This window comes from Natrix helvetica (assembly GCF_964273705.1).
Source record: "Natrix helvetica genome assembly, chromosome: 3".
NCBI lineage: Eukaryota > Metazoa > Chordata > Lepidosauria > Squamata > Natricidae > Natrix > Natrix helvetica.
In genome coordinates this window covers 69,698,221-69,770,309 of record NC_138549.1, presented here as the reverse complement: position 1 = coordinate 69,770,309, position 72,089 = coordinate 69,698,221, and the positions used below count along the sequence as shown (strand labels likewise).

Here is a 72,089-nt window from a genome sequence, read left to right as displayed (position 1 = left end):
TTTCCTGCCTAGGCAGGGGGTTGGACTAGAAGACCTCCAAGGTCCCTTCCAACTCTACTATTGTATTGTATTGTATTGTATCTCAAAAATTCTGATATATAACATACAAACACAAACATTTATATATTGCAAAAAAAAAGTGGGTGGGGGGACTGGGTTCTCCTTTCCTATACACCACAAGATCATTGTGAGAGTTCCTAACTAAAGGGAAGGAGTCCTTGCAAATGCTGAACAGGCAGCATCCTCTGCAAATTAGTCATTGCACCAGATTCATTGGGCTAATTTCGTTTGGCAAGATTAAAATAATCCAATCAATCTACACAGAGTAAAAATCCCATACCTGGGCTGCAAATATTTGTGACCTCTGGATGGCAGCAACAAGACACAGACAACTCTAGCTCTTTGCTTCCATCTAATGGCTATCACAGGTTTTGGATGGTCTGTCTAGCAGAGACAAGTCGAAAGGTAATTAGAAAATAATGCACAGAATTTATAGCAGCTGCCTCAAGGGATGAGTTGTTATGGAATTACTGGGGATATTAGCAATAAAGTAACCACTTACATTTTAATGTAAAATGTTGCACAGACTCAACTGATATACTTAATCTATGCTTTGGTGTGTAAATCTAGAAAATTTAGTTAATTAAATGAACTCACCATTAATTATTAGGTTTAAGCCACTCATTTCACTTGTCATACCATTCAGCAATGTTGATACTTGCCACTATCTTTGACCTCACCTTTGCTTGCCTTTGTGCCTCTTTTTTCCCTGCTGGCCACCGCCCCAGCCTTCCAACTCAAACTCCAGATATCTGATGAAGCAGATCCTTATCTTGAATGATTATGCAACAGTACTACCATATACATGTGCTAGGATTTCAGATGCGAAGTGAGTCTATTGTTTTCTTACAGAGCCAGATAAAATAAATGCAGGTACTTATAAAGTTCCCAGTGAAAAGCACTCAAATGTAGCATTCATGATCTATACTGCTCCTTGGACATTATCCACTACTTCCTATTGAAGAGGAAAGATGAACAGCCATGATCCATGCTAAAACAGTTTTATATAAGCAACAATAGTTAGTGATTTAAACCCAGAAATCAAGAGAACACCAGACTCAGAAGTCCCTAATTTACCTTGGTAAACAGAAATAATAATAGTCAAAAACCGGGGAAGGCATCCATCCATCCATCCATCCATCCATCCATCCATCCATCCATCCATCCATCTATCTATCTATCTATCTATCTATCTATCTATCTATCTTCCTTACTTCAGGGTTGTCATTTTGGAGCAAATAATTACACAAGCAAATTTCATGGTGATCCTAAACTAGACTTCATGAGGAGATGTAATATTATCAAAGAAACCAAGTCTTCTGATCATGTCATATATATTAATATATATCATATATTATCATACATATTAATAATCACCTAATTGCAAGAATATCTGATTCACATTGTGTGTGTGTGTGTGTGTGTGTGTGTAATCAATGTATGAACAGTGTGGCACCTGGGCACCATACATTCCAGTATAAACAAATGATCAAAACTTTCTGATGTTAAATTCATGTTCTTCAAAGTTTTATTGTGTGACATAGATATTAGCCAGTATAGTTTGCTGTAGCCAGTATACTGGGACATTGCCTCTGCATTGGAAGATGATTGGATAGATGAACTTTCGATTATGTAACAAACATTATTCACTCTTTGCCTATTATGTAAGGATGGGAAAAGAGTGTCATGGATCCCAGCATCCTCTTTATTGGCCAGGCTGGCTGGGTTTTTTAGACATTGTAGTTCAAGATCTAGAGGGCCACAAGTTCCCTATTCTCCACAGTTTATAATTTGTCTATGAAGATTTCAATCGTTCAGGTCATGGGTTGTCCCAAGCATGTGCTTTTTCCAAAAGGCAACTGGACTTTGTTTTTTTGTTTTGTTTTTGTTTTCTTTAAAAATGTTTTGCTTCTCCATTGAACTGAAGAAGAATCTTGGATGAGAAATGAAATGTTTTTAAAGAAAAAGCCCAAAAAGTCTTTTTCCAAATTGCCTTTTTTATATAACTTGACATCTTCAAAGTCCAGGAGCATGTTAGAGAAAAATATGCTAAAAGTTTGTTTTATTCTATCTTCAGTTAATGGAAGACAGGGCTTATTTATGCACATTTTATACTTATTTTAGAATTCCTCCGTGATTCCTCAATTATAAGAGCCAGTTTGTATATTAATTAAGGTTAGAAACTGGACAACTAGGAGTTTAGTCTCACCTGAGGCAAAAAGCCAGCTGGGTGACCTTGGCTCAATCACTCTTTCTCAGGAAACAGGCAACATCAAAACACTTCTGAAATCTTGCCAAGAAAACTGCAAGGACTAGGCCAAGCAATCACCAGGAGTCAACAGTGACTCAAAGACGCACGCACGCAGAGATACACAGTCATTTACACTTGCAATCGGAGACTGAGGGTAGTGACACAATGCTTTGCATACCGTGAAATCATTTCAGTCCCAGGCTGAGAAAGATTTTTCAAGGAAGCATCCCCTTCCTGGACTTGCGAAAGCAAAGCTGGGGGAGGAAGCTTGTATAAATAAGACACAGATTGATGTATCTTTGTCTTCCTCTTGGCATTTGGTGTCTTAAATAGGTGCCAAAGAAATACATAAACAGGCCTGAGAAGGAAATTCAGCTTCCTGCAACAGTTGTGTCTTCTCACAGATTCACGTACAGCAGTGACGTGCGGTGAGGTTTATGGCTGGTGAGGCTGGTGACGTCATCAGGAAGGCGGGGAATGGGACCACGTGTGCTGGAGGCTCAGGCTGCCTCAGCCTCCAGCACACGTGATCACATTCCCCGCCTTCCTGAGCGTGGTCCGCCAGCTCGCGCTCCGCAGTCCTCGAAAGCGACTGGGGAACGACGAGAACCTTCCTGCCTCTGCTGGACTTTGCGCGCTCCTTGCGACTGCATATTGCAGTCACGAGGCGCGCGCGAAATCCAGCAGAGGCAGGAAGGTTGTTGTCGTTACCCAGTCACTTTCGTGCCTTCGTCATCCGGCAGCGCCAACAACATTTCTGCCTCCGCCCTCTGCAGCTCCCGGGCGCGCCTGGACGGATGTATTATATATATATATATATATATATATATATATATATATATATATATATATATATATATATATATATATATATATATATATATATATATATATATATATATATATATATATATATATATATATATATATATATATATAATAATAATAATAATAATATTATATACTATTATTTCATGAAGAGAGGTGAGGCTCTGCCTCCCCTGCCTCCCCTGACCGCACGTCCCTGACGTACAGATATTTTGCTACAGGCAAGGGGAAATGGGTGTGTGCAAACTCATTATCTACAGTTAGAAAGTGGGGCTGTGAAAAGCTTTGAAGGTGTGCTTCACTTTGATGGCAAACTCTCACTCAGATGCGGTTTTGCAAAGCAATCCACCCTACCTTACGAAATTAATTTGCCTTATGGCTTCTCAAGGACAACAAACCCCAGAGTTTTAAGAGGCTTCTGTGCATATACAGAAGCCTCGTCTGGATGGTAGACATGCCAGAGGAGGCTCTAAAAGTACCAGAAAAAGAGGCAAATCTTATCATGTCTCAGTAAAATAGATTGCATTTTGAGGCAAAGTCCTGCCTCGCTGCAGAGGAGTATTGAAAAGCTAAACAGGATTGAAAATTTCTGCTCTAGCTATATGGGTAGTACTCGACTTATGGTTGTTTACTTAGTGACCATTTGGACCCCTCCCCCCCAAAAAGATGTATGTATTGGTAATTATTATTTCTATACAACAAAGTAGGATTTATATTAACAATACACAGGGACTTGTTAATGCCTGAACCCATTTATAATATACCTTTAATCTGGTATGATTAATTCAGATAAATACAAATGCATCCTTGGGGTCTGTCTTATGTTTAATTTAATTTGAGGATCAGAAAAGAATTACATTGTTTGTGGTGCGATAATTTGATATTCATCTCAGATTATCTGTTTGAGATGAGTACAAACTTCTGGAATCGATGGTGGTAGAGTGTCATGGAAAGTAAGATATGTAGTGTTACTTGATTTGGAATTCTGTAGTAAAATGAGTTGGAAATAAAACTGTATATTCTTCTAAATTTCTTGGTTATTTGACTATCAATGTCTGTTTTTCTTCTTTGTTATATCTCCTTGCTAGCTCAATCAAATATTATCTGTATAGCTATCAAATGCATTTCACAAGATCTTTGGAATATATCCCTTCAAAGAACCAATTATGGTGGACAATACTGTTTGGTAGCCTCTGTTCCCTGTGTACTAAGAGATATATTAAATTGTCTATTTACAAATAACTCTATTTAGTTGCTGTGGGGAAAGATATGAATTTCAGCCAATGTCATGCCTCCTACTCATGCTAGATCTATCTTTTCTTCCAGGGTCAGACTTTGTAAACTCACAGTAGTGCCGTTTGTTGAGAAAACAGCACTACTTTTACATCCTGTTTGTGGGCTTACCATTACCTTCTAATTGATCACCATGGAGTAGTTTTATGGCAATTACAGAGCCTTATAGCAACTGTGCATATCTCTGCTATTAATACTCTTTTCTTAATGTTACTTTATGCTAGTCAGTCCCCGAAATAAATCCATGAAAGATAATGAATGTATTCTTTGGTCTGATCAATTAGGGCTTCTTTTATGCTCAGCAAAGATCAGTAAGTAAAATATTTATTTTCAGTTTACCATGTTATTAGTTTATCAAAATATAAAATACAAAGAAAAGAGAAAACAATAGGAAAGTAGGGGGTCAAGTGCTTAAAAATAACAGGAATCAGAAGCTTTGTGCAACTATCAATAACACATTGGAAGATACAGTTACTAATCAATGGTGATAGGCCAGGAGAGATAAACATTAGGAGAATCATTTTCAAGGACTCATTTTTACCACTACTATTGTCACTGTATCAGTGGTGGGATTCAAATAATTTAACAACCAGTTCTCCCAGGGTCAGGTTGGCTGTCGTGGGAGGCATGGCCCATCCCCATCCTCCAGCTCCGCCACACATGTGGGATGAGCCTCCCATGACAGCCAACATGACTCTGGGAGAACTGTTAAATTGTTAAATTACTAGCCCTGCCCCTCCCCTGCTATCAAAGTGGATCCTGGGCGTTGCGCTGCAATGGAGAAATGGGAAACAGAGCAGCCAGCACGAGGGAAGGAGGGGAACAGGGAGAAGAAAGAGGGAAAGCGGCCTTCTCCTTCCCTTGCGCCAGCTGTTCCGTTGCCCATTTCTCCATTGCAGTGCAGTGCAATGCCCAGGATCCACTTTAATAAAAGGGAGGGGGGTAATTTAACAACAGGTGCAAACCAGCTGAATCCTATCACTGAACTGCATTGATTCCTCTGTCAAAAAAAGCCAGCTTTTTGGGGCCAGTCATTCCCTCAGCCCAACTCACCTCACAGGGGTGTTGTGGGGGGGGGGGGGAAGAGGAGAAAGGAACACTGGGTATTTTTACCTTCTTGAGTTATTTATAAAAATAACTTTAAAAATTGGATAAAAATAAATAAATATGTGAGCCCAGTAGGACAATCAGTACTTCAGCTGATTGCTAAACTTTTGGAAACCACGTAACAAACTGCTGCAATGAAAAAAAGATTGATGCAACAATTAATTATGGGATTGATCGCAGAGTACATTTCTCCATGAAAGGATTTAGCTAGGGACAGCTCAGTATACGTAAATGTTGTCTTTTGTGATGAATCTCTGAATCCACAAACAAGCACACACAGTGACAAACAACAGGCCAGGTCTTCAGCAAGATATCAGCAACTTTGCTGTCTTTGATTTTTAATGGCCCTGGGAGTTAACAAATCCCCAAACACGTTGCAGTCGATGCTCAGAACGTAATAAACATTCAGTACTGCAGCCTAAGACTGTTTTACAAATGCAGACTGAATGCAGCACTTATGCTATTTAGGAAACCTCAAACACGGGCAAGCAAAAAGAAAAAGACAAAAGGATGCCCCAAAGGATATCAACAAATTGTGATTTCACAAAAGCAGAACCACCATAGCTTCCTCTAGGATGCCACAGACTTTTCAATCAGAAGCGGTAAGACTCTGATGCTCAACTTTGCTCTGTATTGCAGGTTAAAAGAGATTTCGGTTGCACAATTCAGCTTTATGACACCTGAATTCCTTTCTTATCTTTGTAAGACTGCTGGATGGTTGCAAAGACATACTTAACAGGAGGTACTTGGCCTACTTTGCAGAGGACAGCCCTCTGTTTTAAAGACTCCTGTTTGAAAGTGTCCTTACTCTGAAAGGCTGCGAATCCAACTTCTTTTGAACTTCAGCCTAATTCTGCAAGTCTGGCAAAGTGCTTTAATTACAAATATTGGATTAGGGCTTCAGTATAGAAAAGGGTACTGACTAGCGTAGCCATGTGTCCTTGAAGAATCATTCAAAGGCAAAACAGAACCTTAATTTTAGGAAAGTGGAATTTTGAATGGGAGTCACAATTTCCTCCAAAGCATTACAATGCTCTATATTTCTGCACAGTTTGCCAATTATTTTCAGGGTGAGTCTTCAAACTCTTTCCCCATTCCATTGCTGCAAAGAACTTTGTGAGCTGGAAAAGTACTTCCATGTATCTTCCCAGACTAGATCTTTTCAGATGAGTAGGCAATAAAACAGATACCTTTAAAAACCTTAAATCAACCAATCTTGGACTGTAAGGTGACCTCTTAGACCTCTAAATTTGAAATGTGCCATCTTTTTTATCATTGTTAATATGCTCTCCTTATTTGACTTTCATATGTAGGGCAACATAAGCAAAGGTGATCTCTATTTAGTCAATACAAATAGGAATGGAATGGAATGGAATGGAATGGAATGGAATAGAATAGAATAGAATAGAATAGAATAGAATAGAATAGAATAGAATAGAATAGAATAGAATAGAATAGAATAGAATAGAATAGAATAGAATAGAATAGTTGGAAGGGACCTTGGAGGTCTTCTAGTCCAACCCCCTGCCTAGGCAGGAAACCCTATACCGTTTCAGACAAATGGCTATCCAACATCTTCTTAAAGACTTCCAGTGTTGGGGCATTCACAACTTCTGGAGGCAAGCTGTTCCACTGATTAATTGTTCTAACTGTCAGGAAATTTCTCCTCAGTTCTAAGTTGCTTCTCTTCTTGATTAGTTTCCACCCATTGCTTCTTGTTCTACCCTCAGGTGCTTTGGAGAATAACATAAAGGCTGAAGCATCTTTTACTAACCATTAGTAAAACCAGGGACTCCTTTTCTTGGTCCTAAATATACATATAGTCCTTGACTTACAACAATTATAGTTATAGTTTATTTAATTTATAGACCGCCCCCTCTAAGTGAGACAGTTGTTAAGTGAGTTTAGCTCCATCTTATGATCTTTCTTGCCAAAGTTGTTAAGAGAATCACCATAGTTTTTAAATTAATAACACGGTTGTTAAGTGAGTCTGACTTCCCCATTTACTTCGCTTGCCTGAAGGTTGCAAAAGGTGATCACAGGACACTGCAACCATCAGAAATATGAACCAATTGCCAAGCATCCAAATTTTGATCACGTGACAATAGGGATGCTACAATAGTCGTAAGTGTGATAAATGGTCATAAGTCATTTTTTCCAAAGCTGTTGTAATGTCGAGCATCTCTAAACCAATGGTTGTAAGTCAAGAACTACCTATAAGCCTTGATTCATTTATTGAACCAAACCAGGGTTCTCTAGCTTCATTTTCTGCTAGCAGAGATCACTTTTCACAAGAAGTCATCTTGAATTTCAATCTGGTCCACTGTCATTTTTCTTTGAGCTAAACTTGGCTGGCTTGATAAGTATTTCCTTGCCATTCTTACAAAAGGAAACAAAACAGTAACTTCCTGTTTCTCACTGATGAGGACAACCAATAAACTTCCCTTGTAAATTATTTCCTGCGTCCAAGTAAACAAGGTCTGTTTGGAAAGGTGCTTTCTGTTTCCGGTTTTGCCTTGCTGGATTTTTCCACTTTTCCCATGATCTGTATAAAAAGACACAAAGTGATCTCTTTGTGTATGGCATTGGCTACAAAGAGGGATAACTTTTTGATGGCCAAAGGCCACAGTTAGCATAGAAGGGGTGGCTTTTTTTGCAAATGGATGAAGCCAGTTCACAAGTGAATGTAAGGGTCAGATTTTTGCTTCTCCCACCAATCCCAACCATTATCATCACCCCGACTCCATTAGTTTCCAAAATTTTATTGGGAGCAAAGCAAAGTATCAAATCTAAGGTTTAAATGACTATTTTCATGGCTTCCTATTTCCAAGCAATCATGATTGGATGGCCATGAAAATGAGTGTGATAGAGTCGTATTTCCCTGGGTCTCCAGTTGAACATCTTTCTGCTACAGAAGCAGCCAATGAAATTGGTACGAAGCAAGGAAGATCGTCAAAGAATCCTCCACACATTTGCCATTTATGCCATTTTGTTTTCTCTTAGGCTTAAACTCACTTTTATCTGTCGGCAATACAATGTTTTGTACTGGTTTAGCTGGCTAATGAATTCTTTCTTCAAGAAGTTCAAAGGGAAAAGCCAGTTCACAGCACTGTCCTGAGTGTTCCCCATTGCAACAGAAATACTTTAGCATTATGGAACCACCAAGTCTGGAGACTGGCTTTTAAACCTTGCATTGCCACCTCTGAAAATCCCTTTCCACACTGATATTTCTTTGGACTTTAAAAAAAAGAATCAATACTGTTTATTTACCATGATCCCAGGAGTGATTTTACCACAGGATGTTTTATTATAATTATTATTATTATTAAAGATTTAATCTTCAATTCAATTCATAGTCTGGGACTGATAAAAACTTAACAATTCAAGTCCTAGCCAAGGACCCAAGTGCTTTTATTATTATTTCTTCATTTTAAAGTAGCTGATAACCCTGCATTGCCCAGGTATATATTTATAGGGGGAAAGTGTCTGGATCAAACATAATTTCTAATGTTGGATTTTCCCCCTTACCAGAAAATACTGTGAAGCCATTACCATGGCAACTCCACTGCATTGTACAGTAGAAGCCATTTTATGGCAGTACATTTGAAGCCAATGAAAGGCATAACAGGCTGCATCTTAACAGAACACACACCCCAAGGGATTTTAGGGGGGCGTGTCCTACCCCCCACCATTTTTTCCAGAGAGTAAGTCATCTGTGTACCAAGTTTGGTTGAAATTGCTTGAGGTGTTCCAGAATTATGCTGGAAAAACACACACACACACAAACACACAGAGTGCCATTTTTATATAGAGATATATGAGATGAATGGGTACATTTGGACTACTGCTATAGTTCATGTGTACCTCTTGTTGTCCCTTCCTATATTGTCTTCTCCATTGCTAAATACATGTAAACTTCTTTTATCTTTTTGAGGAGGAGGAGACTTAATTTTTGAACTATGAATGAGAGTATCATAAACTGAAATTGTTTAGGGTTCAGGGAAAGATTGGTTCATAAAGTCACTGCTATAGATACACCAAATTAGAAAATGAGCAGAAAAAGGATACAAACCATAGCTTTTGGAATTCTTTCCAATACCTTTACTAGCTTTGGCCACAGGAGGCATCTGTATTTACCTCTGTGAAGTGAAACAATGGGTTACGTCTATGTTATCTGGATACTTTCTCCCAAGGACTAAGCATTTGCGATTTTGCAGTGCTCTCATATTGCATCTATGTGTCTTTGTTTACACTGGGAAGCAGGGGGCAGGCTGAATATGCTCCAGCCCACATAACGTAGTATACAGAAGGGCAGAAATCCTGAACGGTACCATCAGACATTCAAGGTCACTGCCCAACAGTCCATCCTAGAGAAAGGTATCAAGGGATGTGGTGGTATGATTCTGTTTTGTTTATGGAAAGTTACTTTTTTGACAGACAGGCAGAGAATCCTGAGTCTGTCAGGTTGGAAAAAATAAATATAAATTCTGCCAGGTCTCAATCATTGGTATTTTCCCACTGACAACAATCAGCTAACTTTAGAAGATACACTGTTCCTTTACATGGCATGCATCAGACATTCCTATTTCTGCCCAAAGTTGCTTTCAGCAGGGACAAAAAAAAAAACACTACCAAAACCTAAGAGGGATGATTTTATTTGCAAGTTTCAAGGATAAAGATATGTGTAACTGTGAAATATTTATTTAGACATTCTTGCCAACATTGTTTTAGTCTTCCTTCCATATTCTATAGATCTGCTTCTTGTGTTTCTAAATTGCCCATCTTTTTCCACCAATTGTCAGTAATTTAGACAGACAGGCAAACAGAGAAAAAGTTCCCACAAATGGGTCACTTACTAGCTTTACCATATGGGAAATGACTCTATCACTGAACCTGGGATTGCATAAAAGCATTGGTTTCCTTTACCCATCCTGTGTTTCATTTGTAAAAAGATAAGAATTGAATACCGTGAAACCAATAAAGAAGACATACAAAGAAAAGAGAAACATTTAAAACAAGGGGTTGTGAAAGTCAGCATATTTTGTAAGGGTTGAGAAAAAAACTCCAGTGGAATTATATAGCAGAGAAGGCTTCTCTAACCTAAAACCCCAAATTCAGTATTTTCAGGACTGTCCTTCACACACAAGAAATGGCTGGTGGAAAACTGGATGAACTTTCAAAGGAGCAAGCAGTTACAAATGAAAGGACACTGAGTTAATCTGATTAACTGGAAAGAGGCCAAAAACTTTCAGTCCAGCTTTTTGGATTGACTGGGTAGAAAGTAAAATCTTGGTGGAAAACCACACCCAATCTCCCACAGGATCCTGTCATTCTCTTGCCTGTAGTGTGTCCACAGTAGATTTGCAGGCAACTCGTTGGTTGAACAGAAGCTATCTTTGCTGCAGAAAGTCCAAAGCATAAAGACAGTAGTGGGCATTTTAGAGAACAGAGTATAGGACTAGTAGCCATAAGTTCCCTGAAAAGGAGTCATCACTATGAAAAAAAAAAGTCTTGAATTGTTAGGCAAATTCTGCAAGAACCAAATGTTGGATGCAATTGTCCTGTTAATAAGAGATACGGCATCTCAATACTGTTCTAATTTTGACCATTTTTTAAAATTTATCCATCAAAGGCAAGATAAAGATGATAAATTAATCTGAATGACTAATAACTAGAAGAGGACCATCCAAAATTTGGATGCACTAAGCCTTGAAAAAGCTGTATAAAAATGAGCTGAGGCTTTAATCACTAGTAGTGATGACCAATTTGGTCTTTTTATATCTCCCTGGGGATAAACTCTGATTCAAATAGTCAGATGGTTTATTTTGCAGTTTTCTTTCAATTTGACCCTGCCAAAGAGAAGTCCCCAATAACTTGATAAGGAAATCCTTTAAAATGGAATTCTGTATGAACATAGAAATCCCACAGTAGTGGGATCCAAAAAATTTACTATCAGTTCTGTGGGCGTGGCTTGGTGGGCGTGGCAGGAGAAGGATACTGCAAAATCCCCATTCCCTCCCCACTCCAGGGGAAGGATATTGCAAAACCTCTATTCCCTCCCCACTCCTGGGGAAGGTTACTGCAAAATCCCGATTCCCTCCCCACACCACTAATCTGCTTTCCAGTTCTGTTCTCCTGAGCAGGGCAACAAAAGAAAACCAAGTCGATCAGCTGGGACTTGGGAGGTAGAGAATAGATTGGGGCAGGGCCTGCCAGAGGTGGTATTTTCCAGTTCTCCGAACTACTCAAATTTTCTACTACCGGTTCTCAAGAACCAGTCAGAACCAGCTGAATACCACCTCTGCACAGAACAGTTGGCAAGAAAAATAAATAATAGACAAGAAGAAAGATAGTTCATTTAAAACCATTGGTTATTTCTCTCTTGAAGCAAGTTATTTTCTAGATATATTTATTTATGCAATTTGTTAATTGCTTCAATCAACTTACATTTTGTTGAATAGGGATGGAGTTTAACTTCTCTCCTTATCATCTACATTGTCTACAGTGATTTGAACACAGTAATGTTGAAACCTAAGTCTAAAGATGTTGCCTTAGATTAAAATAATAGCCGTTGTTACCTCTATTGTCCAGAGAAGAATTAATCAGTTATGCTATGGTAAGAAAGTGATAGAAATGAAATTCCAAGAAACAGTGCATGACTCATGAGGGACTAGATCAACTGCTATAAATATCCAGCAATCACACTCTGAAAAAGAAGAGAATTAACTCTGAAAAGCCTTTGATTTCTTTTCCCCACCAGGATTATTAATATCCTTTAAAATGACAAGTAGTCTCATAAACACAAAAGAAAAACTGTCCAGATTTTTTGCACTGTGCATGTCTTTGAGGAAGATCGTCTTTACCAATTTGGTGTCTCTAGATATATAAGATGGCCACCTCTACCAAAGCTAATAAGGCTAATTTGAAGTTTAAATAAACACAATGTTCTAACATTCATAATTAAGGATAGATGTGAGACCAAAGTAGTGGATGAGAACCCTTCAGGAAGGCTGCAATATTAGTACTAAGAAACCAACCTCGCTCCCTCAAAGGAATTGAGATCACTGAGCACCAAGGGCAATGTCCTTAAGACTATCCTATTCTGGTCTCCGATTCTTGGTTACTTTGCCAACAAAAGTGTGTATAGTCAAGGCTATGGTTTTCCCAGTTGCAATGTATGGCTGTGAAAGTTGGACCATAAGAAAGGCTGAGCGCCAAAGAATTGAGGCCTTTGAACTATGGTGCTGGAGAAGAGTCCTGTGAGTCCCTTGGATTGCAAGGCAACCAAACTGGTCAGTCCTAGAGGAAATCAACTCTGGCTGTTCTCTATACTTTGGCCATCTAATGAGAAGGAAGGACTCACTGGAGAAGAGCCTAATGCTGAGAAAGATTGAGGGCAAAAGAAGAATGGGAGGGCAGAGAATGAGGTGGCTGGATGGAGTCACTGAAGCAGTAGGTGTGAGCTTAAATGGGCTCCAGGGGATGGTAGAGGACAGGAAGGCCTGGAGGTACGTTGTCCATGGGGTTGCGATGGGTCAGACACAACTTCGCATCTAACAACAACATTCTGGTCTTAGCTTTTTATTATTCCTGTTCAGCTCTAAGATGGGAGGGAAGTAAAATATACACCTGGCATCATTTTTGTGGTACCGTATTTTTGGAGTATAAGACGCACCTTTTTCCCTCAAAAAAGAGGCTGAAAATCTGGGTGCATCTTAGACACTGAATACAGCATTTTTGCCTTCCGAAACCCTGCCCCTTCACCAAAATGGCCGTGCATAGCTTGTAGGAGACTTTCAGAGAGCTTTTGGGGCTGAGGAGGGCAGAAATGAGCAAACACAGGCTGGTTTTTGCTCATTTTTGCCCCCCCCCAACCCCCAGGAGCACTCTATAAGCTTCCTAAAGGCTATCCATGTCCTTTGGGGGGGGAAACCACCCTGTTTTTGCGAAAAATGGGCCATTTTGAGGAGTTTTGCAGAGTGCAAAAACTTTTTTTTAACTTGCCTCTTCAAAACATTGGTGCGTTTTATACTCCAAAAAAATACGGTATTTACAGTTTAGACATAATAATGCTTTAAAGATATGTTGTTTATAAAAGGCCGTAAGACTAGCAGTTGGGATTATTGCAATGAATTTCTATATAGATTCATATCCATCTATTAATTCTTCTGAAAGCTAAACATCATTTATATATGCATAAACATGACTGATAGGGATTTTTCCAAGTCACATATTTTTTCCATTTTTTTCCATTTCAGATTATACAACTATTATACAATAAATATCTACCATCCAATTTTAAATTTATATGATTGTATTAGCCCATACTGAACCACCCTTGTGGTACATCTAATTACAAGCACATTGTCAAGTACATTGACAACTGATAACCAACAATTCCTTGAGATCATTTGTGACAATTTCCATAGCATGTTTAGGGATATCATGTGAACCTGATTCACATTTAATGTAATTAGAATTACAACAAGGTGGTTCAGATTATAGACTTAATGAATAGCTTTTGTTTGGACAAGTGCTTGTAGATTAATGCAAGTCTGAATGAGAAACAGAAGGAGAAATTGAACAGAATTCCATAGAGGGCAGACTATTCAACTTCTAATCTTGTTGTGCTATGTTGTCTTTCTACTCAAAATGTCATGTAGATAAATTAAATTGGGCAGTAAAAGAGTAAAGATAATCATCCTTTGAGTGAAAGTGGCAATAGATAATGGTATCTGTTTTTAGAAGATCTAATTTAAGATTTTGGCTCACTCCCAAAAAAGAGTTCAATTAGTCTCCTTAGAGAGTCTGAAAAATCTTTTCTCAGACTAAATTTCCCATGTTTTTCCATTGTTCTTACTACCGTATCAACACACGTCTACACTCTATTTTCTGAGTTTTGAAGAAAATCATTCCCTCTCTTGTTACATTAATCCTACTTCTGGAGGAATCACATTCAAATTGGCAGGTTGGCTAGGGAATTCTGGGAGCTGAAGTCCACATCTCTTGAAGTTGCTCGCTTTGATATATGTAATTCAGATAACCCACTCAAATTCCACCTTGAACTATTTCTGAGATTAAAATTTCTGCAAAAAAAGTATGGTGTTTTAAAGAAAGAAATGTAGGGAAAAATATAAATATGTATTGAGAATGTTGCATGTATCAGGGAAATTAACACACACACATATCTATAAAATATGAGTCTGTATGTATGTATGCATGCATGTATGTATGTATGTATGTATGTATGTATGTATGTATGTACTGTATATACATACACACATATGCACATATAAACACACACATACACACACAAATTTCCATAAAAGCTGATTAAAATTACATGCCACCTCTGCGGCCAACTTTACTTGGATGGATCTACATCAGAGGTGGCTTCCTGCCAGTTCTAACCTCTTCTATAGAAGAGATTCCACAAATCTGCTGTGCCATTTAGAACCGGTTTCAGCTCCCTCCCCCTGTCCACCCGCACCACTCTTGCCCCCCCGCCGCTCACTCATTGGCTTGCTCACCAATCGCCCCGCCCGCCTCTAAGAGTCCTATCTAAACCTTAAAGTCTTAAAGCTGTCAAGTTTGAACATCCCTGGGTTTTTTTTTCTAAAGGGTTAGGGGTGCAAGGGTGTTGTAACTTGACAGCTTTAAGACTTGCACACTTCAATGCCAGAGTTAATGAGCCAACATGACTGGTGGAGGAATTCTGGCAGTTGAAGTCCACAAGTCTTAAAGCTGTCAAGTTTGAACACCTCTGGGGTTTTTTTCCCTAAAGGGTTAGGGACGCAAGGGTGTTGTAACTTGACAGCTTTAAGACTTGCATGCTTCAAATGCCAGAGTTTCTGAGGCAACATTTTGGTTGCTAAGCAAGAGTGTTGTTAAGTGAGTTTCACCACATTTTGCAAGTTGGCCACGCCCACCCAGTCACATGACTGCCAAGCCACTCCCATCCAGTCACATGGCCAGCAAGCCACTCCCACAAAGCAGGCCACACCTACAGATGAGGTTGTAAAAAATTTTGAAACCCACCACTGATCTACATGGCATATACAAGTTTTTCTGTAATAAAATTTGAGCAACACCGTAAATAATCTGCAATAACAAAGTGAGGCATTACTTTCAGCTTTAAATGCCTGGGTTAATAACCATGACTTGAGTTGGTCCCCAAATATTTGTAAAGTGGCTCTCGGGCACCCCTCTTTAGAAAGTTGAGCTCCCCTGCTGAAATAGCAGACTAGCAATGAGAAATATATGCTTGTTCAGGCTGTGATCTGGGCAGACTGACTCAGCATTGAACACATGAGCAAGCTGATATGGAGGCCGACGCTGTCCTTCAGATCTATTACCGGGCACTGGAAGTCATAACAAGTGGCAGAGACCATGGGATAGTTATGCTGATGCTTGTTTGTGGCTCTGTCTCAGTTGCTGATTCTATATTTATTGTGTTGTTGTTGTTATGCTGTTGTTATGCTGCTTTGGTTGAACTTTCGTTAGTCCCTCATACTCATGATGATGAGATAGGCAACCATATAAATTTAAATATATACAATTCATCACAAGTCATTGGCGATACCTTTAAAGGTAAGCACCTGGACCTTAAATTCACACCCAAAACAAAAGAGAAAACTGGAGTAGATCTGTTCAGGTAATTTATATGAATATCCAGATCTCTTCCCCCCCCTCCATGGTCATGTGATTACATTTTGGATTGCTTGGCAACTGGTCCACATTTACAGCCATCACAGCATTCCATGGTCATATAACCATAATTTATGTTTATTTGTTTTTTGGAGATAAACCGATGCTTACTTCTGGTTTCATGGGGGGAAAATATGTTACGAACAATGAGTTCACTTAATGACCATGGCATTTGCTTTATGGTTGCAGTGTTCACTTTACAACCACAGTATTTGCTTAACAACCATCAACCATCAAAAAATGACATAAAATTGACTTGATCACATGATGATCCTTAATAACCAATATATTTATAACTGTAAGTTTGGACTCAATTATGGCTGCAAGTAAAGGACTACCTATACTGTGTGATGACTAAATTTTTCACTAATTGAAATTCCCAAGTCATATACCAGAGCAACATTGCATATACTGGATTATAGTAAACCACCAAGGAGATTCTCATGAGTCACTGTAGCTACATGACTCATGCTGAGGAGGTATTCATGCAGAGGAAACTCTACTGCAGTTAAAAGATTGCTGCTGGTAAAAAGCATTTGATACAACCAAGGTCACTAAAGCTTCTTGTGTATAAAAAATGCATTTCCAAGTTATAAACCCACTTTAAAAGAAATGTGGTCCAGAACAGTTTCAGGAAGATGAGTGTCCTATGCCAGGGGTCCTCAACCCTCGGGCCACAGATTGGTACCGGACCATGGCCGATGAAGAACTGGACCACACAGCTGGAGGTAAGTAATAGCAAGTGAGGAAGCTTCATCTGTATTTTCAGCTGCTTCCCGGTGCTAGCATCACTGCCTAACTCCACCTCAGATCATCAGGCATTAATTATCGTAGGAGTGCAAACCCTACTGTAAACTGTGCATGCAAGGGATTTAGGTTGCTTGCTCCCATCCACCCACCCCAATCTGTGGAAAAAATGTCTTCCATGAAACTGATCACTTGTGCCAAAAGATTTGGGGATCTTTGTCTTAAGCAACCATCCATCCCCTGTATATCCATCATGATATGACTCCGATGTGTTTAAGAGACCATTTTAGATCTTTTTCAAGTTGCTGTCAACGACTGCATAGACCTGATGTAACTCAGATAACAAGAGAAAGATGTTCTCAAATCTTCTAGTAAAAGCTTGAAATGGATGCCAGATTCATTTCTTAGGTTGGTCTACCTGACCTGTCCACCACTTACTCAGGTCTTCTTGCATTTGAACAAGACAGCTGAAATAAAATTGGCTGGAAAGAAAAACTGCAACCTTCTTGTGATTTTGTACACTTCTGTATTCAATGTATAGGTCACATCGTGAATACTACTATTTCTCCTCAGAATGTACAAAGAGGTTGAGGAATGGAAGGGGCAGAAGTGTGGGTGTGGATTCAAGGCTACCCTACCATTAATCAGTTTCAGGGAAATACCTGAATTAGGCCACCCTGCTCTTAATGGCATTCAGACTGGAAGGCATACAGTATAGTTTATCACGAATACTAGGGATCATCTTAAGGCCGTAGTCAACCAATCCAGAAGAATTCAGAATTCAATTCAATAAGAGAGAACAGACCTATGTTAATTAGAGGTCCAGGTTTAATAAAGTCAAGAGGCAGAGTTGAGGCATAGAAAAATCAAAAGGGCAGAAGCTGAGTAGCCAAGGAAAGATTCACTACTAATGGAGAAGGTGACTATGGCAGTGCTTCCTTCATTGAATTTGAGCTTAGTCATTCTTGAACTCTGCTTTCTTTGCCAAATTCCTCCAGAAGGCTTGTGACAATGGTTATCAAGTTGATCATTATTTGAAACTTGATGTTAATATAAGTGGCTACTAGTGTTGTTTGGATCTTGATATTAATGCAAATTGTTTCCTGAAAAACATTGTTCAGGACCATCAATTCTGGTTAAATTTATGCCATTGGCTGATATGAGCTACTGAGTCTATCCAATTTCAGTGTCTGAACTACAGGTAGTTTATTTGAAGCCAGAGCAAAATTGGCTTTCTCTCTGAATTGAGAGCTTCTTTTTCTATTGACAAAGCCTTGTCCTTGAGCTGAGGCTGAAGCACCCATATTTTATTTCCATCCATATAATTTCAGCTTCCAGTTTCTAGTAAACATTTTTAGAATCTTTTCCCACTTCATTTTCTTTGCATACTCTGCTTGGAAAAGATCATTGGTAGTCCTCAACTTAGAACCACAATTGAGCCCCAAATTTGTGTTGCTAAGCAAATCAGTTGTAAAGTGACTTTTGCCCCAAGTTATGACCTTTCTTGCCACAGTTGCCGTTGTTAAGTTAGCGATCCAGATGTTAAGTGAATCTGGCTTCCCCTTGCCTTTGCTTACCCAGGAGGTTGCAAAAGGTTATCACATGGCACTGGGATGGCAATATGAGTGTCAGGGTTCCAGGTAACACCCCCAACGAAAGAAGACTCCAAGGTTTGAGATTCCTTAAAGTTCCACTTTATTAGAGATGTCGTATTGGCACATCTGGGAAAACCCGAATCTGAAAGTTTGCAGGTTTTCCCCACCCAAACGAAAGTTCAAGTCCCTGCTCAGCACCCTGCTCAGCATCACATGGTCCAATCAGGCACAGTCCCAACTGGAGGTGCCTCCCAGTCACACCACTCCAGGTGCAGGGCAAAACGTCCTTGACTCTCTGAGAAAGGAATGTTATTTTGACTATATCTATCCCACTCCATATAATTCCCCCTTCCCAATTTCCCTCAGCATTAAATGTGGCAGGTCTGAAGGCCCAATGCAAAAGATGGCTGCCAGGCCAGTGAGTCAGTTTCCAAGCAACTGATTTTTGATCACATGATCATGGAGAACCTACAATGATCATAAGCGTGACAAATGATCATGTCACTTTTTTTCAGTGCCGTTGTAAGTTTGAACAGTCCCTAAACGAACTGTTGTAAACCAAGGACCACTTGTACTGAACATCTCCTTATCCTAGTAGAAAAAGTCACCGTTAAGGACAGGTTAAAATAAATACATCCTTTCAATCTCAATGTCAAGGTTCCAACTAATGGACCCAAGCAAATCAGAACTCTGAGGCTTTCGCTTTCCTCAAAGAATTCCTTTATTGGGCACATCATATCAGCACTCTTAATGTAAAACCAACTCTGAATCTTCCCCATGGCCTTAACATAACATAACATAACAGAACAGAACAGAACAGAACAGAACATAACATAACAGAACAGAATAGAATAGAATAGAATAGAATTCTCTATTGGCCAAGTGTGATTGGACACACAAGGAATTTGTCTTTGGTGCATATACTCTCAGTGTACATAAAAAGGCAGGATGCACTCATCAAGAATCATAAGGATAGCACTTAATGATAGTCATAGGGTACAAAGAAGCAACCAGGAAGCAATAAATATCAATATAAATCAGGATGCAAGCAACAAAGTTACAATCCTACAGTCATAAGTGGGAGGAGATGGGTGATAGGAACTATGAGATTAATAGTACTAGTAATAGTAATGTAACCTTAGTGAATGGTTTGACAGTGGTGAGGGAATTATTTGTTTAGCAGAGTGATGGCGTTCAGTTGTCTTGATGTGCAGTGTCATTTTATTTATTTATTTTTATTTATTTATTTATCAACACAAATACAACATATATATGTGTGTGTGTATTTGTGTTACAACCCCTGGTATGCCCAAATATGGGAGGGAACTCACTACTCCCCCTTTCTGTTCTTCGGCTCATTACAGAAAACCATCCAGGAAGAAAACCATAAATAGCTTGAAATAGATCTATATTAGTCTCCCTTTATTTATTTATTTATCTGCACAAATACAACACTATATATATATTTATCCGCACAAATAGAACACTATATATATATTTAAAACAGACAAGGACAAACAATACATAAAACATAAAATCATCATCATTTACATATACATATAGCATGTTGTTTGGTTACAAATCATTTGTGCATCACTGCTTTCAATTATATATAAGGTCACAGATTGTCCATCAGGTATACATAGGTACATTATTGTCATTGTAATCATATATTCAATTACAATTGTTATTCTTTCATTTTAAACCAATGTTCTAAAGATTAGATTCATGTATGTACCAACATTCCATTGCATGTTGAGGGGTCTGTAAATATTTTTTGACTCGTGCAGTCTACAGGTCCTCAATGGAAGGCAGGTTGGCAGTAATTGTTTTTTCTGCAGTTCAGCATAATTCAAACAAGCAACAATCCCTTCCCCCAAGTGTCACTTGTCACATTGGCCAATTAGGTTAATTGGTGGGCTTCTCGGGAGCTCCTCTCCTCCTTCCTCCATCACCTAGGAGATGACCTTGGTTCTCATGGGAAAGTTTTACATTGTGTCTAGTAGGGAATCCCTTCCTTCTCCCCTCTCCCACGGTGTGTGGCAACGACGAGCAGGAAAAAAATGTCTTCTGCCAGGTTCAGTTCAACATTGACACTCAAACACTGAACAAGATTTTGCTAGCCATTATGACTGAATCTTCTATAGCAGTTTTCTTTTTTTCTTTTCTTTTTTTGCACTGTCATTTATGCAGCTGACTTAAATCTCAAGATTATTAGTACAAAAATTGCCCCTGGTCAAAAGCAACTCATCTAACAATTTTTCTTTTAAAAAAAAGCACTGGACCACATAGGAGTAAAAGAATAGATATACGATAGAAAAAATGGGCAACAAAGCTGAGCATACTCTGGTATTTTAACAGAAGAGCTCTTTTGAACAAGGTACAATGGCTAAATCCACTGAATAGATGGAAGATAATTGAAGTGCTAAGCAATAACAGAGCAAATGCCTGATTTGGGATTTATAGGATTATGATCTAGCACATAACAAATGCGATGATCACATACTTCTGTTTTTCAACCCATCAGTAATCACATTCATATTCTCCCCCCCTCTCTCTCTCTGTCTCCCCTCCCTCCCTCTCTCATTTTGATTTGTTGAAATATAAAAGAAAGTATATTGTCAGACATTCTGCTTAGGCTAACACATACCAAAATGTATGGGTTGATTTCTGAATTTTGCTGGAATCTAGTTCATGCATTCCACAGCAGGATGGACCTCCCACCTTCCCACATAATGCCATTCTTTCAATCAGATGGCTAAAAGAAAAACTTTCATGTCATGAAGCATAGACTGTTTCAATGCATTGCATTTCTAAGGGGTTAGGAGATATTGGGTTCCAATCAACACAGGGGAATTATTGAATCTGTCATCTGCACCTCTATAACTGTCTGGTTTGGTTCTGCAACCCAGCAAGACAGATACAGACTTCAGAGGATAATTAGAACCGCGGAAAAAACAATTACTATCAACCAGCCTTCCATTGAGGACCTTTACACTGCACGAGTCAAAAAGTGGATTGTGAAAATATTTACAGACCCGTCGTATCCTGGACATAAATTGTTTCAACTCTGTACACTCTCATGTACACTGAGAGCATATGCACCAAAGACAAATTCCTTGTGTCCAATCACACTTGGCCAATAAAGAATTCTATTCTATTCTATTCCATTCCATTCTATTTGCCTAGGGAGATCCCTCAATAGAAATCTTACTCTTACTGACATATTCCTGTATGTGGAAAGACAATTGATTGCAACCTAACAAGAAAGTGCTAGCTTCATGTATTGTACTAAGTCAAATCTGAACTATAGTTATGGTATTCAATAAGCCATAATTGTGTGAGTTCAGGCAATACACTAAATCAAAATGGAACAAAAAATATCCTGACTTTACAAATCATATCTTTCATGTGTCAGAAAGTTTCTGAATCCCAAAACTCAGCTAAATCAAGAATGGGATACCTCCGAGAATGGGATGCCTATCATCTGGTTTCATTCTGAACATATTCTTATTTTTCGGTAAATCTTTCATGATTTTTATATTTGCTATGCATGCATGATTAATGCTTCCCATGTAAACTAATACTAATGTTTGGATCTGTAAATACTATTTATTCATGCCTTAGGAACTATTAGAACTGTTGCTGAAGGCATATTCTGAAACAATCATGCCGTGAGTCCAAAAACCTTCAAGACTGACATTCTACCTTTAAAACAAATCTTTACTACAGTCATAGACCAACATATGAAGAGTGGGATACTGTCTATTCAACAGTGTAAGTTATACATTAGTGTCTTTAAAAAATGAAAAACTAGAAGATATATTAAAATAGAATATGCATGTCTGTGTGTGCGCGTGTGTATAGAAAGAGAGAGTCTCAAAGGAGAAATAGAAATATTAGATGGGCATAGAGGTGCTTAGCATGAGGAATACTATAAAGTTATAGTTAGAAAGTGGAATACTATATCAAATTACCGAGCATTCTAACATGGCAAGCTACATGTTCATTAAGTTTAGTTTAGGTCATTTTCCACCAAACAAGGGCCAAATCATAGACAAAGAATTGCTGGAGAACAAAAAAACTGACATCCCAATATACACCAACAGCATAAACAGATACCAACACATACTAATACCTTAATTGGAACCATACCAGCAACAGCAAGAGATTGATTTTCAAATGTAATATATGTAACATATGCCTGCATTCTCCAGTATTTCTTGCACATTTCAGATTCAATCCCTAAAGATCCAGGGAATGCAGTTAAAAACAAAGGAATGGCGTCTCTTTGCAAAATATACTTAAAACATTTTCAGTTCAATTTCTAAAATATGGATGGTGGCTTACCAGGAAAGACTCCAAATAAAGCAAAAGGAGATGTAACACAAACCACATTAGAATCCCTGCCTGAGGGTTATTAACCTAACAATATGCAGAGATCTGGAACGTGGGTCCTTGGTGCTCTGTGAACTTGCTTGTTTTCTTGCAGATGTTTCAATATCAAACCAGGTAACATCTTCAGAGATCTGGAGGCTTATCATGGGAAACCAGGATGAGTAATCAGGGAAGAAACAGGTGATGGGTACTGACCTGGTCTGATTATCCTTCAAATCATTGTGTGCTTCACTGTTCGTTGCTAAGAAAAGGGAGGCTTTCAACAGCAGCCATGTCTTTTTCAGTTTTTACATCAAGGATAAGAAACTTCCAGATATTTTAAACAACACACCCATAAATATCAAATTGATAGGGCTGGTTATCAGAGATTATGAGAACCTCTTGAAGACACCAGGCTTCTTCCTCCTGCCTGATATGATTTGTCATCACTTAGTCTATATTTAACTGTATTTCAAATTTAATGGAAGACATATATAAAGTATATCCAAATACCTTGAGTTATGCATATAATCTGACTTGTTGTTTTGGCTCAACATATCATGTAAACCCAGTTTTTCTGGTTTTTAACCTGTCTTAATATGCTGTGAAAATGGTCCATCAGTAAACAATCCATGGTTTAAAGTTTAATATGACAAAGAAACCTAGTCAGAGTTTTCCTTCACTTAAGAGGGGGGAATTGTTCCGTCTTTAAGTGCTGAGGTTAAATTTAGATTCTTCAACTAAATTTAACAACATAAAATGAGATAAATTTAATATCATGAGGATAACACACACACACACGTGTGTGTGTGTGTGTTGTATTTGTGCTGATAAATAAATAAAGGGAGACTAGTATAGATCTATTTCAAGCTATTTAGCTCTCATATATTCTTTTTCATGACCAGAATAGCTGATATTTGAGCCAAGTCTTCTATAACTGAGCACAGAAATACACAACAATGGATATACAGGTCTGTGTGCCACAACAGGCTTTCCAGCCAAGAAACAAAAGACTGGCCTGCATTTTGTTGGCTGTATAAAAACTCTCTCATGTGTAGGTTTGGAAAGGCCACAAAAGAAGGCCTTATTCTCTTCCTCTTCTCCTTGTGAGCTTCAGCTGAAAGCACTCATCTCATTTCCGAGCCTCCCAAAAGTCTGCAGCCAAATAGCCGCACGGATTCTCTAATCACAAAACAGATTTTTTTACTTATGAGGGATAGTTTTTGTTGCAATGCCGTGTGATATGCCCTTCCCAGATTAACATGAAGTTTTAAACGTGAATGTCTTTTGGATGTCATTACATCTCATAATTCTGCAAAGCAGTTCTTGGATCTTTTTTCGCCCTACCACATTTTTAAAAGGATGCTTTCAGATGAAATGTGTTTCAAAGTGCATGCCTTTTTTTGAGCGAGAATGTGCTTTTCAAAGTGTATTTTGATGTAGACTGGAAGTATTTTGTCTCCCACTCTTTATGACCAGCCATTTCTATTGTGCCATTCATGTGGCAATGCTCCATTTGTCAAAGGAGACGTGTAGAGAAGAGGTGGATGCTTAAGCCAAGAAATCCTAGTGCTGAAAAAGGACTTTTATGCATTGTGCTCTCTACATATCATCAAGTTGAGTCAAAGCAATTTATGACTCATGTGCCATCAAGTCATTTTTGGCTAGTGACCACATAGACAGATTTTATCCATGACAAGTTGTCCCTATCCTGGTCTTTCAGGTCTCCTAACAGTGTCTCACGGCCACTGTAACTGAGTCCATCCTGCTTATTGCTGGTCATCCTCTTCTTTTTCCTTCCACCTTTCCAAGCATTAAAGTCTTTTCCAGAGAGCTAGGTTTTCACATAATGAACACTTGTTTATGCCAATTCCTATACTATCTTTACTATGTGTTGTTCCAAGTGTCTACCCAATGGTGTAGTTCTGATCTGTGGCTAAGCCACATTACCAGCAGAATAACAGAGTTGGAAGGGACCTTGGAGGTAGGGAACTCCCAAAAGGCAAGACACTGCAGCAGGAATGGCGATAGTTTGAAGTCAGGATTGCATTTGGTTTCTCTAGATGGGAGGGTCCTCTCATGCCCTATTTCAGCACCTTTCGTTTTAAAGAATTTTGCAGTAAGGAAGTAAAGGGAAGACTCAAACAGCCCCAGAGGGGAGGAAGGCAGACTCTACCCCCATTCTGCAACTAACTAGATCTAATAGAACCAGGGAATTGAAACTAACAAGCTGCTGGGCAACCACTCTCTTACTGAGGTTAGGAGGAAGGTAAAGTGATTAAAACCGACATACACGGAGAAATAGGTAAACAAGCAACAAACATTTTCTGTTTTTTTTAAAGCATTGCAAGAGGAAAAAATAGGGCTTCCATGAAAACACATTTCAGAATGTTTTCTCTTCCCCATTTCCATTGTGGATATCTGTTCTCTGTTTTGTTGGAGAAAAACTGCTGTGAAAAAAGAGAGAATGGGAGATGGCAGGTATGATACAGGAACACAAAAAGAAAGGGCTAATGGAAAAGGCAAACACTGGGAGAGAAACTACTGCATGAAAATGAGATATTAACCTGAGTGGAGGGGATAGGTCCAAATTTCCCAACACTTCCAACACATGTTTCTAATGAGAAACCCATCACTAGTCATTTGACTCTACCTCCAAATAAATTGGTAACAACTCATAATTTATTTTATTCATTTATTTGTAGACAGGACCAGAATAATAGGAAAATACTACAGTACTTTGATACCAGTGCAAATTATAATAATTAAAGACTACTTAGCTTCATGGACTGGGGACAAAATAAGGGCAGAGTTGTAGAACCAAGGAGGAAATTTGGTATTTTCAAGGCATGATTGTGTTATGGTTAAGTGCATGAAAGGACAGAGCCAAATCCTTGCTTTGTCACTGCTAACTAGAGATATTTGTTGCTTTACACACATTAGAAAACTTCACCCTAGTTTTATCATCTTGAGCAGATTAATAAATCTGAGATAGAGTGTTCCTGTTAGATTGAGTAATGGTTAGGCACACACAGGCTTACGGTAACAACAGCTCTTTATTAAGTCCAACAAGTGAGAACAATCCAGCGAAGGTTGAGTCTGACAGCAACCCTTTTATAGGGAGCTGTCAAACCCTTCGACCAATAGGATTAAACCTCTGGGAGACGACTTCCGGTTCCTGCTGGCGACAGACATGTTGTCCGCCGCTCGTCTCCCCGGTTGGCTCCGTAAGGAGCACAGAGGGCCCTAGAGGGTTCCCCTGCCGAAGGGCGGCTTGCTGAAGTCCCCCGGAATTGGCGGCAGCCGGCAGGGTTGTTTTTCAGCTTCACCTAGGAGCCGGGGAGCGGAGGGGGGGGCGAGGGACAGTGTTGTGCTGCTCTCTCTTTCGCCGAATGGCTCTGGAAGAAAGAGAGTATTTGGAGAAGCGCGGCTGGATCCTGGTGGTGGGGGACCCATCCTGAACTCTTTGATCGTTTAAAAGAAAAGCAGCAGACTTCTGTAAGTTCTGTGTTCAACCTATTTGAATAGAGATTAGAGGGGGATGTTTCTTTCTTCTACCCCCCCCCTCGGATTAAGCGGCATTTGAACGATCTCTCTTAGAAGAGAGAGAACAAAGACTGACCCGTCACTTGAGCTAGCTAACTGAGAAAGATCTTTATCACAACTGCTAGAAATGACTGCAGAGCCGTTTTTCCTTTAAAAGCTTTCATAGAGATTTCTGTTTTCTTTCTCCCTGTGGAAAGAAGAGCCAAGATGGTGCCCGCCCTTCTCTGTTTGTCTACTTATAAATGAAGTCTCCCCTTTGAAACTACCTTCAGCCTTATTACTCTCTCTGAGAGAAACCGAGACCCCTCCCTGATACGTGGCTCTTCTGAACTTTAACTATTTGATCCCCTTCTTTTGGTTTGCCTCGGTGCCTTGGAACTGTGAACTGCCGCTTTCGGCTTTGTTTGCCTTTTGGGATCAGTACAGCTGCGCAATCCTCAGACGCCATCTTCTTGGGAAAAGACTTACATCTCTGAATTTTAAACAAATGGGGCTTAAGAAACCACCGACAGGCAAGTCACTTTCGGCCCCCTTATCTGCCTCCTCCAGTCCTAGTATGCAACAAACGAAAATTACCTCACTGTTACAGCAAGAGGGGATTGGAGAGGGACCAAAAGAACTATCTGTCTATCCAGCCAGAACAGAGGACCTTGGTGGAAATCACTGTAGTTAGAACAAGTATCTAACACCACTTCCCTCTAGGATGGAACAATCCTACTTGTTATGTAGTCACGCAGGTAGGCGGGCTTTTGGGTAGCTCTGCCTGACCTGCGCAGTTCAGTAGGAGGGGTTTCCTTGGACAGGTCGGATGGACCTGTCTGCTCCGCAGCTCCACTTGGTGGAAGCTCCTGGAATCTTTCACAGGACACTGCTGGAGCTTCTAGAGCTGATTCATTTGGAGCTCACTGTGGGCCTGCAACATAACCAGATAAGTTTCCCAGTACCCTCAGGCTTGAGCTGGCCATGGAAGGAGTGAGTATTTGCTCCGTTTGGGTAGGGCTTTGGCTAGCTCGTGCAGGAGTTACCTCTGGTTGTCTAAGAGTGGAGTTGGAGAGGCGGCAACGGAGTGGGTCGATATGCCTCCTCCAATTCCTACCGTCCTTGAGCTCTAGGAGGTAAGAGCAAGGGCCGGTGATACCTATCACTGTGGCAGGAATCCACAGTTCCCCCGGCGTAGTTGTGGGGGTATACCGAATCCCCTACGCTAAATGTCCGGATCTTGCTTGTGGAGTCTGGGAGTGATGAGGCAGAATAATTGGGATGTAGCCGGTCTAAGTGGGATCTTAGCCGGTGACCCATGAGAAGATCAGACGGGCTTCTCCCTGTAGTGGCACTGGGTGTGATGTGCTGAATTAGCAAATAGTGGTCAACCCGTGTTTGCCAATCTCCCGGGCCCATCCTAGAGAGGGCCTCTTGCAGATCTCACCATTCTCTCCATTGGAGGCCATATGGAATGGCGCGACCAGGGCATACCTGATTCCCAGAGCTGCTAGGAAGGTCTCAAATTGCATGGCTGTGAATTGGGGCCCATTGTCAGAGACCAAGACATCGGGCAGGCCATGCCAGTAAGCCCAACAATGGCTTGTGGTCCATAACCAGTTCAAAGTCCGGGCCATATAGATACTCATGGAACCTCTTTACTCCGGCCACTGCAGCCAAAGCCTCATGGTCCAGCTGGCTGTAGTTCCGCTCTGCGGAAGACAAGGTCCTGGAGTAAAATGCAATAGGGGCTTCGGTTCCATTGGGCATGCGGTGGCTGAGGACAGTGCCGACACCAAATGGGGAAGCGTCGAGGTCAGCACCAACGGCAGGGTCTGGCTTTATTGTACCAGAAAGGAGTCCGCCGACAGGAGTCGTTTTACAGCGGCAAATGCGGCAGCCTCGGCTCTGCCCCAGGACCACTTCATGTTCTTAGCCAGGAGATGGTGTAAGGGCTCAGCAATGGTGGCTTTCTATTTAAGAAAGATGCTGTAGAAATTAAGGAGCCTGAGGAATGCCTGCAGCTCGATTTGATTGCGAGGTGTGGGGGTATCCTGAATTGCTTTAATTTTTTGTGTGGTCGGGTGAATCCCAGAGCCATTGATTAGGTACCCTAAGAATTCAACCCTTGGCACGTTAATTTGGCATTTCTCTTTTTTGAGACGGAAGCCTTTGTCTCTAATTCAAGCCAAAACTGTTCAACTCCTGGAATCCCCTGCAAAAGCCGTTCAATGACGCTTTGGAACAGTCCAGGGGAGATACTAACTCTGAATTGTAGACGGTGACATTTGAATGCACCCCTGTGCATCACAATGGTTTGCCATAGCGCCATCTACAGGCAATTGTTGGTATGCCTGCACCATGTCCAATTTTGCGAAAAAAATTTCCAGGGCCTAATGACTGAAGGAGGTGCTGTACAATGGGTACAGGGTAGGCGCTTTGTTGTAGCCCTTTATTTATTGTGCACTTGTAGTCCATGCAGATGTGGAGAGACCCATCAGATTTGACAGGTGTCAGTATAGGAGTCTCCCAGCATGCGTGATCAACTGGCTCTAGGATTCCCTGGCCTATGAGCTTGTCAATTTCCCTGTCAATTTTGGGGTGGATAGCAAACAGTACTCTCCTGGGTTTTAGCCTTATTGGGGCTATGTTGGGATCCAAACTAAAGGAAATTGGAGTCCCCACATACTTACCCAAACCGGTGCCTAAGACGTCCTCGAACTCTTTAAAGATGGCTTCAGCGCCGTCGTCTTTCAAGGCGTTGATACCAGGCACTTCTAGGCCCAGGGTTTAGAACCAATCTAGTCCTAGGAGGCTTTGCAGTTTGCCGCTGACCACTGTCACTGGGAGTTTCCCGCTGAACTGCTTGAACTTTACCTGGAAGTTGCCTTGGCCCACGATGGGGACCTGGTTTCCCTGGTAATCTCATAGGCGGATGTCAGGGGTGCGAAGATGCTGCTTTTTTAGGCTAGGGATAGCCTGCTTTAGGGTAGACCATGGCATGATGGTCAGTGATGAACCGGTGTCAATCTCCATCTCACATGGAGAGTCTTCGGTGAGGACTGTAACCTTCAACTTTTTTGGCCGCCTGGTGCAGACTTGGCTGATTGACGTATGGTAGGTGACTCTATTGTGGCCCTCTGAGCACCGTCGTGGCTTCTGCCAGGCCCCTTGGATGGGCCTCTGTTGGCGGTTTGGTGTGCTTCTAGGCTGCCAGGTAGTGGCAGGGAATTCGCTCCGGCACACCTTGGCGATGTGCCCCTTTTGCCGCAGCACTGGCAGGTTGCATTGCGGAAATGGCAAGACGATTTGGCATAGTCTCCTCCACAGCTAGCGCAAGGCAGGAGACGTGGTTTGAATTTGCACGCTGGCTGGGTGCGGCTACTGCGCATGCGGCAGCTATCATCTTCCTCGCCTTCTGAGCTCTCAGCCTCTGCAGCCTTGTGATGTACGCATGTACTCTTTTGCGCGTCTTGTGGAGCGCTTTGGTGCTGCAGAGTTTCAGTAGATTTGATGGCTGATTCGGACACCCTGGCTTCGTCCAAGGCAATCTGCAGAGTGAGATTAGATTTAGCAAGTAACCTCCTCTATAGGTTAATGTCCCGCATGCCGCAAATTATGCGATCCAGAATCAGCTCGTCCAGGTCTGGGAATTCGCAGTACGCTGCGGCCTTGCAGAGTGCCACAACGTACTCATTAATCGACTCACTCTCTTTCTGGTTCCTGATGTTAAACTCATGCCGGCGAATGTGCTTGGACAGTTTTGGGGCATAATGGGTCCTCAGCATCTGCTGGAGCACAGACCAGGTGACTGATTGTAGCGGTGTCAGCTGAGAGAGGTCTTTCGCTATCTCGAACACTTCCCAGCCACAGTATCCGAGGAACATGTTCTTCTTGCGGCCTTCAGAAAGGTCCATGAGGTCATTTGCCTGGAGGAAGCAGTCAAATCGTAGCAAGTACAAATCCCAGTGCTCAGTGACTGGTAATATGGAGTTGGTGGGGCATGCATGGCCATTTTGTGTTCAGAGGGCGTTTTGAGTTTGCCGCTCAAAAATGTCTGCTCGAAGCCACGCTGAGCTCCAGGCTGGATGTACTTGCTGGGTTGCTACGCTCTTTTTTGTTCGCCTAGTTGCCTTTCAATCCCACCTTCGTCATCAGTGTTAGATTGGGTAATGGATAGGCACACACAGGCTTAACAATAACAACAGCTCTTTATTAAGTACAACAAGTGAGAACAATCCAGCGAAGGTTGAGTCTGACAGCAGCCTTTTTATAGGGAGCTGTCAGACCCTTCGACCAATAGGATTAAACCTTTGTTCCCACCAAAACAGAGGACCTTGGTCGAAACCACTGTAATTAGAACAAGTATCTAACAGTTCCCTACTTTCATTTTGCATTAACTATGGGTATATTTCTGTTCTACTTTCATTAAAGGGATGAATTCTACCTTCTGTACCCCTGAATATGCTATCAAACCTCAAACCCATTGGTTCTAAAGCACTACTCCACATTCAGAAACTAGATAACAGCTTACAATAACAATTATGATAACAAACTAGATTGTGGCAAGAGAGGCAAGATCGATTGACAATGTAAACCATATATATTCTCTATGGTGACTCAAGGACTGGTAGATAGCATCGCAATTCTAAGCATGCATAGGGATGAGCCAGACTTCTAAGGGACCCTAGTTTGCTTCTATAACTAGACCAATCCTGCTAGCTCCATGGTTTGAACAAAGTAGCAATTTTTCATTGGGTAAACCAGCCTCAAATAAAGAAAAGAAGTCTTTTAAAAATAAGCAGTCCAGATAGAAGAAGAATAGTAGATTTTAGATGCTCAAAGGGCAGCAAGATTGACGGTTTTGGATTGACTGCTAGACATCAAGGTTAAAAGACAAGATGGGATGAGCAAGAGGCAGGTTTATTGTCTTTGTACCTTGCTTGTGCATTTTCTAAAGACAGGTCTTTTACTAGTTCTAGATTATTCCAGAAAAACATGATGAACCAAAGAAAGCAGAGTGCAAGGAGCATAGGACAAATGTTCAGGATTGAAAGGGACAGAAACTCATATCAGTATGAATTTGTGTCTGAATGTTCTCAATAACTGCATATCAAGACATCCAGGGCCCAGCGCAATTTCGACACGATAGAATTTCAAGGCATGCAAGGAAGAACATGGACTGAAACTCTTGCTAGTAGTATAGGGCATGACACAGAGCATCAGAATCCCTGAGATTATTGCAAGGGAACCAAGCAAACTGTGGCTCTTTCTGAGAAATATATTTCAAGTAGCAACATGTGCAGTAAGAGCCTTGGTAACCAAACAAAAAAGCACAAAAAGAACCATCTGTAACAATCAGTAAATGCTATTCAGCAGTACTTACAAAAGACTTAATAGGGTAAATCACACATTGTTTACAGTCTTTAGATAAATATAGAACACATTTTCTCCATAGAATAACACATGCATTTCATAATTTATAAATGGGTGACTTTGCTGCCATTTTGCCAGCTTTTAAGGGTCCCTTTGTAAGGCTACTAAAACTAGGCTACAAAAATCCAAATGGGCACTAGATAACAGGAAAGAGTTAGCAGCTCTGTGCTCCCAATTTAATAGATATCTGAATATTTTCATCACAGGTTCAGGAAGCTCTAACCAGTGGTGGGATTCAAATAAGTTAACAACTGGTTTGCAACAGCCAACCTAACTCTAGGTGAACTGATTGTTAAATAACAACCACTAACACCCACTATCAAAGTTGATCTTGGGTGCTGCGCTGCTATGGAGAAATGGGAAATGAAGCGGCTGACACATAGGAAGGAGGAGGAGCTGGGAGAAGAAAGAGGGAAAGTGGCCTTCTCCTTCCCTCGCGTTGGCTGCTCCGTTGCCCATTTCTCCATTGCACTGCAGCGCCAAGGATCCACTTTGATAGCGATCGTGAAGGGTAATTTAACAACTAGTTCATGTGAACCGTTGCAAACCTGCTGAATCCCACCACTGGCTCTAACCTTTCATGTGACCCTGATGTTGGGAAAGACCAAAGGCAAAAGGAGAAGAGGATGGCAGAGGATGAGATGGTTAGAACATGTCATTGATGCAATGAGCATGAATTTGGGCAAACCCCAGGAGAAAATGGAGGGCAGGGACGCATGGCATGCTATGGTCCATGGGGGTCACAAAAATTGGATATGACTTAGTGAATAAACAAAAACCACAAAAACTTTGACCCCTTCCAAACTTCTCCCAATTTAGTCATTGATACATGCTGCTTCTCATAATGTCAGCCTTTCCCTGGAATCAGAGGAGCAAGAATGCTTTGTTGTCTTTTTATAGAGAAGACTTTTCTTCCTCCTCCTTCCCATCCTATCCCCCACAAATACAACATCAAACAGCAACACTGTCTTTTTAAGGAGGAAGAGCAGCCAGTGACTATGGGACAAAATAACTAAAAAATGACTATTGGAGTAAATGAGAAATTAAAGGTTTGTGGTAGTGTGTTCAAAACCTGACTTACAGAATGATAAAAAATAAACGGGGGTGGAAAAACTGCTACATGATTAAAGAATGGAAGGTCCATATTCAAGAAAATTAAAGGCTAACACCTTTTCAGAGTTCTTCAAACATTTTTCATTCATTGGTACTCTGCTATGATCGTTGTGCTAAAATTTTTGAAAATGTTTTCTTTAAAAAGAATGAAATCTTTCTTTGTTAGGAAGTAATTACAGGGGCAGCTTATGTACTTCACAAGATCCATTATACCCACCTGACAAAGCTGAAATCCTAGGTAAATTCCAGCTATTCCTCCACTGTCAGTCATCTATTTGAGAATGGCAAGGTGTGTAGTTTTGAAAGCCTTCTGAGAACAATAAACAAACTTTCTACCTGAATGACTCTTTCCATTGAAGTGCCTTTCCTGAGAAATATTTAGGCTTAGAGCCTGCAATTGTTTTCCACTTCAACATAACTGAGCCCAATTTATTCATGTTGATAAACAAGTTTACTATTATTACTTATCATTTATTATAAATAATAATTACTATTGTTCAGTTTGTAGGAGAAAAGAATGATTCTCTAATCATAATGCCTGGATGCATTATAACTGAAGCAATTGAACACTTCCTAAAGTCTTCTTTAGATTGAGGGGTTGAGGGGTTTCAAAGGATGATATCTATATTGGAGATACCTTGAGAGAAACAAATGGCTCTTCAGAAAAATGACAATTTTGCAGTACTGTATTGTACTCCAAACATACAGAGCAGAATGCTAGCCATATGTGCAATTTGAACTGTATGAGAAGGGTGTAATTCACTTTAGCCCTTACCCTCTCCCTCTGAAAATGTTCTAATGCTGGGAAAAATGAAATGAAAGAAGAAAACAACCAGTGACAAAGTGGATGAACTCAGTGAATGTACCATTGGAAGACCTGAAAGATCTGATTAGGGACAGATCGTCCTGGATGTAATCTAGCTATGTGGTTATGACTAGTCAGAAACATCTTGATGGCACATAATCTATCCTACTCCCTCCTGCAGTTAAATTGGCACCAGTCTAACCTAACAGCTCTGCCATTTGCATAATGTTGGCTTTATCCAGTCCAGGATTTTATAGGCTTCTACTGACACTTTGTCACTTTATGTTTTAGGTTAAAAGTAGGCTTTTTTTAAACCTGCAAATAAGAAGGGTTGCGGGTTCTGGCACACAACACCGTCTATAAAATCTATGCTACTTTGCAGTCTTTTTTAGGACAGCTAGATCAACTGAACTGTTTCTGGCTGTTGCCATAAGTATGGGCACATTCAGTAAAATGATGCTGCCCCCTTTTCTTCTCACAGACTGACATCTGCAGACGTTTCTCTTCTGGCACTCAGACAAAATTCCCTGCTTTGTTGTATTTTTAAATATATCTGCTACAGTAAGCTCTGTATAAAAACCCAGAGCTTTCTCAACCTACTTTTCTTCCTTCTGCTTCCCATCCTATTACCCACAGACACAGCCTCAAACAGCAACGCAAAACAGCAAACTAGAGTTGAGGAACCCAGAAAGGGAGAAATATTTCCAAATGGCCCAAAATATGAAAGTCTACTTCAAAAGTGAAAGCCTTCCAGCCCAAGGTTCCAGTTTTTTATTCCCACCTAAAGTATCGAGAGTCTTTAAAAAGAAAAAATAAGAGGGGACTGATCTGTGCAAAAGTGTGAACTGGTACAAATGAAAAAAAAAACAAGACTTCTTCTCTGTTGTTACAGCACCCACCTTTGTGCATGTTTCTTGGCAGCTACTGCAGTTGACAAAGAAGAGTGACAATCCCAGAAAGGAGTGTGTGAGGAGGGAGATGCATTGAGCACATTCAGCAGCAGTGACAGCACAATTCAGTACCAAACATCAACAAGCACTATAGAGAGAGGAGGGAGTTGATGATTTGGGCAAATTTATAATGACAGTGTTTTTTCGGACACAAGAAGTGGTGGGATGCTTTGTAAACCAGTAGCCGGGAAATGATCTTAGTCTGCTGACTCATGTTCATTGTCCTTCCCAAACCACTCCTGATTTGCCCAAAGCTTTCTGTACTGTCTGTTATTTTGCTTCTGCCTTCACTTCTCAGGAAAACAGGTCTAGAACCATCTGTGGTTTGACTTCAGTTTGTTTTCTATTGGCAAAGAGCGGAAGTCATTGGCAAACAAGACAGTGGCAGCTACTGAAGAGGCACAGGGGACAAGCAGGGAGAGTTAATGGGCATGATTGAAGACAGTCAAAACTATAAGCTATGTGGCTTGTGTTGTCTGAATAATGTCACCCATACTTATATGACATATATGAAGTAAACACCATTTTTTTTCTTCCATTTACTGAGAGAAGCACTTAGGAATGGGCCATTCAGTGCCATTTCTAACAAGGTCCCTTCTGGAAAGACAACTCAGTGTCTTACAAATCTAGAAAGATTATACCACTGTTCTTAACAGATTTTTTTTTGTTGTTGTTAAAGGAATGTGGTTATTTGGAGGTTAGAATAGAGGATAGACATTTGGACACAATATCCCATGAATGTAGCAGCTATACAATATACTGTCTGAATATGGACGGTTTTGCAAAATAGAGTATTTTGAAGCCCACATTTTAAAATTATATTAATATCTAAGAATTATAAATTTTCTCCGCTGATATCTTGTCTGAGTGTGTGTATGTGAGTATTTGTCTTGTGTTTGTAATTGGTTTTAATTCATTTTATGATTGTTCGCTGCCGAGAGTCACTTGCACAAACAAACAAATAAATGTATTTAAATGATCCCAAAAGGGGAAGATAGGTGAGAGATTCAGAGGTCAGAGCTGAACTGATTTAACAGATTAAAGGGAAAGTATAAACTTTATATCATGCAAGTTATTCCCCAAATCTGCAAGCAGTTCCATTGACATCATCGGTATGACTAATGCACGTAAGAATTGTTCAGGGAGCAAAATCCTTTGATGAGATTAACCTACTTCAGAATGTCTTCAAGATACATCCACTCTTTCTCTAATTGGTCAGAAGCTTCTACATTATGCATTAACTAAAATGAATTAAAAACTAGCCTTGCCTGAGTAATATATCCTCCAGAGGGATTTTGTTTCCTTCTTTCCAGAATTCTTTAAAAATATAAATGTTGAGTAAGATATTGTTAGTTCATTTATTCATTCTGTCTATAACATTAACGGTGCTGTAACTTTTGAGGAGATGACAGTGTCAACATAATACTTAACTTGCCAAAGTACAATTGTCTTTCTCTTTGTCTCCTTTAAACCTTTTTGTAATAATTCAATAAATATTATATTACTATGTTTAGAAATCTGGCTTGAAGAAAGATATTTGATGACACATTTTATTTTTCAAAGGAAGTAAGATTTCTCCATTAATATTTTAGCCCTGTGGATATACGCAGATTAGAGAATTGCATTGCTCTAGAAAAGTTGCTAAAATGATACAAAACATTTTATTCTATTCCAATTAAATCTATATACCAGTGATGGCGAACCTTTTTTGGCTCGCATGCCACAAGTGGGGGGGGAGTGCAGGGGGGTCGTGTGTGGGCGTGCCGCACCCATAATGCAATGCGCGACCCCCCAGTGTGCATGCGTGCACAACGCGCGACCCCCCCCCATTTTTATATGCTTTTTTCGCCCTCCCCAGGCTCCAGAGGCTTTATAGGAGCTGGGGAGGGCGAAAAGAGCCTCCCCCACCCCCTGGTGGCCCTCCAGAGGCTTCCCTGAAGCTTTTGGAATGCTTAAAACTACCCTCCAAGCAACCCGGAAGTGACTTCGGGTTGCTTAGAGAGTCGTTTTAAGCGTTCCGAAGACTTCAGGGAAGCCTCTGGACGGTCCCTGAAGCCTTCGGAATGCTTAAAACGACCCTGCGAGCAACCCGGAAGTCACTTCCGGGTTGCTCGGAGGGTGGTTTTAAGCGTTCCGAAGGCTTCAGGGAAGCCTCCGGAGGGCCACCGGGGGGGGCGGGGGAGGCTCTTTTCGCCCTCCCCAGGCTCCTATAAAGCCTCTGGAGCCTGGGGAAGGCGAAAAATAGCTTTTAAAAAGGTGAACTCAGCTGACAGGGCAGCGCCTCGTGTGCCCTGACAAATGGCTCCACGTGCCACTTGTGGCACTCGTGCCATAGGTTCGCCATCACTGCTATATACTATTACATTCTTATGTCTGTAACCTTTAACTGGGAGAAATGGTGCATTTAAAGGGCTTTTTTTCCAACTAAGCTACTTCAAATGGGCTAATGACTCCTGAGTGAATAAAATTTGAGAAAGTTGTGGCTGCTTCAGCACAGGTGCTGCTACTATGCTGCCATGGCCAGCCACAGTCATGTGACCCTCATTTTCAATGTTCCCTGAAAGATACCCACAAGTACATCAGAGTCAGTGGCAAAATTCAATTTTTTTACTACTGGTTTTGTGGGCGTGGATTGGTGGGCGTGGCAGGGGAAGGATACTGCAAAATCTCCATTTCCACCCCACTCCAGGGTAAGGATACTGCAAAATCCCCATTCCCACCCCACTCTGGGGCCAGCTAGAGGTGGTATTTGCCAGTTCTCTGAACTACTCAAAATTTCCGCTACCGGTTCTCCAGAACCTGCTGAATTTCACCCCTGATCACCTACTATTCCCTCTGCACCAACCACACTCCTGACATGCTCCTCCCCCGGCAGGAACCACTTACTTAAGTGCTAGAAAGGGTGGGGAAGGGGGAAACATGAAGGAATGGAGGAAGGGGAAGGAAGGAAGGAAGGAAGGAAGGAAGGAAGGAAGGAAGGAAGGAAGGAAGGAAGGAAGGAAGGAAGGAAGGATGTCAATGAGAAAGCTGACAAGATGTTGGAAGTTGCTCTGTTCCTGCTGAACTTTTGCCCACTTGTAGTCATTCTGTTTAGATAAGGAAATATATTTCTGAAATCATGATCTAGCATACTAGACTACCCATGTTTTACATACTAGAGTCAAATTCAACTCCTGATGACTTAATGGACACATCACATGGTTTTCTTGGCAACAATATGCAATATGCTGCTTTAGGAATGTTCTTTTAAAAATTCCAAAGGAGCCTACAGTTTATCACTTCATTCTTTAAAACTATTGTGCATTGCCTAAAACTATATTTAACTATATATAAAGGATATAAATATATTTCTTTATATAGATAGGGGGATGGTCATATTTTTAATTCATTCATTAATCAATAACAAACTTGAGAGGGGAAGCTTTAAGATCTATTGATCATGCCAATTATTAAAGTAAGCACTAAATTTAAACCAAGATATATTATTCCTTATTTCATCCATTGAGAATTACTGTCTATCATTAACAAGAAAACTCTTGATATGATATATTTGAACTGTGGAGCCATTTGAGTATTAACTTATTGTCCTTTGTATGCAGATATCCTAGTGTCAGGTTCTAGGCATATCCAGTTACATAAAACATCCATCGACTTACCTTAAACATATAACTGAAAAAAATCTTCCCCCAAAATTCTGGGATGCCTGGGGAGTAAACAGCATTTCATCCATCATGACAACATGTATTTGTGGTATATATTCAGTCATAGACCCACCAGACAGCGGTCAGATCAGAGATGAAAGAGCAAAGCAAGCTGCGCCTGCATGTAAAAATTGAACTTCTGCATTGCAAACAAGGAAAGGAGCAAGGAAAACATCTGAGGGGCAGCAATTCCATCTGCCACCACTGTTCAACTGGGCTTTGAAAGCAGAAATAAAGGTCAGTATAACCCAGGGGCGGGCCCACTTTCAAGGGAACAGAGAACCAGTTCGCTCTCAGCTTGGAGTCAGAGCTACCGGTTCTGTCAAACAGGTCCGAACTGGTAGAAACTCACCACTGGGTCAAATGGTGTGGTTAATGTAGTTTTGACTTAGCCCAATGTTATAGAGCAACCTGAAGTTATGAATTGTTGTTGGCTTATTTGGTTCATACTCTTTCTTTTGTTTGATTGTGTAAATTTAATTGCTGTGGTTTATAAATCGGGGTGATGACTTAGTATCAAAAATTAATTCAGGCACTGTGATTTATGCAACACGTCATGGTTGAAGCAACCTAGGCTAAGTGTAAGAACCAATTCACTGCAAGTTTTGCTTAAAAAGGTTAGTGAGCATAAATAAATGTGTGTTGGGATTTCAGGCTTATATCTATTGTTTGTGACCCACATTAAAGTGAATCAGGAATCAGTAAGGCAAAGATTCATTTTTCTTTTAAATAGCAAAACATATTGATAAAAAAAATCAAATTACTTTGCTTATCTACAAGATCATCTCTGGCTTGTTTCATATGAAAAGCAACTTATATCTTGATTGGGCATGTGAATTATTTGATTCAGTATTCCAAACAAATGTAAAGTATAGACTTTGTGATTTATATTTCACATCAGTTTGTGAAATAGCTTAATTGATCTGGAGTCCAAATCAAAAGGGAGAAATACTGACAAGTCATCCAAATGCTGATCACTGATGGTCATAAACAATAAAAGCTCAAATGATACCTCCAGTGTTCACCTGGAATGCTCCCCATCACTTACATTAAAAACTACCGTATTTTTCGGACTATGCTCCAAAGTATAAGACGCACCTAGTTTTGGGAAGGAAAACAAGAAAAAATAATCTGCCTTTGCCTCCCAACAATTTGCCTCCTTGCAGCAAACAGCAAATAGGCTGCCGCCTATCCCAGCCACCTGGAACAGGCCGAAAATGGGACATGCGGAGGCCAAAAATGGAGTGTGTGGAGGCTTAAAATGGGATGCACGGAGGCTGAAAATGGGGCGTGCAGAGGTGGCATTAGGTGGCAGCGGCAATAGATGTGGAGATTCTTGCAGCCTGGAACAGCTGATAGGAAGTATTCCAGGAATCAGATCCAACCGCCAATAAGCTGCTCGTGCTAAATCAGGCTGTGTTGAAGCTGACCACGCTGTTTGCTGTTTGCGGCAAGAAGGCAAATTGCTGGGAGGCAGAGTCTGAAGGGTGGGGGCCAGTGGGTGGGCAGGGCTCCAGCAACATTCACTGTATAAGAAGCACAGACATTTCCACCCACGTTTGGGGGGGGGGGGTGGAGTGCATCTTATACTCCAAAAAAAGCAGTTTATATTAGTGGGAAAGGAAACACTCCATTATAGAAAATTTGATTGTTAGCTTATTGTCAAAACTACAATGATTTCCCCATTTTTGTGCCCTACCCTGAAAGAGAATACATGTGGGAGTTAAATTTTTAAGATTTTTTTTAATCATATAAAATTATATCCAAACAAGTTTTACAAGTGTCATTGCAACATTTTAATCTTTAGGGCAGGTATTACAATATAATTATTATTATTATATACTTCCTTTTTCTTATGAAGATTTGTGCTGATATTGAATTGTGAAACAATCCAATTATATACTACATAGAATCACCAATGTTAATTTTATTTCAGTGCTTGAAAAGGGTATGCTGTAACACAGCATATTCTGTGTTCTTCTTTCACAAGAAGTATGTATACGGCATCAGCTGGAAACTGCCCTTGTACTATACACATAAACCAAAAATGAATATGTTAAATATAGTTTGCAGCCTTGAGAAGATATTGGCTCAAAAGGCAGCCTACAGTATATAAACAGTTTAAATAACTTGGCATGCCAAATTTCACTCCGGTATCAGTATTCAGCTATTTCAAGTGCTACCAGTACGGTAAATAGAATGCACCATTAAACCAGAGACGGTGCTTTGTTCAACCAGCAAGCATGGCTGCAAAGCATTTGAAAAAGCATAATAAGTTTGAAGAGATCTGCTTGGGGGAAAGTCATATTAACCACCTCCTCTTGTTACTAAATAAAGTGGAGGGAAATGGAAGCTTTGTTGACTTGTGAGGTTTAGTCTTATGTGGCACACTGTGATAAACAACGGAGGATGTTGTTGATGTCTCTTTCAACAAAAATATTTTTGTGGTGTCAAAGGGGGGGGGGTACTGGATGTTCTTCAACCATGCACACTGTGGGTAGTTGTTTGACCTTCAGAACTGTCTGGTTTAGATCTGAGTAGAAAATACTGAAGAAATTGATTTAAGTACTGTGGGGGGGGGGAGGGAGGGAAAAGCATAAGCCCATTGCTAATTGGGCTTTCTGACCTCTATGGAAACTTTTTGACTCCAGTTGTCAGCAGTTTGTTTCTCCCCTGCTGCTAAGAGGTTTAATGCAAGAAATATTTATTTTGGAAACACCTCCTAGCTATATTGGAGGCCAAGTGGCAAAACAGTTTACGGTAGAGGGTCAAGGAGTTGCACAAGACACCAGACAAGAGCAGCCATGTTCATTACCCCTGGATCAATTCCACTCAAATAGGCTTGTCTCTGTGTGACAAGACTCACATTCTGCACTAAACCACAATTTGTCTGGCTTTGTCCATATGTATTCCAGCATCTAGCTGTTGTGATGTACTGTATAAATCATGGTTTATAGCAAGACATTAAATTCAGCTAGTTGTGACTTAGTCACCAATTCATCCATTCATGCATTTCTTCTTTTATTCATTCATATATTTATATAGTTACTGGTCTCACAAAATGTGACTCTGGTGATGTATAATAAAGAAATGTAAAAACTATAACATAAAAACAACCATTAAAATTAATACGGGTATTCTAATTAAAACAGGCAAGGAGAAAGTAACAGATATTAACAATAAGGTGACCAACCGTCCTCCTATAGGGAGGACAGTCCTTCTTTTGTAAGTTCTGTCCTCCCTTGAAAAGTGTCCTCCTACATGTCCTCCTTTTTGATATTTGAAGGCTAATCTGTTGCGCATTATGTGACGTATTTTATTAAACAGTTTTTAATGGTTTTTTTTTACTTCATTGCAAGTATATTGAACAGATATTGAATCTTGTGTTGAATTTTTATCTAAAGAAATGCTAGACATTAAAATAGACGACAATTGTCTCTCTGAAGAAATTAGAAGACTGAATGTATATTTAAATTCTGAAAAATTAATACAATGGGAAAATCAACACGTTGAAATTGATAAAAGATGGGTGGATATTTTCAGCCATTTCAAAAATGAACATATTCCATGTGAACATTTATTTATACTTGTTCAATTTATGTTGTGCTGCCCTGGAACTAATGCAGCAGTTGAAAGAGTTTTTTTCAATTGCCAATGATTTTTGGACAAGTGAGAAATCGAGATTGAATGTTGATACTCTAGCTGCAGCACTTGCCGTAAAATTCAATATGAAGGATATTTCTTGTTCAGATATTTCCAATATATTGTTAGAAGATGATACATTGACAAAAAATATTAATTCAATGGAAAAGTACTCATTTAAATAATAATGAACAGGCATGTAAGCATAATTACAATATAAAATGTTGCAAATGTTTTTATTATGCATATATCATATTTTAGTGTATTATTGTTGCAATGAATAAAATATTTCTTTTATTTACGATATATTTTTTCCAATTTATTTGTCCTCCTTTTCATTGTAAGAAAGTTGGTCACCTTATTAACAACAACACAGCCACCTTAACAACTTATTATTCCCTTGGACATAGCCATGTTTTGAGGGACTTGTGAAAGTTAATAGGGATGAAACCAGTCTGACCTTAGGGAGGGGATGTTCCATAAGGTGTGGGCCATTGCAGAAAAGGCCCATTTTTGGGGTCTCACCAGGAATAGCTCTTCAGAGATGGGGTTTGCACTATACACTTCTGCTGGATCTAATAGGACACGTAATTGGGAAGAGGCACCTAGCCAGCAAATGGAATGTATGCAAGAAGCCTCTTTCCAAAGCAACAAACAGCCTTGTCCTCCTTCTCCCTGACCCTATAGAAAGAGAAAAATGGCTGTCATGGGGGATTAAGGGGTCCACACTATCCTTCTACTCTATTGGTATCCCCCACTCCCTGTCCCACACCACCAACACCCCTGCATCATCATTGATTATTCGATCACAGAGCTGACAAAGGTAGAAATTCTGAGGGCTGACAGAGCCACATACTGTTAGGTTTATTGTTAGGTTTATTGGACTTATATGCCGCCCTTCTCCCAAAGAACTCAGGTCGGCGTACAACATAAAAACACATATTACAAAAGTTAAAAGAAAGATTAAATAGAATATCCCAAAAACCCAATAGACATTTACAATGAGATTTAGAAATTAAATTAAAATTAACAATTAAAATTAATAATTTATTTTATTCAGGCCAGGCCGGCTTGCTGGAAAAGCCAATTTTTAAAGGCGCGCCAGAAGGACCGGAGGTTGAGAATTATGCGAAGCTCCGGGGGCAGCTCACTCCAAAGGGAAGGCACTCCCACAGAGAAGGCTCTCTCCCTGGGGGTTGCCATCCGACACTGCCTGGCCGACGGCACCCTGAGAAGGCCAACTCTGTGGGATCGTACTGGACGGTGGGAGGCTACCAGCGGCAGTAGGTGATCTCGCAAGTACACTGGGCCTAAGCCATGAAGCACTTTAAAGATCATAATTAACACCTTGAATCGCACCCAGAAAACAACCGGCAACCAGTGCAGGCCGCCTAAAAGGGGTGTAACATGGGAGCACTAGGTACCCCCATGACAACCCACGTGGCCGCATTCTAGACCAGCTGAAGCATCCAGGTGCTCTTCAAGGACAGTCCCATGTAGAGAGCATTACAGTAGTCCAGGCGAGAAAGGACAAGGGCATGAATGACTGTGCACAGGGCATCCCGATCCAAGAAGGGGCGCAACTGGCGTACCAGGCGAACCTAGTAAAAGGCCCCCCTGGTCACGGTCATCAGGTGTTCTTCTAAACTAAGCTGGGTATCCAGGAGGACTCCCAGATTGTGGGCCCTCTCTGAGGGGGCTAAAATTTCTCCCCCTATCATCAAAGATGGTACAAGATGCACAAATCAGGATGACAGGAACCACAGCCACTCAGTCTTGGAGGGATTGAGTTTGAGCCTGTTCATCCCATCCAGATCCATACAGCCTCCTGGCATCGGAACATCACGTCGAGGGCATCGTTTGGGTGGTTTGGGGTAGAAAAGTTGGGTATCATCAGCGTATTGATGATACCGTACCCCGAAACCACGGATGATCTCGCCCAGTGGTTTCATGTATATGTTGAACAGGAGGGGTGAGAGAACCGACCCCTGGGTCCTGAAACCCGACTGAAATTGATCCAGATAGGCAGCTTCATCCAGGTACTGGGGAAGCTGACATGTTACCACACTCTCAACAATCTTCGCTACGAAGTGAAGGTTGGAGACCGGACGATAGTTGGCTAAAGAAGCTGGGTCCAGGGAAGGCTTCTTAAGGAGGGGCCTCACCACCACCTTCTTCAAGGCGGTGGGAAAGAACCCCTCTCTCTATGAAGCATTGGTAATCGCCTGCAGCCAACCTCGTGTCACCTCCCAGGATGCCAAAACTAACCAAGAGGGACACAGGTCCAGCACACAAGTGGCAGCACTGAGTCTCCCCATAATTCTGTCCATGCCCTCGGGAGTCACAGGGTCAAACTCATCCCAGATAGTTTCCACAAGATTCAACCCCGTCGACTCTATGCAGTCAAGCCTGTCCGAATCTGAGTGATTTTATCCTGTAGATACTAAACAAATTCCTCAGCCCTACCCTGCAAGGGGTCTTCCCAAGTTCCTTGATTAAGTAAAGGAGTTGGTCACCCTAAACAGGGCGGCTGGGCAGTTATCTGCGGACGTGATAAGAACGGAAAAATGTTGCCGTTTTGCCGCTTTTATCACCACTAAGTAGGATTTAATATGAATTCTTACTAGTGTTCGGTCGGATTCGGACTGGCTGGCCCTCCTATCACACTCTAGGCATCTTTTCCAGCGTTTCATCTCCTGGAGCTCCTCGGTAAACCAGGGAGCTACCCGGGATCGGCACTGGGTCAGAGGCCGCAAAGGCACAACGCGGTCCAAGGCCCCAGTGGCCCCCCTATCCCAAGCTTCCGCTAGGGATTCGGTCGAACTGTGAGCAAGGGATTCAGGAAAAGTCCCAAGCTCCATCAGGAACCTTTCAGGGTCCATCAGGCACCTGCTAGCCCTCGCCATAGGGAGGCGGAACTGATTAGATGGTTCCGCCTCCCTGCGGCGAGGGGTGGCAGTATGGAAGTCAAGCCTAAGGAGGAAATGATCCGACCATGACAAGGGTTGGATAGAAATATTTATTTATTTATTTATTTATTTGATTTGATTTCTAGACCGCCCCCTCTACCCGAAGGGACTCGGGGCGGTGTACAGGTACCAAATACCCCCTAAATCTATGTCATTCATCCACTGTCCAGAGACAGTGGGGTCTTGAATTAACTGAGTTAGGTCCCTAGCCATCATAGAAGCCATGAACTCTCGAGCTGACTCAGGTGTCTCGCCAATGGAAGGCAGATTGAAATCCCCCAGGACCATAAGCCTGGGGAAATCAACCGCCAATCCGGCTAACACATCCAGCAGCTCCAGCAGGGCCGATGAAACGTAGTAGGGATACAGGAACCATCTAATCAGTTGGACTCCCACCTGGACTCCAAGGACCCACTTCACAAAAAGGGAGTCACACCCACCTATCTGAGGCACAGTGACCTCCTGAGGTTAATATTCGGGTGAGATGGTTCCCCACCATAAAGGGCTTTAAATGCAGTGACATTACACAAATGCTGTCATTACATATTGATTTATATCTGACAGAGGACATAAGTAATGTCATGTGTGTGATTACATTGTGATTACATTGTCAGATACATCATCATTTTTCCCCTTGCCACCCCAAAACGTCCTAATTGGTACATCATAATTATAGAGCTTATCACATACAGCAACCAATAACTAGGAATGATTATTTTTCTGAACCCTTAATTTAAAATTTGAATAAATCTATTTGAATATAAGCAGAGGATTACATTTGCTGTTTCATGTTCTTATTCTCATTATCCAAAACTGTAGGAGTTAAACCACTGGAATGCTAGACATATGTTTGGTTAAATGATTTTGCAAGACCCACCTTTCCATGAATTGTTACAACAAATATTGAACATCAATACATCAAGATTTCAAGGAATCGGCTTAATTTTATTAATTTAAGCATGTTGCACAAAATCCAGGCTATCAAAAAGCAAATTGGTTAGTTGAGAATGGTGTAAAAATATTAAATGTGTGTTGCTGAAGGCTAAAGAAACAAAACACAAATACTTGCTTAGCTTTATTCAATATAGGTCAACAGGTTTGTAGTGTTGTCACCTTCCCGCAGAGCTGCTTTTCAAAAGAATACATTCTAATAAATTGTTCAAGTTATGTTTAAAGGAATAAGGAAAAATATAAAATGGCATGTAAAAATGTATTATCAGAATTGAATATCAGTGTTTACATTGAGAATGCAAAATTTCAAGTGTTGATAACCTAAACCATGATAAGTAGTTCTTCATTGTTTTGAAGTCGAAGATGATATTAGAGCTGAGTTGAGAAGACACTGAAGGCAGCTGCAACTGGTACTATGTAGACATATCCAAAGAATTTGGATGATTAATCTAATAATAATTAGAGCAGTGTCATTAGAGATATAGAATTACTGATTTAAAAAATTATTTATTTGTCAACAAGTACAAGGAAACAAGTATGAAAACACATGAAAAATGGCACAAATAAATAGATATAAATAAGCAAAACATAGTCATAAATACATTAAAAGAGTACATATAAATGGGGACAATAGGACAGGGATGGTAGGCATGTTAGTGCGCTTATGCATGACCTCATTAGGGACCTCTTAAGAAACACATAAGGTCCACGGTAGACAGTTTAAGGTAAAAGGTTAGAGAAACTAACAACAGGATCAGGTAGGATGTTCCACACATTTACGACTCTATTGCTGAAATCATTTTTCCTGCAATTAAGATTAGAACAGGTTACATTTAGTTTGTATCTATTGATGTGTTATTGTAGTTGAAGTAAAAGTAGTCGTTAACAGGTAAGACGTTATGGCAAATAATCTTGTGCAATGAGCTCAGGTCGGAACATAGACGGTGTAGTTCAAGGTTATGCAGGCCTAAAATTTCAAGCCTGGTGGTATAAAATTACTTACAAGCAGAGGAATTGAGTGTTCTTCTTGTATGCCTCTGGACCCTCTCCAATGTTTTAATGTCCGAAATGCAGTGTGGGTTCCAGGCAGGTAAGCAGTATTCAAATATAAGTCTGGCAAACGTTTTGTATGCCCTAGTTAGCAGCATAGCGTTACCAGAGAGAAAACTACGTAAAATAAGGTTGACAACTCTGAATGCCTTTTTGGCAATGTTGTTACAGTGAGCTCTGGGGTTTAGATCTTTCAAAATGAGTACTCCTAGGTTTTTGACAGAGTGTGGATTATCTTTTAGATCATTTCCACCCAGCTTATATTTGATGTTCTGATTTTGATTCCCAATGTGTAGGACTGAGCATTTGTTAGCAGAGATTTGGAGTTGCCAATTGTTTGACCATTCAAATAGATAATCTAGGTCAGTGATGGCGAACCTTTTTCTTACGGCATGCCAAAATTGCATGCCCGCATGCCCACTCAATACTCCCCACCCACCTGTGCATGCACACATGACCCCCCCTCCCGTGCATGCATGTGTGACCTCTCACCAGACTCCGGAGGCTTTCCTAAAGCCTGGGGAGGGTAAAAATGGCCTCCCCCAGCCCCCTGGAGGCCCTCTGGAAGTTGGAAACAGATCATTTCCAAACTTCCGGTTGGCCCATTGGGGCCGTTTTTCGCACTCCCCGGGCTTCAGGAAAGCCTCCGGAGACTGGGGAGCGCAAAAAACGGCCCCAATGGGCCAACCGAAAGTTCATTTCCGAACTTGTTGCCAAATTTGAAAAATTGCCACTGATTTAAACCATCCTGTTGATTTCACAATGGGTGAAACTTTACAGGTTCCAGTGTGAAAGAATTAAGGATTTACTCCATCTCCAAAGTCAATGACCAACACAAGTTCAAGTAGTATGAAACACACTATGTGGATATATTTCAGAAATAAAAATCACATTATGTTCTTACAAGGCTCTGCCTCATAAGATTCTGTAAAGAATGCTTGGAAATCCAATTTAACACAAGAAAAGCCCCATTTATTTGTAGAGAAGCTTTTCCTATTATGAAAATAGTTTCTCTTTTTCTTCCCCAGCCATACCTGCCCTTTCCTAAATATCACAATCATCTCATTCAACTTCTGTGTGAATATGGACTGTTTGTTCCATCCTGAAGGACAACAGCAGAAGTGAAACAAAATGCAACACAATAATGAGCTTTTGCAACATAATTATTAGTCATATTTTCATTATGAGTGGGATGAAAACCAAGCTATATCTGTGACATTGTCCACTAAATTCATAGCTAACTTACTTAAAGTATCCAAGCCGATGCAGGAAATAGGCTGAGACTTAAATATTGAAGTTCTGTTTTGATAGAAGACATGTCAGATATAACAGTATAAATCTTGATTTATGGCAGTGATGTTGAGGATTCATTTGTCCTTTCTGTATATATGTTCAGGGACACTAATATGGTCTAAAATAACCATCCTTGGTTTCTGACAGCTGGTGGCAAAGGAAAATGATGCACATTGTACTCATCCCTGAGAGTAAACTCTCAGATTCTATATTTCCCCTGAAGAACCTAAACAAGTGACCAAAAAGAGACAATCAGAAATCTCAACTGGATTGAGATGGGTAGCTATAGAAATGGAATAAATCAATTAAATAATTAGTGTTTCGCTTCTAAGGATTTTGAAGCAGGGGCTTCAAAATACAAGGTAGGACATTTGTGAATGCAAATGTGCAGATATGTAGATTTGTTGCAAATGCAGCCATGTACAATTGAAAGTTTCCACATTAAGTTGTTCTATTTCACTTAGAAATTGCTCTGTCCATCAGTGTCTTAATCCAAGGATTCTTAGCTTTGTGTTGCTATTACCTGCAGAAGCGATCAATGAATTTGGGTGGCCTTCCATGAGCAAAACTGGTGATTTCACTGAGTTCAGGCTTGGAAAGAAACAAATATACGTCATGTTTTAATTGATATATTAAACAGAACAAAATGGCAAGGCTTTACAATATTATGAAATGCAATAATTTCATTGAAAATAAGTTTTAAAAACCCAGTAACATTTAAAAACTAATTTTTCATGGGAAGAATGAATTTTTACAGAATTCCTAAATTCTGGGTTTCATTTTGAAAACTTTCATTTTCCTTCACCAAATTTGGGGAAGAATGAGAGAGAGAAGGTTGTTCTTGCCTTAAACCGGCTTCTCTTAAAATGCTGTAGTTTGCAACATACCAGAAGACTTTGGGTCCTTTCCCTCTCAACCCACCACACTGAAATAGCCATCACATTAGTCTTGTCTTTTATTTTCAGGGTGATGCTTGCAATTTCCCACTGCAACTTAATTTGCTCAGGAAAAAAAGGGTCAAGTCAGACGGGCACAGCTTTTTCACAGAAGTCTTATACCCTGTAGTCAATTTATCTCATTTTGAAAGACAAATGCAGTGTGTTTAAAAAGAAAATGAGAAGAACACTTAGCTGTCAGGGTTCCAAGTAACACCCCTAACGAAAGAAGACTCCGAGGTTTGAGTTTCCTCAAAGTTCCATTTTATTAGAGATATTATATTGGCACATCTGGGAAAACCGGAATCTAAAATTTTCCAGGTTTTCCCCACCCAAGTGAAAGTTCAAGTCTCTGCTCAGCACCCACATGTCCATCACATGGTCCAATCAGGCACCGTCCAAAACTGGAGATGCCTCCCAGTCATCTTATCGCAGCTGCCGGGCAAGGTGTCCTTGACTCTCTGAGAAAAGAATGTTATTTTGACTATATATCTCCCATACTCCATATAATCCCCACCACCATTTTCCCACAGTAAAAAATGTGGCAGGCCTGAAGGCCCAATGTAAAAGATGGCTTCCAGGTCTGATATTAACTTTGATACATGGCTCAGGGAAATTCATGTTTTGCATTCCCTACCCTTAGATATGACTAGTAAAGCTTACTTAGAAATTACTTGTGACAAAGGCACTGTCTGGTGGCCCTCTGTCAGGGGTGGGTTCCTGCCAGTTCTAACCTCTTCTATAGAAGAGGTTCCATAAATCTACAGTGCCGTTTAGAACCGGTTCCAGCTCCCTCCCCCCCCATCCGCCCATCATCAAGATGAAGAGCGAGAGGAGGAATTCTGGGACTTGAAGTCCACAAGTCTTAAAGCTGTCAAGTTTGAACATCCCTGGGTTTTTTTTTCTAAAGGGTTAGGGGTGCAAGGGTCTTGTAACTTGACAGCTTTAAGATTTGTGTGCTTCAAATGCCAGAGTTTCTGAGCCAACATGACTGGAGGAGGAATTCTGGGAATTGAAGTCCATAAGTCTTAAAGCTGTCAAGTTTGAACACCTCTGGGGTTTTTTCTTAAAGGGTTAGGGGTGCAAGGGTCTTGTAACTTGACAGCTTTAAGATTTGCGTGCTTCAAATGCCAGAGTTTCTGAGCCAATATTTTGGTTGCTAAGCAAGAGTGTTGTTAAGTGAGTTTCATCACATTTTACAAGTTGGCCACGCCCACCCAGTCACATGACTTCCAAGCCACTCCCACTCAGTCACATGGCCAGCAAGCCACTCCCACCCAGTCACATGGCTGGCAAGCCACTCCCATAAAGCAGGCCACACCTACAGAAGAGGTTTTAAAAAAATTTGAAACCTACCACTGCCCTCTGTCCATGATATTGTGACCAGTCTCTCTGAGGATCATGACCCCACTCTCTGACGAATGCTTTCTTAATCATCTTGTTTTCAGACTGGTTTAAAAGAGAGATCAGCTCATTGGCAAATTATGACATTTCTGGGTTCACAAAGCTATCACTAAGGAAAACACATGATGAAATAGGCGTGTAACAAGAAATAGAAGAGCTGATTCATTAATGAAGATGATTTAAAAGATGAATGGTAATTCACATTGGTCAGTAATGAAAATGGCAAAATAGATGTGATCCTTGAAATGGTGAGAATCCTTGAGAGTGCAGAAACTTAAACAACTATTAATATCAAAATTAATATTAAAGAGCTGGCTCTTTCCTTTAATGTATCCCTACAACTAGTATATACAGATATCATAAATATACCTAAGTGGGAAAATAAAGTTTGTTTGTTAGAAGCACCATAATAGATATTCTGCTTTATACTTTCTGTTTATTTTAATTTTGTTTGAGGTGTAGACTTTAGAACAGTGATGGCGAACCTATGGCATGTATGCCCGAAGTGGCATGTGGAGCCAGGTCAACTGGCACATGTGGTGTCACCTGCTCGTCTTCTGGTTTCTGCCACACATGTGCGTGCAACAATCACCTGGCCTTTGTCCATGCAGCAGTGCCGGAAACTGGAAGAGCTGGTCTTCCGTTTTCCTGTGTAAGCATGCAGGCCGACCAGCTGATTGTTGCATGTGCATGCACACCAGAACCTGGAAGACTAGTTGGTCGGTGCGCATGTGTGTGCCAGAAACCAGAGGTTCATTTTTGGGCACACACATGCATCCTGGGCACCTCCTCTTCCCGGTTGTGGCCCTGACGAGTGTGCCCGCTCCCTTTTCGGCACTTGGTGCAAAAAGGTTCACCATCACTGCCTTAGAAGGTCTATATGTAGTAATTTCAATTATTCAACTTATAACCACAACTGAACCCCAAATTTCTGATGCTAAGTATGACCATTTTTAAGTGAGTTTTGCCCCATTTTACACCTCTTGTCACAGCTGTTAAGTGGATCACTGCCGTTGTTCAGTTAGTAACATGGTTGTTAAATGAATCTGGCTTCCACATTGACTTTCCTTGTCAGAAGATTGCAGAAGATGGTGACGTGGTACCAGGACACTGTGAGCATCTGAATTTTGATCACATAACCATGGGGATTCTGCAATGGTCATAAGTGTGAAAAATGATCATGTCACTTTTTTCAATGCTATAACTCTGAAGTCATTAAATAAATTGTTGTAAGCTGAGAACTACCTATATGAACTTGGAAGGCAGCAATATATTAAAATTTAAAAAGGACATTTACAATGTATTGAATATTGATAACTGCTGAACATTTTTAAAGGAAATACCAGTCCCAATAAAACCCAAACTAGCTTCAAGCTATAGGACAACCATTTTTGTAAGAAAGAGGTAACTTATTTCAAAACAGAGACTTCAATAAACATAGAGCTCTTTACCAATACATTTCAATTAATCAGTCAATGGATGCTGCTCAGTACGTTTGGCCACCATATTTTTAGAAGATTTCAGCCAAATTAGAACAAATCAGAGAATTTATCATCATGAGAATATGACAGAAGAGAAATAATCATATATTCATAGTCCACTTAATTATAAGTAAAACTTCTTTGGGGTTATGGCAGTGGCCTCATAACTGGATGTCCAACTCAGCAATCCAGCTGATGATTGCCTCTGGCATTGTTGCATGCAGATCTTCTAGGGCAGTGGTCGGCAAGCCGCAGCTCGCGAGCCACATGCGGCTCTTTACACACTTTAATGTGGCTCTTCTGTGTGCCGGGCGCCCGCTCCCCTCCCTCCTCTCGGGCACTTCAAAACAAGTGCCCCTTTCCCTTTTTTCTTTTCGACCCACAATGATTAGGGAGGATCCTGAAGTCGGGCGGGGACGAGAAGCGAGGAGGCAGAAAAAGAAATGGAGGCTAAGGAGCTTCCCCCTGCCTCCTCCCCGCAAAAATCTAACCGGGGAGCCGGGCGGGCAGTAGCAAATTAGCCGATCACGCCGCATGATCAGCTAATTTGCTACTGCCCGCTGGCTCCCTGATAAGATTTTTGCGGGGTGGGGGGGAGAAGCTCCTTGCCTCCGTCTCTTTTTCTCCCTCCTCGCTTCTTGTGGCTCCACCAATGGGGGAGCAAGGCCCGCCCAGCGCCAGGCTTTGGGCTAACACAGAGGTCTGCAAAGGTGGCTGTTTTAAGACTGGTGGACTTCAATTCTCAGAATTCTGGGAGTTGAAGTCCACCAGTCTTAAGAGCCAATTTTGCAGATCCCTGCCTGGGCTAATATGATTGATGCCCTTGGTGGACTTCAACTCTCAGAATTCTGGGAGTTGAAGTCCACCAGTCTTAAGAGCCAATTTTGCAGATCCCTGGGCTAATATGATTGATGCCCTTGGTGGACTTCAATTCTCAGAATTCTGGGAGTTGAAGTCCACAAGTCTTCAAGCTGTCAGGTTTGAAGACCCTGGGTTTTTTTTCTAATTGGTTAGGGGTGCAAGGGTCTTGCAACTTGACAGCTTTAAGACTTGCATGCTTCAATGCCAGAGTTCCTGAGCCAACATGACTGGAGGAGGAATTCTGGGAGTTGAAGTCCACAAGTCTTCAAGCTGTCAGGTTTGAAGACCCTGGTTTTTTTTCTAAAGGGTTAGGGGTGCAAGGGTCTTGCAACTTGACAGCTTTAAGACTTGCATGCTTCAATGCCAGAGTTTCTGAGCCAACATGACTGGAGGAGGAATTCTGGGAGTTGAAGTCCACAAGTCTTAAACTGTCAGGTTTGAAGACCCCTTGGGTTTTTTTTCCTAAAGGGTTAGGGATGCAAGGATCTTGTAACTTGACAGCTTTAAGACTTGCGTGCTTCAAATGCCAGAGTTTATTGAAACTAAAAAGAGTGTATCATCCTATGTATTTTCGGTTTTAAAAATGTGGCTCTCAAAATAAATTTCAATCGTGGTTTTGGCGAGATTTGGCTCAGTTGAAAAAAAAGGTTGCCCACCACTGTTCTAGGGAACCAGAAAATGCAAATTGTGGGCAATCTTGCATAATTTGTTTAATAGTTTGCATATCAGCACCACAATAGCAACAAAGGGAATCTTTCCAACCCCATTGATACAGGGCAGAAGCACTACTTCCAGTATAGTAGCCCACCTCCATAGCATTTCTTAAGCTTCACATGCTCCCTGGGCAGTGCTAAATGGGTGGCAACAACCCTTTGGGGCCTCATGGCCATGACAAACAGAAGTGCATAAAATCAAATTCAGAGAATAGCAATAAGGTTGAAGAGACTAGAAATTAAATCCTGTGAAGAACTGATTGAATGAGGGATGCTTAGCCTCCAGAAAAAAAGCTTGAGTGGGAATATTTTATCCTTCAACTATCTGTCACACTGAAGGACACAGTATCTTCAGTACCATTCCAAAGTGCAGGAGAGGGAATCATGGGTTTAAGTTACAGAAAACAGATTTTGAATTTAATGAACAAATGTTCTAACAATAACAGCAGTTTGATAGTGGAAGCAGTTTGCAGAGAGATGGTAGATATGTTTAGGTAGAGCTCAGATAGTCATCTATTAGGGAATGCTTTAATTTAGATTCCTGTACTGAGCAGGAGTTTGGACCCAAGGTCCAAAAGGACACCTTTCAAGTCTAGGATTCTAGAATTTTGTTAATCTACATCATAAAGCAAAGCAATCTGGGATAAATGCAGCATTCAATCAATATCATTAGCAATATCTAGAAATCTCCTCTTCTTCCCACTTTCAACTATTGTTGGTAACAATAATGTGAAAGCATTGGTGGTTTTAAAACTACCAATAAGACAATCAAAAGAAAAATAATGCAGGTGAAATAGTAGGAGCTTTTTTATATATAAATAGAAAGAGTTCAGAATTAGGATTGTCTAAAATAAAATGACTCATATGATCCATTTTCCTGATATATTAAAGAGGGGCACATTGACACAGAGTTTGTCATAGATGGCCTGCTGTTTAAGTAGGGTGACAGGCATTGTATGTAGAATCTTGGGTTGACTTTTACCCATTAGATCTATTGGCTGATCATCTACATCTCGGCCTTTGGTATCGGTTTACAGAGGTCAAACTACTGATTGACCACTTAAATGGAGGCAAAAATCCTAAAAATGACCTTATCCTAGCAGACCTACAAAGACTGATTTGGTACCATTATCTTTTTATTGAAAAAAAGTTTTTTATTGGTTTTACAAAATTTTAAGGAAAAGGGTAATGGGTATGGGTACAAATTTTGACAGCTACATCGTGCAGGAAATGGTATCCCCCCCCCCCAAGTCTCATAACCTTTACAAAATGATAAACAAAATGTTATTGCTTAACTAAATCTTGACAAGTACCATTATCTTTTTAGATAACAGCATCTCAGACAAGAAGTTTAGAATTCCTGAAACTGTTATCTGATATGTTGAGAAAACTTTGCTGTTATTAATACATAAGAATTAGAGTGAAATCTAACTGTGCTGGACAACACTCCAATACCATCACAATTGACAAGAAGGTAAAACAAAGCTGTGCCTTAGTTATGCTCTTGTTAAACATTTACTTGCTTTTGCTTATTAATCGTTTACAAAACGTGACTTCACATGCCACCAATGTTGAACAAATGACTGCCTATTCTGCTTTATGCAGTTAATGTTGTTGTTTTGTTGCTAAGCTTGGTGAGTCTCAGGAGAGCTTTCAAGACTCTTTACTCAACTCTGCCAAGTTATCAGCCATCAGCAAACCAGTCACAGCATTCTCCAATATCATCACATTCCACAGATGGTATGCAAATAATCAAATTATTGATTGGATGGTTGTTTATGTGTCAGCAGATTGACTCTTAGCAACCATGTAACTGACTCTTCTCCAAGATGATCTTCCCCCAGTTTAGACTGGAATTCAAGTCAAATGTTTTAAATACTTTTTCAATATTCTAGCACATCAGTCCCAGTTAATGCTTCTTCTTTCTTAGCCCAAAAGAATACAACAGCACTCCCAAAATTTCATGATAGACAGAGAGGGAACAATATGTAGACACCATCAAATTATTTTCTGTGAAAACAGTTGCACTCTCTTTATAATATCCTATTCCAATTCTACTTTTTTTGAAAAACTACAATCAGGATAATTAAGATCCTTAATAATGACACCCCAATACAGCTTTAAGGTTGGAGATAATCTCTACAAAACTGAAGGCAAAATATAACAAGCAATCTTATTTTGAAGGTGAAGGATTAAACTGGGTTCAGTTGGGCTGTTTCCATTAATAAAATCTGATGACTCTAAGGCAAAATGATGGGGAAAATAACCAATAAAAATTGCTGCCCTGTGGCCTATCACTGAGTATCTGTTACAATTTGATCTTTAAAATGTTAAGGATATCAAAGAGTGGGTTGAAAATGTTGCATTTTAAAGTGATTCTAGAGCCGTAGTGGTAAAGGTGGCTCAGTGGCTAAGACACCGAGCTTGTCAATCAGAAGGTCAGCAGCTCAGCGGTTCGAATCCCTAGTGCCACGTAATAGAGTGAGCTCCCATTACTTGTCCCAGCTTCTGCCAACCTAGCAGTTCGAAAGCATGTAAAAAATGCAAGTAGAAAAATAGGGAAGACTTTGGTGGGAAGGTAACAGCGCTCCATGCGCCTTCGGTGTTTAGTCATGCCGGCCACATGACCATGGAGACATCTTTGGACAGTGCTGGTTCTTCGTCTTAGAAACAGAGATGAGCACCGCCCCTAGAGCCGGAAACAACCAGCACGCATGTGTGGGGAAACCTTTACCTTAGAACCATAGTAGTGCAGTGAATGCAGTACTGGAGGCTACTTTTGCTGACTGCTGACTGCCAGCAGTTTGGCAGTTCAGTTCTCAACAACTGAAGGTTGACTCAGACTTCCATCTTCTGAGGTTGGTAAAATGAGGACCCAGATTGTTGGGGGCCATATGCTGACTCTGTAAAATGCTTAGGGAAGGCTATAGAGCACTATGAAGTGGTATATAAGTCTAAGTGCTATTGCTATTGCTATCTAAAACAAATCATAATGCTCTTCTGGTTCCTAAAATAATCTCAGAGAACTTTCCTGCAAACTTCTTAAACTTATTTACCTATTACTGGGCACTTCTTAGAGACCAGTATAATGCCCTTTCCTTGGCAGTTATAGAATACAATAATATTCTAGTGACTGTCCTTATGAATCCAGGAAGATTGAATTAAATTGAATTGAACTAAACTGGACATTGCAATGCATAATTAACCTGATTCTAGGTTCATTCAGCCTTTAATTTTTTTTTTAAGACCAGGCTACCTTGATAAATTTTAGATCGGCCTCTAAAAGACCAATAAATGATATATATTGTTTCAAAATGTTTCTTGTTAGCAACAAAAACATTGTTTGTTTGTTTATTATTTATTTATTAAATGCATATGCTCCCCATCTCACTGTTATGGTGAGTCTGGGTGGCTATGCTAGATTAGGAGATCCTAAGAGGATCACGTTAAAGAAAATTACAGCACAGAGTTTTAAGTTTGGGTTAAAATTTTATTACCTTAGCTTTTTATGATTCCTGTACTTATTTGTACTCTGATCTATGATCATAATAAATAATATTACTAATGGAGGAAAAGTTGGACGAGGCAAGTCAATTACCTATTAGCTTGCTGTTACACTAGCTCGGCTTATTTTATATTCCATCCCTAACTTCCAGTTCAATTTCACCCTTCCTAGATTCTCTCTACCTACTCTGATATGGTTTCTAAATCTGTTTTATATAATTAGTTTCCATATCTTATCTGGTCCAAGACATGTGAATTATAAAACATACTGGGCAGCATGACAAAAACATATCATCAACTACTTTATTGTTGATTTCCTTTGGCATGTTTAAAGTCCAGTCACAGCTTGGTTTATTTATTAATAGACTCCCTTCAGCATAAAATAAGAAATATTCTGTTTAACCTTTCAGTGTAAATTCCAATACTATTGCCAACATCTGATTAAGAATTCAAACATATTAAGAAAATTAACCAAAGCTTTCCCAATGTGAAGGATTGCAAAATGCTGAGGGTAACTGAACATGCCAAGTCCCTGTCAAGCATATTTATCAACTCACTCTCAAGTTTTTTATTTATTTTATTCTATTCTATTCTGTTTCATTCTATTTTATTTTTTATCTTTTATCTACTCTTTTTTCTCTTTTATTTAAGAATCAGTACCTATAGACATAGCACTATAGCTATTGAGGTGCTGTGGAAAATGGCATCTCTCAACTACAATGAGTTTCTCTCATTTCTTTGTGGTAGAACCAGTCAGGAAACAGACACCACAAGAAATGCTAGAAATCTGCTGGTCTTAACTATAACATCACAATCTTGAAAGCCTGTTATTGTTTTTGATTTTCTCCCCCCCCCTTTTTTTTTTTAAATATATATATATTGAAGAGAGCTAAGGCAGAACCATCTTGAGTTTCATTCTTGTCTCTATTTGTCTTCCCAGGCCAAGTTCATTCTAATAGCTATCATATACATTCTTCAAGACATCTGCAGTTTTCCACCTTCTCACTATAGAAGGCACTGAGTTCAGAGTTTATCCAGCAAGCAATTCTAGTATATTGCATTAGTCACAGAGGCAAGATGTTCTCTTAAATATATTCTACCAGCAAGTTGGGAGAGATTGTTTCTGATCTTCCTGACCAAACTTGGGAAAGATTTATTCTATCATCACATATTACTGATGATAGTAATTAAGATCTGTCATATTCATGCCTCCAACTGTTCTTCTGTATCTGAAAAGTTCTAGAGACATCAGATTGACTGCTATTAGAAAACCAAGCACTGGGCTAAATGTATCCTGGATCAAAGCAATTAGATTATTCTCCTGCAAATATCATTACAAATCAATATTTCCCCAACCCAATATCCTTGACAAATTTTTCAGTCTTTTCCCCCATAATTCTCAAGCAGGCAGGAGTTATATTCAAGCAGATCTAAAAAGCAAGCAATTGGAAAAGGTGCCTCTGTTTTTTTGCAAAAAAATATTGGACAAAAATACATACATGGTTGGAAAAAATGGTAAAGCAACATATTGCTCCTCTGAATGCCATAATTTTCCTAGTCTTCCACCAACTCATATGTTCAAGCTTACTTCATATCCCATGGTGGTGGTGGTGATTTTTCCACATAAAAATAGCTACTGCCCTTACTACCAATGATGCTGCCTCTTCTAATTCCAAATGCATCATTTTCTCTCTAGTTTTCAGATTAAAACCACCTTGTTTCCTGCCTGTCATCTAAACAGTAGAACTCTTACGCATTCTGGTTTCTTGCTCTTTTTCTTCAGTACACTCACAGTTTGTACTGTGGTTGACGTTTTTGCATCTCCACCAAACTTTACAATCCACAAAAAGAAGAAGTTGATGATGATGCATAACAGGAAAGGTAACCTGAGATTCTCAAAGAGTGGAGTTTTATTTCCCAAAAGACTGTTCTCCCTTATGACAAGAGGTCATGAGAGAATATGCTTTTGAGATTGAGGAGTAGGAAACTTTTGACCTGCCAGATGTTGCTGGATTACAGCTCATAAGGGTCCTGTCCTCTGTATGGCTAATGCTGAAAAACAGTGAGAGTTTCAGTTCATTTTTCACACCCCTGCTGTTCAGCTGCTATGATTGTCATCCTCCAGCCCATTCATAAGGCTAGATGTGAGTCCTCAAGCAGCCACAGAAGGGAAGTAACTCTGCTCAACTTCATGCAAGCTTTTCAAGCTGAACGGCAAGGAGATGCAAACTGTGCAATTGCCTTGAAGCTTTGTGAAATTTGAAATGCCTGACCTTCCAACCTACTGACCCTGGGAATGACAAGAATTTAAGACCTTTTAAAAATTTACCCAGTTTAGATTAGAAATAATTATCTGGGTACCCATAGCAAGAGGCAATTTGCAAACATCAGTTGCCATTCCCTGCTAAAGCAGAGCTAAGCACCTTTCCCCATTTACAGCAAATGGAAAAATACAAAGAACAATTTATTGCCAGTGTGGCCTTGCATTCACTGTGGCACTTAGAGCATAACTGCTCCTGCTCCCATAGCAACTCCTTGAGCCTGCAATATTTCTCCCCTGGGTGCAAAAACACAGTGGTGGTAATTAGGCTTTTGTTCAGCTTGCTGTAAAGTCCAACTGAGTCCATCCAACTTAATTGCGGGTTTTTTTAACATCTCATTATACATGCAAAGCATGCAAACAGCTCATAAATAAGGTGGGGACACTCTTTTGATGCTTGCGTTCCTTTATTTCCAGTCCTTTTCCTTTCCTTCCTATTGGCCACTCAGTGCTGCCAACCAACTGTTGAATTCAATGGCTTTTTCAAACCCAATTCCATGAACTGTCAAATTGTTTTGCATCTAGTGTAAAGATGGGACCAATTCTTGGAACAGCTGAGAAGAAGTCTCATCTGCTTGTTTCGATAGCAGAAATGTCTAAAAGCTGAGTTTTGGATATGACAAAGTTGCCTGTTGTGAGTCCGTTGTAGCCTTATGTAGGAGGCTACACTGGATTGTTGAACGAAATTGCCCACCTATTTCTCCAAGAATTCGCCATTTAATAAAAATGCTACCTGTTGACTTGCTTTATATATAATAACACATAATTATAAATTAGAATTCAACATTCACAATTGTAATGTGGTGTTTGGTTCGAGCTTCATACTGTATATTGTATGACTTCACCAAATATAGCTTTTTCAACAAGCCATAAACAAATGACAGCAGCAAGAATATTTTATGCGCAAAAATGGAAGGATACTTTGATTCCCACTGAGAACAAATGGCTGCAAAAGTTGATGGAGGTAGCGGAGAAATGGCTACTATATTTTATTATATAAAACTAAAGAGTCGAGATTTTGTGTTACTATCTTATTATACTGCACCAAAAGGAAGTTAATGCCTTTTTCTTTTTCCGTCTGTCTTGCACTTTTTTCTCTTCCCCTTTTCCTCCCCCATCTTTTCATCATCTTTATTTTTCTTCATATGTTTTCTATTATCTAGTTTGATAAACTAATAAAAATGTATTAACCGGGAGCAAGCCATAAACAAATTATGATGTAGAACAATGCATCTCTGTTACAGCTCAATGTAGAGTTGCTTGCCAACTTTTGGTTTAAAAGAATACTACTTTTCTGAGTAAGCAAGTTGATGAACCCATGAAAGTTGTGGCCAAGGATTAGACTAGAACAAGGCTGTCAAACTCCCGGGTAACAGGCCAGATGCATCACACACTGGCATGCCCCTGCCCAGATAATGAAGGGGGGAAAGTCCCGATACAGCACGAGACGCTGCCATGTGAGTTTGACACCCCAGGACTAGAAGATTGAAGCTTGGAGTCAGGATAGAACATGACATTGTAGAGAGTAGCAGGATCTTAAAAGTCAAAAGTGGACTTTCCCTGCATCTGGTCAGTAAAACATGGAATAAAACATGTCTATTAAGTGAACACAGTAAAATACTTACTGAAACCATATTGTGTGAAAATCTAAAGATTCTTCCACAGCCTTCTCTATTGATGGCAGGGGTTCCTAAACCCTCACAAAAAAGTCCTCCAAAAAACCACAAAAAACCCGCAAAAAAGCCCTCACACCTCCCTTTAGCGTAATCTTTTTTTTAATTGTAAAATTTTTATTGGTTTTTACAAATGTTTTAAGGAAAAGCGTAATCTTAATATACACATCTTCCCTAAAAATCCAAACACCAAAATGAATGCACATGAGCAAAGAAAACTGACAATGAAACTTTGGGAAAGGTGGATTTATTGTAACAATGTACAACTAAAAAGTGCTTCACGCCTCCTCAGGACTCTGCACCTATTTGAGGGAGGTACACATCACAGTTTGGGAAACCCTGCTCTATGAGCTTCAGTTTCCAAAATCCCTTGGCTAGAAAGTCATGCTGGGTATTCTATACATAAAAGGCTCACCTTCTAGGTCTTAACAAATGAGTATATTTAATAGAGGGGGTCTAGAGCAAGCTCACCCTATCCAATCCAAAGGAACAGGTAATTATCTTCATGGAGAGATAATCCTTCAAACAGTATACAGATTCTGTAGTTCTTGACTTACAATAGCAATTGGTCTGGAATTGCTAAGGTAAGTGGTCATTAAGTTGCACCCAATTCTACGACTTGTGCCACAGTTGTTAAGTCAATCTGGCTCCCCTATTGACCTTGCTTGTTGGAAGTTGCCTGAGAAGATCACAAATGGGACACTGCAGCTGTGAAAAATACATGTCCATTGACAAGTGCCCAAATTTTGATCACATAACTTTGGAGATGCTGCGATGGTTGTAAGTGCAAGGACCAGTTTTAAGACACTTTTTTTCCAGCACCATCATAACTTTGAATGGTCATTAAACAAATGGTCATAAATTGAAGGCTATCGATGATGATGATGATGATGATGATGATGATAATAATAATAATAATAATAATAATAATAATAATAATAATAATAATAATAATAATAGTCAGCAGCAGCTTCAATTGCACTGAAAAGAAACTGGGGACCAATACAGCTCATGCAGTTGTAGTGCAACAAAGGTGAACTTTGGGGGCAACCCAAACTGTGCATACCACTATATTCTGAATCATTTGAGGTTTCCAGATGGCCTTCAGGGAGTCTTATATAGAGTGCATTAGAGTAGCCCAACGAAAAAGTGACTAAGGCACGGATGACCATGAGCAGGGTCTTCCAGTCTAGGAATGAGTACAATTGATGCACAAGACTAATTTGTTCAAAACTACTTTAGTCAGACTCAGTACCTAAGCCCCCAAATCTAGGAGGATCCCCAAATTTTAGCCCAAGCACTGTCCAAGACAATACAATCCTATAAAAATTAACAAAGTATCCTTCCATTTCCAGAGAATCCAAAACTCCAAAGCCACTCCATCTTATTACAGTTAGGTCACAACCTGTTCCTCCCAACCAGACCTTCATAACTTCCAGGCACTGAGTCATTATGGATGACATTATTCATGCAGACTGGGGCAGAGATATACAACTAAGAACTATCACCATAGTGATGACATTGCATCCTATGCCCCCAGATGACTTCACCCAACAACCAAGTCTCGTACGTGTTGAAGAGAAAAAGTAAGCAAATCCAGGCCTGAGGAGTCCCACTTAATTTCAGTTTTGAAGCAGCGGCATGAGGTAATATCCAGCTTCAAATGCACCTGTGTCCAATAACCTGCCCCCCCCTCCCACATATCATGCCCACTAAACTAGATTGCAGTTGTTCTGATGTTTGTGAATGTATTTACGCACCGTAAATCTGGGCAGTTTACAAATTAGAATAATTTGTATAAATTGAATAAAAGAAACATAAAGGCTAACCTAATTAGATGTTTATGTTGAGTGTGAAGTGACTCATTCTGCTGTATTTAACCAATTATGAAAGCCTACAAATACACACAAATAACAAGCCATTCCCATAAGCAGTTTGCTGCCTAGCAGCCACATAAGGGCAGTGTAAAACTTTCCTCTAGTACAGTGATGGCGAACCTATGGCACGCGTGCCACAGGTGGCACGCGGAGCCATTTGCCAGGGCACGTGAGGCGCTTCCCTGTCAGCTGGCCAGCACGCATGTGTGTTCACCCTTTTTAAAAGCCATTTTTCTCCCTCCCCAGGCTCCCTGAAGCCTCCGGAGCACAAAGAAACGGCCCTACGGACTTCCGGTTTGCTCGGAGGGTCGTTTTGACTGCTCCAGAGGCTTCAGGGAAGCCTCCGGAGGGCTTCCGTGGGGTGGGGGAGGCTGTTTTCGCCCTCTCCAGACTCCTATAAAGCCTCTGGAGCCTGGGGAGGGCTAAAAAAGCATGCAAAAAATGGGGGGCCGCGCCTGTAGTGTGCGCATGCACACTGGGGGGTCGCGCATTGCATTATGGGTGCGGCACGCCTGCACACTACCCCCCTGCGCTTCCCCCCACTTATGGCACGCGAGCCAAAAAAGGTTCGCCATCACTGCTCTAGTAGTTAAGGAAAAGAGTATTTTTTTTCAAACAATAAAACCCTTTCAGACAGGAAAAAAATGTTGCTTCAATGGGATAAATGAGGAGTGATCTTCGCTTTTAAATAACAGAGGTTCAGAATGAATTCAACCCCCAAAGCAAGAGAATTTAGAGGAGAACTGAGGGGGAGAAGTGACAAAGGATCTTAAGCAACAGGCACAACAAGAAGCTGAGGAGAAGACCACCAGGTTAAGCAGTACAGGTGTTGACTTTTTAACGTTCCTGATGTATAGATTTTAAATGCCCAATGTGGAATGCAAATGGAACAAATACTCCTCAAAAAAGAAAATAATTATTTCATTATTTTAAACATTGAAATAAGATGTGGGGGAGGGGGGTTTATATAAGAAATGCATAATAGAAAAAATGTCAAAACAAATGGGTGAAGAATTTATTTAGAGGAAATAAAAAAAGAGAAATTGAGTTGTTTGGTGTATAAACACCCAATTTAAACCAGAACTGATATTGTCTGATGATTATGGCAGATACAAGTAGTCCTTGATTTACAAAAGTTCATTTAGTGACCCTTCAAAGTTACAACGGCACTGGAAAAAGTGGCTTATGAACATTTTTCACATTTACAATCATTACAACATCATCATAGTCCCAGGAACAAAATCCAGACCTTTGGCAATTGACCTATGTTGATGATGGTTGCACTGTGATCAACTTGTGTGACCTCCTGACAAGCAAAGGCAATGGGGAAACCAGATTCACCTAACAACCATGTTACTAATTTAACAACTGCAGTGATTCACTTAACCGTGGCAAGAAAGGTTGTAAAATAGAGCAAAATTCACTTAAATGTTCTGCTTAGCAACATACATTTTTGGCTCAGTTATGGTCATAAGTCAATATCTGGGAGTTGAAGCTACTCTGCTTGGGATCAAGACTTGGATAATAGGAGTGTATGTGCCAAACAAGGATAAAGTAACATTTTATAAAGGTCTGGTGGATAAATGGACTTACCATAGGAAAATTGGTGTTTAATGGGAGACTGGGAATAGTCTGTCCACAAAAAGATAGAACATCTGTGTTAGATATCTACAACAGTAAGTATGGTTTCCACCAAGGTCCTCTGTTCTGGCAGGAACAGAGGTTTGATTCTATTGGCTGAGAGTCTGACCGCTCCCTATAAAAGGGCTGCTGTCAGACCCAGCCTTTGCTGGATTGTTCACACTTGTTGTTCTGTTAATAAAGAGATGTTGCACTGTTAGCCTGTGTCTGCCTATCCATTGCCCGATCTAACAATCTGAGAAAGACATTACGATTTCATGAAGTATATTACCAAATTATGATGCAAAACAATATACTTGTTTTTGGAAATACATAGCTCTTTCTCAAGCAATGATACATTTTGGATTACTAAGCATCTGGTTATTACCGAGTGATCACAAAGTGAAGATATTGCCAAAAAACTTTTCAAACCATAACATGGTGACTTTAGCATTTAAAAGGAAAACCAGCTCTTTCACAGGGAAGTTAAATGGAATATTATTGCAGGAAGATATAGCAATGGAAGATTTCAAAAAGAACAATATTAATAAAGGTACAGCCCTAACAATGGTTTGGGATGCAAGAAAAGCTTTTATGAGATCAAATTTTATAAAATGTAATGGTGGGCTCAAAAAAAAAGGAGAGAAGAGATAACACAAGCAATTTTGTACAAGATAAAAATGAAAGAAGAATTAAAGAAATCCCCAGAAAAGAAAACTATTACACAACAAATCACGTGCTTACAAAGGCAATGGAAGTAAACATGAATTATGAAAAATCAAAATTTGAATTTGCATATAAACCAGGGAAATGGTTGGCATATAAATTGAGGAAAGGAGAAAAGAACGATAGTAAAATTACAACAGACAATTCAAAGATGTAAAAAATATTTCATCGACATTATTCTAAATGATACAAAGGAGAAAAAGTTTCCGTGGCCAACTCTCTCAATTTAATGTATGCTTAGTTGGATAAATAAAACTTTACATTCAATTTCATTCAGGCATATCCAGTTTTCTTTGGAAGCAAACTAATAGTCACTGATGCATTCTAACTTTTACACAATATTTACAAATTACCCTTTTTCTGGTATGCTTTTCCTCTAGGGTGAAAAGTTACATTTGCTGCATCACCGTCCTATCATTACTGCAAATGCAGGCAAACTTTGAGTGGCTGGCAGGCAAGGTTGGGGATCTTTAAGTAGCCTGAAAGGAACCACCCTCACCGTGCCAATAAAAGGCAAAGAATGGGAAATTCAAGAAAAGTTATGCATTATCATTCAGATTCAAAGCTTAAAACCTTTTAAGGTGTTTCCTCAATTTTCAGGGAGTTTTATATCTGTGGGGACATTGGTGCTCTCTGAGCCCCAATGTTTTCTTACAGATATTTAATCACCAAACGACATAATATCATCAGAACAGTTTTATACACGCTCCAATTCAGTTTCCTTGACTTGGTTTGCTTAGATAGCTTGCAGGTGACTCAGTGCCTAGCTATGCTAGGCAGATGTCAGCTTTACGTAATTAGCAGCAGGTAAAACTGTTCTTTTGAATCCTTATTTTTATTGCTTTTATTAACGTCAAATCCTTGTTCTTTTGTTTGCATCTGAGTTGGATTTGTATTCCAGTTCCTTTGAGGCTACTTAAAAATCCCCAACCTTGCCTGCCAGCTACTCAAAGTTTGCCTGCATTTGCAGTAATGTTAGGGTGTTGATGCAGCAAAGATAACTATTCACCCTAGAGGAAAAGCATACCATGTCTTTCAGAACTTCATGCTTACGGGCAATCAAAAAGATGAGAACTGGAGCCATTTCTTTAAAATGGCTTAATCACTGGGGCAAGTTCTTTTTTTAAAATAAATTTTATTAATTGTTATTAATTGCATTTCTTAGTGCTCAATAAACATCATATTGTCTGGCTATTTAATTTGCTTAACAATAAAAATGCCATTCTTACTCTCCACCCCTTTTTTCCAACTATTGGTAAAATAAGTTCCAAGTTGGATAATATTCTGTGTCTTCTTTCTGTTTAATTTTCAATGTAAGTCTGTCAATTTCTGCACAATCTAGTATCTTCTTAATTATCTCTTCATCTTGCGGTGTTTCTTCATCTTTCCACTGGGACAAGTTCTTATCCTATCCAGATTCCAGGTGAGAGCGGTCATGGAAAGTGAATTGGTTCCCATTCAGGGAGTCCTGCCATTTGGAATGAGATCCTTGCTGAAGTCTATATGGTCCTCACTGGTAGTGTTCTGTAAAGCCTTAAAGATTTGGCTCTGGTTCTGAAGATCTGGATCTCAGGCCTTGGGTTCAGGTGAATCCCCCCCCCTCGTTGAATTTGTCTGTTGTTTTTCTTTCTGTATACCATGTTTTCCCGAAAATAAGATCCAACTGAAAAATAAGCCCTAGCATGATTTTTCAGGATGCTCGTAAAATAAGCCATCCCAAAAAAATAAGCCCCAGTTAAGATTGTCATCCAGACAGATGCATTTTGTACCAATTCCCCCCCCCAAAATAAGACCTAACTGGAAAATAAGTCCTAATGAATCTTTTGAAGCAAAAATTAATATAAAACCCTATATTATTTTCAAGGAAGCACGGTATTATACCCATATCCATACCTTTTTAGTTTGTATTGGTTATTTTATTGTGTTGTGAACTGCCCCAAGTCAGCTGCAGACAATCAATCCCTAAATTGAATGAAATAAATTCAAGAGACAGGTGAGGGAGAAACACATTTGCCCGCTTGAATGGAACTTTCACTTGGGGGGAATACCACACCCAGCCACCTCAATTAGAGAAAGGGAGACAACTGAGTTTCCAGGAAGGGATCTGACAGATTTATGTGATGTCATAGACAGGCATTCCCACCTCCTCTTTGTTACCTGTGCAAAAAAAATTCCATTTCACTCTTCCATACGAATCGTTGACTCTGCCCTTTGCAAGTAAACATAACCTCATTATCCCCACCCTGCTTGATAGGCGAACAAAAGAACAAGAATACTGTTGCTAGGTATATGTATATATCATTAAGCTAATTCCAGTGTCAAAAGTCCCATTCCCCACCCATTACTTCTTTCAGTCAATTTTTGGGTACCTGCATTTCAAGCCTTGCAGGCTTCGGTAGTAAGGTATGATGAAAAGGGAACCTGCTTGATCTTGATTCCTCTGCCAATGGGACATGCTAATCCCATGTTTGCCTACAGTGCTAAATTACTCCCTAAAAAGACCCATCGTTCCACAAACTAAGCTCAAGGTAATCAGCATGCCGGAAAGTAAATGAAATGCCTGGTGCTGACTAGAAAACCAGAGGGAGTGCCACACAACAGGAGTGGAATGGTATATTAAGACTTTACATAAATGTTTGGATTTCTCCCATGCTTAGCAACACACTCTTGGTAATAAATTGGGCAAACCATACCAGTTTATATAATCTAAAGAGACCATAGAATAAGAGTTCATCTTGGTGAAAGTTCTGATTTGTTTTTAAAGTAGGGTACATGCCGTTCTGGTCTGAGTCCAACAGAAAGCCAGGGACTAATTATCTCAAATATAAAAGGCTGCAGTTATTTATGAAATAAGTGTTCCATTTCCAGCAATCCCAAACACTGACATTTGCTGCCTTTTCCTTTTCCACATCCCAGGGTTGGCAGAGATTATTTTCACCAATGCCAACTTGGACAATCCAGCAAAGGAAAAGTAAATTAATATTCAACCATTCCTTCCTATACAGCTCATTCAAAGCCATTCTGTTTGTTGCATGCAGGACTCAAATAATACAAATAGGGCTGGCTATCTAAACTAAGATTCAGTTAAGCTATTTCAGTTATACTCTTTTTCAGAGAAGCTGACATTTAGTCACCGGATGACTAGTTTGCTCCCTGATTTACTGGAGTATTCCCAGATATTTAACCAACTCAATATGGCTAACCAAGAAACAATACACAGTTTAACCTCAACCCTAAAATAAAATCTCTTTTGAATATTGTTTCTTGGTGAACTTATTGACATATCCAGGTAGTTTTCTTGGAAGCTATATGGGAGTAGTATCTGTCCAACTTCACAAGCTAGGCTAGCCCTATTTACTTACTAACCCGATCTGTAACACATAGTAGAAGAGAAGAGAAGAGAAGAGAAGAGAACAACAGAGTTGGAAGGGACTTTGGAGGTCTTCTAGTCCAACCCCTGCTTAGGCAGAAAACCCTACACCACTTCAGACAAATGGTTATCCAATATCTTCTTTAAAACTTCCAGTGTTGGAGCATTCACAACTTCTGGAGGCAAGTTGTGCCACTGATTAATTAACCTTAAATTGGACCTCACACCATTCCTAAGAGGTCTGTAGGAGGGCGTGCATAAGCGCACCAGTGTGCCTACCATCCTTGTCATATTGTCCCCATTTATTCATACCCATTTCCTGTGTTCATGTCCATGTTTATACTTATACCTGTTATCTCATACATGTTTGACAAACTAAATAAATAAATGAAACATTTACCACATATATTTTGCTAAACCCTCAGGATGTGCACTCAAGAAAAATGCTGTAATTAGTCAGCCATAATGTGCCACTTCTTCTTTGTGGACATACAGTATAAAAGTTACAATAATACAATAGCAGAATTGGAAGGGACACTGGAGGTCTTCTAGTCCAACCCTCTGCCTAGGCAGGAAACCCTATACCATTTCAGACAAATGGCTATCCAACATCTTCTTAAAGACTTCCAGTGTTGGGGCATTCACAACTTCTGGAGGCAAGCTGTTCCACTGATTAATTGTTCTGTCAGGAAATTTCTCCTCAGTTCTAACTTGCTTCTCTCCTTGATTAGTTTCCACCCATTGCTTCTTGTTCTACCCTCAGGTGCCTTGGAGAATAGTTTGACTCCCTCTTCTTTGTGGCAACCCCTGAGATATTGGAACACTGCTATCATGTCTCCCCTAGTCCTTCTTTCTATTAAACTAGACATACCCAGTTCCTGCAACCGTTCTTCATATGTTTTAGTCTCTAGTCCCCTAATCATCTTTGTTGCTCTTCTCTGCACTCTTTCTAGAGTCTCCACATCTTTTCTACATCGAGGTGAACAAAACTGAATGCAGTATTCCAAGTGTGGCCTTACCAAGGCATTATAAAGTGATCTTTATTCTATCCTTCTGTTTATGTAGCCTAGAACTGTGTTGGCTTTGTTGGCAGCTGCTGCACACTGCTGGCTCATATTTAAATGGTTGTCCACTAGGATTCCAAGATCCATCTCGCAGTTGCTACTATTTAACAAGGTACCACCCATACTGTACCTGTGCATTTCGTTTTTCTTGCCTATATGTAGTTTTCTTGCCTAAATAGTAGTTCACCTCTAGATATATAGAGAGCCATGGAGATAGCGTTGATGGAAATACTTAGAAACCATTACAAATCCAAACAGGTTACAAGCATTCCTTCAACTTTTGGAAAGAGGGTAACATTAAGAAGAGATTTAGGCTGACTCTTTCTTGATTCATTGGGTTATAACAGAGAAGAAAAATACACTCAAACTTGCAAAAATATAACATATTACAATAAAGCTTAAGTTCCAGTCTTCTTGTGGTGTTCCTTTGCTGGTCTGAGCAACCTTGAAGGACTAATCGTACATAAGGTTCCAAGGAAAATGCCCACTGTCAGGGTTTTTGTCCCTTAGTTTTAAAAAATACCATGGGGATATATGGATGTATTGCTAATATTTGTTTTATTTGCAAATAATACAATCAGAGTTATAGGCAAATAGAAAAATTGCTGGCAATATATTCCTAATCTGAGATCAGATTCCCAAATACCAGACATAAATTGCTCTTTCTCTTACATATTTACATGCAACTAACAAAAGATCAGAGTAATTTCTGGCATCTAAATTTGGCAAAATCACAGAATATAGATGCATGGTTTAGCATACATTTCCCCAGTTTGCTAAAGGAAGTATACATTTCCCTGGTCACTACCAATGGTTTACTTTACTGTGTGGTCCAAACCCAATTGTTAGCATAATGCCTAACCAAAATTTGCTATTTTGTTTCATATCTCACTTTGAAGTTATAAAAACGATTTGTTTAGAACAAGATGAATTGTAGTAATAGATAAAGACTTATTCAGGATAGAATTACAATGGTAGGGTAGTACGTAGAGTGTATTTTCTTTACCCAAACATTTTGTTTAGTATTAGGTCTACGCTTAATTTTTTTTTTAAGGTTCACAATGCAGGAGTACATGTACATTTTTAAATGTTAAAGTCGCAGCATTATTTGCAAGGCTTATGTACTTCCTTTAAAAATAACTATTTTCATATGTGTGGGCATGCTTAGTCAAATTCATTTTGCTGTGAAGAAAACAGAGATCAGGGTCCTTCAGAAATATGAGCCAGCCACCAGTTCACCTGGGTATCTCCTTCATGGCCAGTGTCACCACTAAGGAGTGCTGCCTCAAGCCCCACACTATGGGCAGCCACCCCATGCCAAGGGCAAAACCTCAACCATCCGTGCTTCCCTGCATTCCCCTGGCCCTGTCACTCTGCCAGTTTTGTTGCTCGGTATTCTGCTCACCTATCAGCCTGATTTCTGAAGCATCGTTAGAACAGCCTACATGATTCTGAAAAAAGTGCATGCTCCCTCTGAAAGAAGGCTTGGCATAACCAACAGCTGCCCTGCAAAGGACCAGGCTGGGTATGCCTCATTATCAGTGGGAGGAAGACAAATTTCAACTACGGGTGGCAGGAGCAGCAGGTCCGGTGAGCATTGGGTGCAGGGCTAGCAAGGTGACAGAACCAGTGAGCAGAAGACACAAGGACAGCAGGGTGACTGAAACTCAGAGCAGCAAGAGTGGCAGGGCCAGCAGAGTGCAGGGTTGTAAGCCAGCAGAGCGTATAGCAGCATCACCAGCAGAGTGCAAAGTGACAAGGCTGGCATGGGCAGTAGAATGCAGAGTGGCAAGGCCAGTAGGATGAATGGAGACACAGGGCAGTAAGACTAGCAGGGACAGCAAAGCTGCAAGTGAGCTGGCAGCAGCAGGGCAAGCAGGGTACAAGACAGCAAAGTCAAGAAGATGAAGGGCCAGCAGAGAGCATGGTAGCAAGGCGGGCAGGGTGGCAAGGTGAGTGAGCAGGCCCGGCAGAGGCAGCAGAGTACAAGGTACCCAACAGGGTAGAGATGAAAAGGAGATTGGTAGTAGGAGGAGGGAGACCCTTTCCTTACTGAGGTGTAGGGCTGGAGGGACCAAACCAGAAGTGGCTTGAATTGGATGGGCCTAACAAACAGTGGGATTTGATTAATGATAGCAGTG

The 72,089-nt window shown here is 40.3% G+C and overlaps 1 long non-coding RNA gene across 1 annotated transcript; it reads right to left on the bottom strand.

Moving 5' to 3' along the window:
- Nucleotides 1–47,807: 47,807 nt before the first annotated feature.
- LOC309389253 lies at nucleotides 47,808–65,935 on the bottom strand. The gene is made up of 3 exons (XR_014174918.1): nucleotides 65,868–65,935; nucleotides 49,703–49,796; nucleotides 47,808–48,626 (listed from the first exon to the last, which is right to left on the bottom strand). It is a non-coding gene; the product is annotated as an uncharacterized lncRNA (long non-coding RNA).
- Between the last annotated feature and the right edge of the window lie 6,154 nt (nucleotides 65,936–72,089).